Source organism: Onthophagus taurus, unplaced genomic scaffold, assembly GCF_036711975.1.
Source record: "Onthophagus taurus isolate NC unplaced genomic scaffold, IU_Otau_3.0 ScKx7SY_15, whole genome shotgun sequence".
Classification (NCBI taxonomy): Eukaryota; Metazoa; Arthropoda; class Insecta; order Coleoptera; family Scarabaeidae; genus Onthophagus; species Onthophagus taurus.
This window is the reverse complement of record NW_027248940.1, coordinates 1,600,892-1,656,915: the sequence shown is the minus strand read 5'-3', so window position 1 is coordinate 1,656,915 and position 56,024 is coordinate 1,600,892. Positions and strand designations below refer to the sequence as shown.

General features: G+C 29.9%; 3 protein-coding genes across 3 annotated transcripts; 2 read left to right on the top strand and 1 right to left on the bottom strand.

Annotated features, from left to right (window-relative positions):
* The first annotated feature begins 7,222 nt into the window (after window positions 1-7,222).
* Window positions 7,223-8,438, top strand: LOC111417947 (alpha-tocopherol transfer protein-like). Its single transcript, XM_023050379.2, has 5 exons — window positions 7,223-7,404; window positions 7,458-7,614; window positions 7,668-8,031; window positions 8,084-8,186; window positions 8,245-8,438. Exons 1-5 carry the CDS (start codon window positions 7,284-7,286, stop codon window positions 8,394-8,396), a joined length of 897 nt encoding a protein of 298 aa, XP_022906147.2. The 5' UTR covers window positions 7,223-7,283; the 3' UTR covers window positions 8,397-8,438.
* A 16,118-nt stretch (window positions 8,439-24,556) lies between these two features.
* On the top strand, window positions 24,557-25,644 carry LOC111417946 (alpha-tocopherol transfer protein-like). Its single transcript, XM_023050378.2, has 3 exons — window positions 24,557-24,686; window positions 24,738-24,894; window positions 24,944-25,644. The coding sequence occupies exons 1-3, from the start codon at window positions 24,557-24,559 to the stop codon at window positions 25,560-25,562; spliced, it is 906 nt and encodes a 301-aa protein (XP_022906146.2). The 3' UTR covers window positions 25,563-25,644.
* A 5,427-nt stretch (window positions 25,645-31,071) lies between these two features.
* On the bottom strand, window positions 31,072-33,209 carry LOC111417959 (epidermal growth factor receptor substrate 15-like). Its single transcript, XM_023050392.2, has 3 exons — window positions 32,971-33,209; window positions 32,066-32,914; window positions 31,072-32,011 (listed from the first exon to the last, which is right to left on the bottom strand). Exons 2-3 carry the CDS (start codon window positions 32,096-32,098, stop codon window positions 31,652-31,654), a joined length of 393 nt encoding a protein of 130 aa, XP_022906160.2. The 5' UTR covers window positions 32,099-32,914; window positions 32,971-33,209; the 3' UTR covers window positions 31,072-31,651.
* Between the last annotated feature and the right edge of the window lie 22,815 nt (window positions 33,210-56,024).

Below are 56,024 nucleotides of genomic sequence, written 5' to 3'. Positions count from 1 at the left end.
ATCTTTAAGAATAAAAATATGATATGATATGTATGTTAAATTGAAGCTTAAATATTCTAATTTATGATTTACTAAAAAAACTATGTATAACATAATATTATTGAAATTTCCAGAAAATAATTATTGTTAAATTTATGAATTATAAATAATACGAAAAGTTCAAGAAATCATATCGACTGTGTTTATAAGAATTATGATATGATATGTATGTTAAACTGAAGCTTGAAGATTCTAGTTTATAATGTGATATAAAAACTATGACATAATATTATTGGAATTTCCTGGAAATAATTATTAAAGAAGAAATTATCAATTTATAAATCAAAAATAATACGAAATTTTCAAAATGTCATATCTATTGTATTTTTAAGAATTATGATATGATATGTGTGTTAAATTGAAGCTTAAAGGAGCTAGTTTATGATGTGATATAAAAACTATTAGGTAATATTATTGAAATTTCCAGAAAAAAATTATTAAAGAAATTGTTAAATTTATGAATTAAAAATGATACGAAATGTTCAAAAAATCATATCGACTGTGTTTATAAAAATTATGATATCATATGTGTGTTAAATTGAAGCTTAAAGGAGCTAGTTTATGATGTGATATAAAAACTATTAGGTAATATTATTGAAATTTCCAAGAAAAAATGATTAAGGAAGAAATTGTTAAATTTATGAATTGAACATTATTCGAAAAGTTCAAAAAATCATATCGGCTGTGTTTATAAGAATTATGATATGATATATGTGTTAAATTGAAGCTTAAAGATTCTAGTTTATGATGTAATATAAAAACTATTAAGTAATATCATTGAAATTTCTTGGAAAAAGTTATTAAAGAAATTGTTAAATTTATGAATTAAAAATTATACGAAAAGTGTAAAAAATCATATCGACTGTGTTTATAAGAATTATGATATAATATGTGTGTTAAATGGAAGCTTAAAGATTCTAGATTATGATGTGATATAAAAACTGCTAGGTAATACCATTGAAATTTCCAGAAAAAAATTATTAAAGACATTGTTAAATTTATGAATTGAAAATTATTCGTAATGTTCAAAAAGTCATATCGGCTGTGTTTATAAGAATTATGATATGATATATGTGTTAAATTGAAGCTTATAGATTATAGTTTATGATGTGATATAAAAACTATTAAGTAATATCATTAAAATTTACAGGAAAAAGTTATTAAAGAAATTGTTAAATTTATGAATTAAAAATGATACGAAATTTTCAAAAAATCATATCGAATGTGTTTATAAGAATTATGATATAATATGTGTGTTAAATTGAAGCTTAAAGATTCTAGATTATGATGTGATATAAAAACTACTAGGTAATATCATTGAAATTTCCAGAGAAAAATTATTAAAGACATTGTTAAATTTAGGAATTAAAAATGATATGAAATGTTCAAAAAATCATGTTAACTGTATTTATAAGAATTATTAAATGATATACGTATTAAATTGAAGCTTAAAGATTCCAGTTTATAATGTGATATAAAAACCATTGGGTAATATTATTGAAATTTCCAGAAAAAAATTATTAAAGAAATTGTTAGATTTATGAGTTAAAAATGATACGAAAAGTTCAAAAAATCATATCGATCGAGTTTATAGGAATTACGATATGATATGTGTGTTAAATTGAAGCTTATAGATTATAGTTTATGATGTGATATAAAAACTATTAAGTAATATTATTGAAATTTACAGGAAAAAGTTATTAAAGAAATTGTTAAATTTAGGAATTAAAAATGATATGAAATGTTCAAAAAATCGTGTTAACTGTATTTATAAGAATTATTAAATGATATACGTATTAAATTGAAGCTTAAAGATTCCAGTTTATGATGTGATATAAAAACTATTAGGTAATATCATTAAAATTTACAGAAAAAGTTATTAAAGAAATTGTTAAATTTATGAATTAAAAATGATACGAAATGTTCAAAAAATCATATCGACTGTGTTTATAAGAATTATGATATGATATGTGTGTTAAAGTGAAGGTTAAAGATTCTCGTTTATGATGTGATATAAAAACTATTGGGTAATATTATTGAAATTTCCATCAAAAACTTATTAAAGAGAAAATGGTCAAATTAGTAAATCAAAAATTGATTTTAAATAAATCATATCAACAACATTTTAAAAAATAATGATATGATATATAATATATATCCTATCATAACAGAGAACACTAATTTGAAGGATAAAACAGAAATACATTGCGCAACACATTTAATGATCAAATAATTTCTTATTTCAATTTCTTCTGGGGTCTTTTCACAAAGAATGTTCTCTTCTACAATAAACTCTTCCTGGCTCGGTTCATTTCGAGAAGCCATTTGGGAAACAATGATGTTCTTGTAAAACTCAAGGGAATTGATCTTCATTTTTCTAGAAATTTAGGCATTTAAGAGCAAAAGTGAAAGAGAGCAATATTGCTAAGAATAAAATTAGCAACAACTTTCGTTCTAAAAGTTTTTTTATAACATGCTCTGTTTTCCGAATGTTACCATTAAGTTGAAAAAGCAACAAATTCATCCAATTTTCATATTTTCGTATTTTTCTCAATATTTATGCATCTAAGAGCAAAAGTGAAAGAGAGCAATATTGCTAAGAATAAAATTAGCTACAACTTTCGTCCCAAAAGTTTTTTTATAACATGCTCTGTTTTCCGAATGTTACCATTAAGTTGAAAAAGCAACAAATTCATCCAATTTTCTTATTTTCGTATTTTTCTCAATATTTATGCATCTAAGAGCAAAAGTGAAATAGAGCAATATTGCTAAGAATAAAATTAGTAACAACTTTCGTTCTAAAAGTTTTTTTATAACATGCTCTGTTTTCCGAATGTTACCATTAACTTGAAAAAGCAACAAATTCATCCAATTTTCATATTTTTCTCAATATCTATGCCTCTGAGTGCAAAAGTGAAAGAGAGCAATATTGCTAAGAATAAAATTGGCAACAACTTTCTTTCCAAAAATTTTTTTATAACATGCTCTGTTTTCCGAATGTTACCATTAAGTTGAAAAAGCAACAAATTCATCCAATTTTCATATTTTCGTATTTTTCTCAATATCTATGCCTCTGAGTGCAAAAGTGAAAGAGAGCAATATTGCTAAGAATAAAATTGGCAACAGCTTTCGTTCCAAAAGTTTTTTTATAACATGCTCTGTTTTCCGAATGTTACCATTAACTTGAAAAAGCAACAAATTCATCCAATTTTCATATTTTCGTATTTTTCTCAAAATTTATGCATCTAAGAGCAAAAGTGAAATAGAGCAATATTGCTAAGAATAAAATTAGCAACAACTTTCGTTCTAAAAATTTTTTTATAACATGCTCTATTTTCCGAATGTTACCATTAACTTGAAAAAGCAACAAATTCATCCAATTTTCATATTTTCGTATTTTTCTCAAAATTTATGCATCTAAGAGCAAAAGTGAAATAGAGCAATATTGCTAAGAATAAAATTGGCAACAACTTTCGTTCTAAAAGTTTTTTTATAACATGCTCTGTTTTCCGAATGTTACCATTAACTTGAAAAAGCAACAAATTCATCCAATTTTCATATTCTTGTATTTTTCTCAATATTTATGCATCTAAGAGCAAAAGTGAAATAGAGCAATATTGCTAAGAATAAAATTAGTAACAACTTTCGTTCTAAAAGTTTTTTTATAACATGCTCTGTTTTCCGAATGTTACCATTAACTTGAAAAAGCAACAAATTCATCCAATTTTCATATTTTCGTATTTTTCTCAAAATTTATGCATCTAAGAGCAAAAGTGAAATAGAGCAATATTGCTAAGAATAAAATTAGCAACAACTTTCGTTCTAAAAGTTTTTTTATAACATGCTCTGTTTTCCGAATGTTACCATTAACTTGAAAAAGCAACAAATTCATCCAATTTTCATATTTTTCTCAATATCTATGCCTCTGAGTGCAAAAGTGAAAGAGAGCAATATTGCTAAGAATAAAATTGGCAACAACTTTCTTTCCAAAAATTTTTTTATAACATGCTCTGTTTTCCGAATGTTACCATTAAGTTGAAAAAGCAACAAATTCATCCAATTTTCATATTTTCGTATTTTTCTCAATATCTATGCCTCTGAGTGCAAAAGTGAAAGAGAGCAATATTGCTAAGAATAAAATTGGCAACAACTTTCGTTCCAAAAGTTTTTTTATAACATGCTCTGTTTTCCGAATGTTACCATTAAGTTGAAAAAGCAACAAATTCATCCAATTTTCATATTTTCGTATTTTTCTCAATATCTATGCCTCTGAGTGCAAAAGTGAAAGAGAGCAATATTGCTAAGAATAAAATTGGCAACAGCTTTCGTTCCAAAAGTTTTTTTATAACATGCTCTGTTTTCCGAATGTTACCATTAACTTGAAAAAGCAACAAATTCATCCAATTTTCATATTTTCGTATTTTTCTCAAAATTTATGCATCTAAGAGCAAAAGTGAAATAGAGCAATATTGCTAAGAATAAAATTGGCAACAACTTTCGTTCTAAAAGTTTTTTTATAACATGCTCTGTTTTCCGAATGTTACCATTAACTTGAAAAAGCAACAAATTCATCCAATTTTCATATTTTCGTATTTTTCTCAAAATTTATGCATCTAAGAGCAAAAGTGAAATAGAGCAATATTGCTAAGAATAAAATTAGCAACAACTTTCGTTCTAAAAGTTTTTTTATAACATGCTCTGTTTTCCGAATGTTACCATTAACTTGAAAAAGCAACAAATTCATCCAATTTTCATATTTTTCTCAATATCTATGCCTCTGAGTGCAAAAGTGAAAGAGAGCAATATTGCTAAGAATAAAATTGGCAACAACTTTCTTTCCAAAAATTTTTTTATAACATGCTCTGTTTTCCGAATGTTACCATTAAGTTGAAAAAGCAACAAATTCATCCAATTTTCATATTTTCGTATTTTTCTCAATATCTATGCCTCTGAGTGCAAAAGTGAAAGAGAGCAATATTGCTAAGAATAAAATTGGCAACAACTTTCGTTCCAAAAGTTTTTTTATAACATGCTCTGTTTTCCGAATGTTACCATTAAGTTGAAAAAGCAACAAATTCATCCAATTTTCATATTTTCGTATTTTTCTCAATATCTATGCCTCTGAGTGCAAAAGTGAAAGAGAGCAATATTGCTAAGAATAAAATTGGCAACAGCTTTCGTCCCAAAAGTTTTTTTATAACATGCTCTGTTTTCCGAATGTTACCATTAAGTTGAAAAAGCAACAAATTCATCCAATTTTCTTATTTTCGTATTTTTCTCAATATTTATGCATCTAAGAGCAAAAGTGAAATAGAGCAATATTGCTAAGAATAAAATTAGCAACAACTTTCGTTCTAAAAGTTTTTTTATAACATGCTCTATTTTCCGAATGTTACCATTAACTTGAAAAAGCAACAAATTCATCCAATTTTCATATTTTCGTATTTTTCTCAAAATTTATGCATCTAAGAGCAAAAGTGAAATAGAGCAATATTGCTAAGAATAAATTTGGCAACAACTTTCGTTCTAAAAGTTTTTTTATAACATGCTCTGTTTTCCGAATGTTACCATTAACTTGAAAAAGCAACAAATTCATCCAATTTTCATATTCTTGTATTTTTCTCAATATTTATGCATCTAAGAGCAAAAGTGAAATAGAGCAATATTGCTAAGAATAAAATTAGTAACAACTTTCGTTCTAAAAGTTTTTTTATAACATGCTCTGTTTTCCGAATGTTACCATTAAGTTGAAAAAGCAACAAATTCATCCAATTTTCATATTCTCGTATTTTTCTCAATATTTATGCATCTAAGAGCAAAAGTGAAAGAGAGCAATATTGCTAAGAATAAAATGAGCAACAACTTTCGTTCTAAAAGTTTTTTTATAACATGCTCTGTTTTCCGAATGTTACCATTAACTTGAAAAAGCAACAAATTCATCCAATTTTCATATTCTCGTATTTTTCTCAATATTTATGCATCTAAGAGCAAAAGTGAAAGAGAGCAATATTGCTAAGAATAAAATTAGCTACAACTTTCGTCCCAAAAGTTTTTTTATAACATGCTCTGTTTTCCGAATGTTACCGTTAACTTGAAAAAGCAACAAATTCATCCAATTTTCATATTCTTGCATTTTTCTAGAAATTTAGGCATCTAAGAGCAAAAGTGAAAGAGAACAAAATTGCTAAGAATAAAATTAGCTACAACTTTCGTCCCAAAAGTTTTTTTATAACATGCTCTGTTTTCCGAATGTTACCGTTAACTTGAAAAAGCAACAAATTCATCCAATTTTCATATTCTTGCATTTTTCTAGAAATTTAGGCATCTAATCGTAAGAGCAAAAGTGAGAGAGAGCAATATTGCTAAGAATAAAATTAGCTACAACCTTCGTTCCAAAAGTTTTTTTATAACATGCTTTCTTTTCCGAATGTTACCATTAACTTGAAAAAGCAACAAATTCATCCAATTTTCATATTCTTGCATTTTTCTAGAAATTTAGGCATCTAATCGTAAGAGCAAAAGTGAGAGAGAGCAATATTGCTAAGAATAAAATTAGCTACAACCTTCGTTCCAAAAGTTTTTTTATAACATGCTTTCTTTTCCGAATGTTACCATTAACTTGAAAAAGCAACAAATTCATCCAATTTTCATATTCTCGTATTTTTCTCAATATTTATTCATCTAAGAGCAAAAGTGAAAGAGAGCAATATTGCTAAGAATAAAATTTGCTACAACTTTTATTCTAAAAGTTTCTTTGTAACATGCTCTGATATTCAAGTGTTATCATTAACTACTTTGAAAATGACAAAATTCATGAAATGATCATATTTTCGTATTTTTCTCAATATCTATACCTCTGAGTGAAAAAGTACAAGAGAGCAATATTGTTAAGAATCAAATTTGCTACAACTTTTATTTTAAATGTTTTTTTGTGACATGCTCCGATATCCAAGCGTTATCATTAACTACTTTGAAACTTCACTTCTCAAGTGAAAAAAACCATTAAAATTTTTAAAATATTATTAAAATTCTGAAATAAACTTTTAGAATGATAACAAAAAAAAACTAAGCTCATTATTAAACTCGCTTAATAGATGACACGCTAAATTTTTTCCCGATTAAAAACGATTATTTCATCACCAAGTTTAATCCGTTTATCTAAAGAGTTTTATGGCGCTTTGAATTCACTTATTTTAGTTCGTTCTCAATAATTGTTCGTAATCACCCACAAAAAATAATTAATAATGTATCCAAGTTTCGCTGACGTTGAATTGGAATACGAAAAAGACGTCCAATTAAAAAGGGAGGATGTCAAATACTTAAAGGACTGGATTAATAAACAAAATCATCTTCCTAAACCAACAGGTAAAGTTGTAATTTAAATAAGATTGTTGTGTTAACGAAATAATTATTTTTAGAGATGAAATTGATCCATTTTTTGCACAGTAATGGCTTCAACATCGAATTAGCTAAAAAATCGATTGAAAATTATTATTTTTCTCGATCTCATTGCCCCGAATTCTTCTCCAAACGAAACCCAAAGGATGAACATTTAAAATCACATCTTCACACAAAGTTTTTTAATCAAAATTGTTTTTAATCAATAACTTTTTAATTCTTATTTTTAGTTTAATAACGATTTTACCAGTTCGTACAAAAGAGAATTACCCAATTTTATTGACGAAATTGATCGATATCGCCCCAGAAAAATACGATTTAAACGAAGCCTTAAAAATCATTGATATGGTGGTATCATTGATCCAAATGCAAATTGGAACAACTCCAGGGCAAGTAATGATAATGGACGCAAAAGATTTTAGTTTAGGACATTTGTTGCGCTGCAACATAGTTTCGTTAAAAAAGTATTTATTTTTTGTACAAGAAGCATCTCCAATTACATTAAAAACAGTTCATATCGTGAATGTTTCGACGGTTACAGAGCGATTTTCGAGTTTAGCTCGCCCTTTCATCAAGAAAAACGTTTATGATGCAGTAAAAATTCGACTAATTAAGATTCCCCATCTCTAATTTGATCAAATTTTAGATCGTTTTTCATAAAACCGTTGATGGGTTAGATGGGATAATCCCAAAAGAAGCGCTTCCACTTGAAATGGGAGGAACAGCTGGAACTTGCAAAGAGTTACAAAGTAAATTAATTAAGTTAATAAAATCGGAGGTGATTAAAAAAAAATTTTTTTTGAATAGATGAGATGATAAAAAACCTACAAGATCATTTCCAATACTTTTTGGATGAAGAAAAAGATATAGCTGATGAATCGAAGCGAATTGGGGCGGTCAAAAACGCGTCGGAAACGTTTGGGGTGGAGGGAAGCTTCAAAAAATTGGAGTTTGATTAAGAAAAAAAATCGTCTTGAACCAATAAAACTTGATTAAATTTGCTTTAAAACGCTTTTTATTTCAACTCGATATCTCAATTAATTCTTGAGATACAAAGTCTTAAAGTTTACTATATTCAAAAATTAAGATTAAACTTAAAAAATCGCTACATAAAAACTGTTTGGAATTAAAAAATGATTTTAACTGTGCTAAATCTAGATTAAATTTGCTTTAAAATGGTTTTTATTTCATTGCGATATCTCAATTAGATCTTAAGATACGATTTTTTAAAAATCGGCTTTGTTAAAGTAACTTCTAAGATAATCAATTTTGTGCGATTTGAATTCAAAAAATCGCTACATTGAAACTAGTTAGAATTAGAAGATAATTTTTGGAGTGTTAATTTAGGATTAAATTTGCTTTAAAATGCTTTTTATTTCAAGTCGATATCTCAATTAATTCTTAAGATACAAAGTCTTAAAATTTAATAATATTCTAAAACTAAGATGAAACTTAAAAAATCGCTACATAAAAATGGTTTGGAATTAAAAAATGATTTTAACTGTGCTAAATCTAGATTAAATTTGCGTTAAAATGCTTTTTATTTCATCGCGATATCTCAATTAGTTCTTAAGATACGATTTTTTAAAAATTGACTTAATTAAAATAACCTCTAAATTTATCAATTTTGTGCTATTTGAACTCAAAAAATCGCAACATCAAAACTAGTTGGAGTTGAAAGATAATTCTTGGAGTGTTAATTTAGGATTAAATTTGCTTTAAAATGCTTTTTATTTCAACTCGATATCTCAATTAATTCTTAAGATACGAAATCTTAAAGTTGAACGATATTCTAAAATTATGATGAAACTTAAAAAATTGCTCCTTAAAAATTGTTTGGAATTAAAAAATGATTTTAACTGTGCTACATCTAGATTAAATTTGCGTTAAAATGCTTTTTATCTCATCGCGATATCTTAATTAGTTCTTAAGATACGATTTTTTTAAAATCGATTTAATTAAAATAACCTCTAAATTAATCAATTTTGTGCGATTTGAATTCCAAAAATCGGTACATCAAAACTAGTCGGAATTAAAAGATAATTTTTGGAGTGCTAATTTAGGATTAAATTTGCTTTAAAATGCTTTTTATTTCAACTCGATATCTCAATTAGTTTTTGAAATACAAAGTCTTAAAGTTTAACAATATCCTAAAATTAAGATGAAACATAAAAAATCGCTCCTTAAAAATGGTTTGGAATTAAAAAATGATTTTAACTGTGCTAAATCTAGATTAAATTTGCTTTAAAATGCTTTTTATCTCATCACGATATCTTAATTAGTTCTTAAGATACGATTTTTTTTAAATCGTCTTTATTAAAATAACCTCTAAATTAATCGATTTTGTGCGATTTGAATTCAAAAAATCGCAACATCAAAACAAGTTGGAATTAAAAGATAATTTTTGGAGTGTTAATTTTGGATTAAATTTGCTTTAAAATGCCTTTTATTTCAACTCGATATCTCAATTAATTCTTGAGATACAAAGTCTTAAAGTTTAACAATATTATAAAATCAAGATGAAACATAAAAAATCGCTCCTTAAAAATGGTTTGGAATTAAAAAATGATGTTAACTGTGCTAAATCTAGATTAAATTTGCGTTAAAATGCTTTTTATTTCATCGCGATATCTCAATTAGTTCTTAAGATACGATTTTTTAAAAATCGGCTTTAGTAAAATAACCTCTAAATTAATTAATTTTGTGCGATTTGAATTCAAAAAAATCGCTAAATCAAAACTTGTTGAATTTAAAAGATAATCTTTAGAGTGTTAATTTAGGATTAAATTTGCTTTAAAATGCTTTTTATTTCAACTCGATATCTCAATTAGTTCTTAAGATACGATTTTTTTTAAATCGTCTTTATTAAAATAACCTCTAAATTAATCGATTTTGTGCGATTTGAATTCAAAAAGTCGCAACATCAAAACAAGTTGGAATTAAAAGATAATTTTTGGAGTGTCAATTTTGGATTAAATTTGCTTTAAAATGCCTTTTATTTGAACTCGATATCTCAATTAGTTTTTGAAATACAAAGACTTAAAGTTTAACAATATCCTAAAATTAAGATGAAACATAAAAAATCGCTCCTTAAAAATGGTTTGGAATTAAAAAATGATTTTAACTGTGCTAAATCTAAATTAAATTTGCTTTAAAATGCTTTTTATCTCATCGCGATATCTCAATTAGTTCTTAAGATATGACTTTTTAAAAATCGGCTTTATTAAAATAACCTCTAAATTAATTAATTTTGTGTAATTTGAATTAAAAAAATTGCTACATCAAAACTAATTTGAATTAAAAGATAATCTTTAGAGCGTTAATTTAGGATTGAATTTGCTTTAAAATGCTTTTTATTTCAACTCGATATCTCAATTAGTTTTTGAAATACAAAGACTTAAAGTTTAAAAATATCCTAAAATTAAGATGAAACATAAAAAATCGCTCCTTAAAAATTGTTTAGAATTAAAAAATGATTTTAACTGTGCTAAATCTAAATTAAATTTGCGTTAAAATGCTTTTTATCTCATCGCGATATCTCAATTAGTTCTTAAGATACGATTTTTTTTAAATCGTCTTTATTAAAACAACCTCTAAATTAATCGATTTTGTGCGATTTGAATTCAAAAAACCGCAACATCAAAACAAGTTGGAATTAGAAGATAATTTTTGGAGTGTTAATTTTGGATTAAATTTGCTTTAAAATGCCTTTTATTTCAACTCGATATCTCAATTAATTCTTGAGATACAAAGTCTTAAAGTTTAACAATATTATAAAATCAAGATGAAACATAAAAAATCGCTCCTTAAAAATGGTTTGGAATTAAAAAATGATGTTAACTGTGCTAAATCTAGATTAAATTTGCGTTAAAATGTTTTTTATTTCATCGCGATATCTCAATTAGTTCTTAAGATACGATTTTTTTTAGATCGTCTTTATTAAAGCAGCCTCTAAATCAATCGATTTTGTGCGATTTGAATTCAAACAATCGCTACATCAAAACTAGTCGGAATTAAAAAATAATTTTTAGAGTGTTAATTTAGGATTAAATTTGCTTTAAAATGCTTTTTATTTCACCTCGATATCTCAATTAGATTTTGAAATACAAAGTCTTAAAGTTTAACAATATCCTAAATTAAGATGAAACTTAAGAAATCGCTCCTTAAAAATGGTTTGGAATTAAAAAATGATTTTAACTGTGTTAAATCGAGATTAAATTTGCGTTAAAATGCTTTTTATTTCATCGCGATATCTCAATTGGTTCTTAAGATACGATTTTTTTAAATCGTCTTTATTAGAGCAGCCTCTAAATTAATTAATTTTGTGCGATTTGAATTCGAAAAATCGCTACATCAAAACTAGTCGGAATTAAAAGATAATTTTTAGAGTGTTAATTTAGGATTAAATTTGCTTTAAAATGCTTTTTATTTCAACTCGATATCTCAATTAGTTTTTGAAATACAAAGACTTAAAGTTTAACAATATCCTAAAATTAAGATGAAACATAAAAAATCGCTCCTTAACAGTGGTTTGAAATTAAAAAATGATTTTAACTGTGCTAAATCTAGATTAAATTTGCGTTAAAATGTTTTTCATTTCATCGCGATATCTCAAATAGTTCTTAAGATACGATTTTTTTTAAATCGTCTTTATTAAAGCAGCCTCTAAATTAATCAATTTTGTGCGATTTGAATTCAAAAAATTGCTACATCTAAACTAGTTGGAATTGAAAGATAGTTTTTGGAGTGTTAATTTAGGATTAAATTTACTTTAAAATGCTTTTTATTTCAACTCGATATCTCAATTAATTTTTAAGATACAAAGTCTTAAAGTTTAACGATATTCTCAAATTAAGATGAAACATAAAAAATCGCTCCTTAAAAATGGTTTGGAATTAAAAAATGATTTTAACTGTGCTAAATCGAGATTAAATTTGCGTTAAAATGCTTTTCATTTCATCGCGATATCTCAATTAGATCTTAAGATACGATTTTTTAAAAATCGGCTTTATTAAAGTAACTTCTAAGGTAATCAATTTTGTGCGATTTGAATTTAAAAAATCGCAACATCAAAACTAGTTGGAATTAAAAGATAATTTTTGGAGCGATAATTTTGGATTAAATTTGCTTTAAAATGCTTTCTATTTCAAGTCGATATCTCAATTAGTTTTTGAGATACATACTCTTAAAGTTTAACAATATTCTAAAATTATGATGAAACTTAAAAAATCGCTCCTTAAAAATGGTTTGGAATTAAAAAATGGTTTTAACTGTGCTAAATCTAGATTAAATTTGCGTTAAAATGCTTTTTATTTCATCGCGATATCTCAATTAGTTCTTAAGATACGATTTTTTAAAAATCGGCTTTATTAAAATAACCTCTAAATTAATTAATTTTGTGCGATTTGAATTCAAACAATCGCTACATCAAAACTAGTCGGAATTAAAAGATAATTTTTAGAGTGTTAATTTAAGATTAAATTTGCTTTAAAATGCTTTTTATTTCAACTCGATATCTCAATTAGTTTTTGAAATACAAAGTCTTAAAGTTTAACAATATCCTAAAATTAAGATGAAACATAAAAAATCGCTCCTTAAAAACTGTTTGGAATTAGAAAATGATTTTAACTGTGCTAAATCTAGATTAAATTTGCTTTAAAATACTTTTTATTTCATCGCGATATCTCAATTAGTTCTTAAGATACGATTTTTTTAAAATCGGCTTTATTAAAGTAATCTATAAATTAATTAATTTTGTGCGATTTGAATTCAAAAAATTGCTACATCAAAACTACTTGGAATTAAAAGATAATTTTTGGAGTGTTCATTTAGGATTAAATTTGCTTTAAAATCCTTTTTATTTCAACTCGATATCTTAATTAATTCTTAAGATACGAAATCTTAAAGTTTAACGATATTCTAAAATTAAAATGAAACTTAAAAAATTGCTCCTTAAAAATTGTTTGGAATTAAAAAATGATTTTAACTGTGCTAAATCTAGATTAAATTTGCTTCAAAATGCTCTTTATTTCATCGCGATATCTCAATCAGTTCTTAAGATACAATTTTTTTAAAATCGTCTTTATTAAAATAACCTCTAAATTAATCAATTTTGTGCGATTTGAATTCAAAAATTCGCTACATCAAAACTAGTTGGAATTAAAAGATAATTTTTAGAGCGTTAATTTAGGATTAAATTTGCTTTAAAATGCTTTTTATTTCAACTCGATATCTCAATTAGTTTTTGAGATACAAAGTCTTAAAGTTTAACGATATTCTCAAATTAAGATGAAACATAAAAAATCGCTCCTTAAAAATGGTTTGGAATTAAAAAATGATTTTAACTGTGCTAAATCGAGATTAAATTTGCATTAAAATGCTTTTTATTTCATCGCGATATCTCAATTAGTTCTTAAGATACGATTTTTTAAAAATCGACTTAATTAAAATAACTTCTAAATTAATTAATTTTGTGCGATTTGAATTCAAAAAATTACTACATCCGAACTAGTTGGAATTAAAAGATAATTTTTGGAATGTTAATTTAGGATTAAATTTGCTTTAAAATGCTTTCTATTTCAACTCGATATCTCAATTAGTTTTTGAAATACAAAGTCTTAAAGTTTAACAATATCCTAAAATTAAGATGAAACATAAAAAATCCCTCCTTAAAAATGGTTTGGAATTAAAAAATGATTTTAACTGTGCTAAATCTAGATTAAATTTGTGTTAAAATGCTTTTTATCTCATCGCGATAGCTCAATTAGTTCTTAAGATACGATCTTTTTAAATCGCCTTTATTAAAATAACCTCTAAATTAATTAATTTTGTGCGATTTGAATTCAAAAAATTGCTACATCAAAACTAGTTGGAATTAAAAGATAATTTTTGGAGTGTTCATTTAGGATTAAATTTGCATTAAAATGCTTTTTATTTCAACTCGATATCTCAATTAGTTTTTGAAATACAAAGTCTTAAAGTTTAACAATATCCTAAAATTAAAATGAAACATAAAAAATCGCTCCTTAAAAATGGTTTGGAATTAAAAAATGATTTTAACTGTGCTAAATCTAGATTAAATTTGCGTCAAAATGCTTTTTATTTCATCGCGATATCTCAATTAGTTCTTAAGATACGATTTTTTAAAAATCGTATTTATTAAAATAACCTCTAAATTAATCGATTTTGTGCGATTTGAATTCAAAAAATCGCAACAACAAAACTAGTTGGAATTAAAAGATAATTTTTGGAGCGTTAATTTTGGATTAAATTTGCTTTCAAATGCTATTTATTTCAACTCGATATATCAATTAATGCTTGAGATACAAAGTCTTAAAGTTTAACAGTATTCTAAAATTAAGATGAAACTTAAAAGATCGCTTCTTAAAAATGGTTTTTAATTAAAAAACGATTTTAACTGTGTTAAATTTAGATTAAATTTGCTTTAAAATGCTTTTTATTTCATTGCGATATCTCAATTAGTTCTTAAGATACGATTTTTTTAAAATCGGCTTTATTAAAATAACCTCTAAATTAATTAATTTTGTGCGATTTGAATTCAAAAAATCGCAACATCAAAACTAGTTGGAATTAAACGATAATTTTTGGAGTACCAATTTTGGATTAAATTTGCTTTAAAATGCGATTTATTTCAACTCGATATCTCAATTAATTCTTGAGATACGGAGTCTTAAAGTTTAACAATATTCTAAAATTAAGATGACACATAAAAATCGCTCCTTAAAAATTATTTGGAATTAACAAATGATTTTAATTGTGCTAAATCTAGATTAAATTTGCTTCAATTTGCTTATTATTTCAACTCAATATCTCAATCAGTATTTGAGATACAATGAATTAAAGTTGAACAGTACTCTAAAACTATGATAAGTTTTTGATAAGATTAATGTATTTTGTTCTACATTAATCTGAATCATCTGATCATAATCTGAATATGATTTAATCGGCACACTTCCACAACGAAGGTTTTTCTCTTGATTACTTCGAGTTATTTCATTAATATTTGATGATTTCGTAGTTTGAGTTGTTACCTTTAATAATAATATTAATAATAATAAAAAAATTTAATAAATCATTTAATGATATTCGATACATATATAAAAATATAGTATATAAAAACAAAAAAAATAATAATAATCAACCAATCATAATAAGAAACCGTATGATTATTGACTTCGTCAATTGACATCTTTATCATTCTTTTTGGTGGTAATTTCACTTCTCGATATTCACGTACACGAATTGAATTTCTTTTAATTTGTTGTTTAGGAATCGGTGGTGGTAAATTACGTTCATATTCTTCGTCTAATTCACTTTCTCCACTATAAGAGTTATCAGAGTCTGAATCGCAGTGATTCTTCAAGTATTGGACTGCCAAATAATTTGACATTGGTTCAATGTAACTCATCTTATTTACGGCTACCTAAAAAGTTATGAACTATTAATAATAATTTATTGAAATATAAAGTTAAGCTTACGTACTTGTAGTAGAAAATGCAACAATGGTTAAACTGATAAGATATAATGCAGCTGAGGTTTGGTTGGCCGATTAGGAGGGGAAAAGAGATAGTAATACTTTAAATTGAGATGGAAAATGATACAAAATAAATTCTTCTTATTTGATTATGATATGGTAATTAGTTTTTGAGATACGATTGTTTCAAATTTGGTGTTTATAATTTGAACTTGTCAAAAGTGAATTAAAAAAATCATAACAACAAAATTTGATGCTATAAAGAAATAATTTTTTGCTCAATAATTATTAATTAAATTTGTTTTAAAATGAATTTTATTTCATCGCGATATCTCATTTCGTTCTTGAGATACAATTATTTAATTGCATTTTAATCGATTTAACCTCAATAACGATATGGTTGAATTAAAAAAATTGTATCTCCGGGAATTATGGAAACGAAGTAATTATATTTGGCTCGTTGAAACTAGGTTAAATTTGCTTCAAAATGCTTCTTATTTTATTAAGATATCTCAATTAGTTTTTGAGATACAATTGTTTCAAATTTGGTGTTTATAATTTGAACTTGTTAAAAGTGAATTAAAAAAATCATAACAACAAAATTTGATGCTATAAAGAAATACTGTTTTGCTCAATAATTATTAATTAAATTCGGTTTAAAATGAATTTTATTTCATAGCGATATCTCATTTCGTTCTTGAGATACAATTATTTATTTGCATTTTAATCGATTTAACCTCAATAACGACACGGTTGAATTAAAAAAATTGTATCTCCGGGAATTATGGAAACGAAGTTATTATATTTGACTTGTTGAGAATAGATTAAATTTGCTTCAAAATGCTTTTTATTTCATTAAGATATCTCAATTAGTTTTTGAGATACCATTGTTTCAAATTTGGTGTTTATGATTTAAACTTGTCAAAAGTGAATTAAAAAAATCATAACAACAAAATTTGATGATATAAAGAAATAATTTTTTGCTCAATAATTATTAATTAAATTTGTTTTAAAATGAATTTCATTTCATCGCGATATCTCATTTCGTTCTTGAGATACAATTATTTAATTGCATTTTAATCGATTTAACCTCAATAACGACACGGTTGAATTAAAAAAATTGTATCTCTGGGAATTATGGAAACGAAGAAATTATATTTGGCTCGTTGAAACTAGATTAAATTTGCTTCAAAATGCTTCTTATTTCATTAAGATATCTCAATTAGTTTTTGAGATACGATTGTTTCAAATTTGGTGTTTATGATTTAAACTTGTCAAAAGTGAATTAAAAAAATCATAACAACAAAATATGATGCTATAAAGAAATAATTTTTTACTAAATTATTATCAATTATATTTGTTCTAATATAAATTTTGTTTCATCGCGATATCTCATTTCGTTCTTGAGATACAATTATTTATTTGCATTTTAATCGATTTAACCTCAATAACGACACGGTTGAATTAAAAAAATTGTATCTCCGGGAATTATGGAAACGAAGTTATTATATTTGACTTGTTGAAACTAGATTAAATTTGCTTCAAAATGCTTTTTATTTCATTAAGATATCTCAATTAGTTTTTGAGATACCATTGTTTCAAATTTGGTGTTTATGATTTAAACTTGTCAAAAGTGAATTAAAAAAATCATAACAACAAAATTTGATGATATAAAGAAATAATTTTTTGCTCAATAATTATTAATTAAATTTGTTTTAAAATGAATTTTATTTCATCACGATATCTCATTTCGTTCTTGAGATACAATTATTTAATTGCATTTTAATCGATTTAACCTCAATAACGACACGGTTGAATTAAAAAAATTGTATCTCTGGGAATTATGGAAACGAAGAAATTATATTTGGCTCGTTGAAACTAGATTAAATTTGCTTCAAAATGCCTCTTATTTCATTAAGATATCTCAATTAGTTTTTGAGATACAATTGTTTCAAATTTGGTGTTTATAATTTGAACTTGTTAAAAGTGAATTAAAAAAATCATAACAACAAAATTTGATGCTATAAAGAAATAATTTTTTGCTCAATAATTATTAATTAAATTTGTTTTAAAATGAATTTTATTTCATCGCGATATCTCATTTCGTTCTTGAGATACAATTATTTAATTGCATTTTAATCGATTTAACCTCAATAACGACACGGTTGAATTAAAAAAATTGTATCTCTGGGAATTATGGAAACGAAGAAATTATATTTGGCTCGTTGAAACTAGATTAAATTTGCTTCAAAATGCTTCTTATTTCATTAAGATATCTCAATTAGTTTTTGAGATACGATTGTTTCAAATTTGGTGTTTATGATTTAAACTTGTCAAAAGTGAATTAAAAAAATCATAACAACAAAATATGATGCTATAAAGAAATAATTTTTTACTAAATTATTATCAATTATATTTGTTCTAATATAAATTTTGTTTCATCGCGATATCTCATTTCGTTCTTGAGATACAATTATTTAATTGCATTTTAATCGATTTAACCTCAATAACGACACGGTTGAATTAAAAAAATTGTATCTCTGGGAATTATGGAAACGAAGAAATTATATTTGGCTCGTTGAAACTAGATTAAATTTGCTTCAAAATGCTTCTTATTTCATTAAGATATCTCAATTAGTTTTTGAGATACAATTGTTTCAAATTTGGTGTTTATGATTTAAACTTGTCAAAAGTGAATTAAAAAAATCATAACAACAAAATATGATGCTATAAAGAAATAATTTTTTACTAAATTATTATCAATTATATTTGTTCTAATATAAATTTTGTTTCATCGCGATATCTCATTTCGTTCTTGAGATACAATTATTTATTTGCATTTTAATCGATTTAACCTCAATAACGACACGGTTGAATTAAAAAAATTGTATCTCCGGGAATTATGGAAACGAAATAATTATATTTGGGTTGTTGAAACTAGATTAAATTTGCTTCAAAATGCCTCTTATTTCATTAAGATATCTCAATTAGTTTTTGAGATACCATTGTTTCAAATTTGGTGTTTATGATTTAAACTTGTCAAAAGTGAATTAAAAAAATCATAACAACAAAATTTGTTGATATAAAGAAATAATTTTTTGCTCAATAATTATTAATTAAATTTGTTTTAAAATGAATTTTATTTCATCGCGATATCTCATTTCGTTCTTGAGATACAATTATTTAATTGCATTTTAATCGATTTAACCTCAATAACGACACGGTTGAATTAAAAAAATTGTATCTCTGGGAATTATGGAAACGAAGAAATTATATTTGGCTCGTTGAAACTAGATTAAATTTGCTTCAAAATGCTTCTTATTTCATTACGATATCTCAATTAGTTTTTGAGATACAATTGTTTCAAATTTGGTGTTTATGATTTAAACTTGTCAAAAGTGAATTAAAAAAATCATAACAACAAAATATGATGCTATAAAGAAATAATTTTTTACTAAATTATTATCAATTATATTTGTTCTAATATAAATTTTGTTTCATCGCGATATCTCATTTCGTTCTTGAGATACAATTATTTATTTGCATTTTAATCGATTTAACCTCAATAACGACACGGTTGAATTAAAAAAATTGTATCTCCGGGAATTATGGAAACGAAGTTATTATATTTGACTTGTTGAAACTAGATTAAATTTGCTTCAAAATGCTTTTTATTTCATTAAGATATCTCAATTAGTTTTTGAGATACCATTGTTTCAAATTTGGTGTTTATGATTTAAACTTGTCAAAAGTGAATTAAAAAAATCATAACAACAAAGTTTGATGATATAAAGAAATAATTTTTTACTCAATAATTATTAATTAAATTTGCTTTAAAATGAATTTTATTTCATAGCGATATCTCATTTCGTTCTTGAGATACAATTATTTAATTGCATTTTAATCGATTTAACCTCAATAACGATATGGTTGAATTAAAAAAATTGTATCTCCGGGAATTATGGAAACGAAGTAATTATATTTGGCTCGTTGAAACTAGGTTAAATTTGCTTCAAAATGCTTCTTATTTTATTAAGATATCTCAATTAGTTTTTGAGATAAGATTTTTCAAATTTCGTAATTTTAACTCTATAATTTTATCACTTCTGGAAGATCACTGATGTGTAGGATAAAGAGAAGACGTCTTAATATTGATCCTTGTGGGAGGCTTCTCAGAACCTTTTTCCAGTCCGAAGTAACATCATCTCTTTCTGATAAATAAGATCTGAATTACTCAAGCGGAAGTCCTCGTATCGCCATAGCTTCCAACTTCTTCAATAAGATGTCATGGTGGACACTGTCAAATGCATTAGTTAGGTCCATCGTTATACAACTGGTAAGATTGTAGATTAATTTCTTCATAGTTATATTTGATTTAACACTTTTCCTCTCAGATGCATCAATGTAGAGAAATATTTGAAAATATGAAAATTAGAAGAATTCGTTGTTTCAGAAGTTGCCAATGGAAAAAAAATCGATATTCCGAGTATAACACAGAAAAACTTTTAAAACAAAAGTTGTAGCAAATTTTACCCTTAACACATTACTTTCTAACACTTTTGCTCTCAAATGCATCAATGTCGAGAAAAATTGGAAAATATGAAAATTGGAAGATTTCGTAGTTTCATAAGTTGCTAATAGAAAAAAAATCGATATTCCGAGCATGATGCAGAAAAAGTTTTAGATCAAACGTTGTAGCAAATTTTACCCTTAACACATTACTTTCTAACACTTTTGCTCTCAAATGCATCAATATCGATAAAAATTCGAAAATGTGAATATTAGAAGAATTCGTAATTTCACAAGCTGCTAATAGAAAAAAAATCGATATTCCGAGCATGATACAAAAAAACTTTTAAAACAAAAGTTGTAGCAAATTTTACCCTTAACACATTACTTTCTAACACGTTTCCTCTCAGATGCATCAATGTAGAGAAATATTTGAAAATATGAAAATTGGAAGAATTCGTAGTTTCACAAGTTGCTAATAGAAAAAAAATCGATATTGCGAGCATGATATAAAAAACTTTTAAAACAAAAGTTGTAGCAAATTTTACCCTTAACACATTACTTTCTAACGCTTTTTCCCTCAGATGTATCAATGTCGAAAAAAATTGGAAAATATGAAAATTGGAAGATTTCGTAGTTTCACAAGTTGCTAATAGAAAAAAAATCGATATTGCGAGCATGATATAAAAAAACTTTTAAAACAAAAGTTGTAGCAAATTTTACCCTTAACACATTACTTTCTAACGCTTTTTCCCTCAGATGTATCAATGTCGAAAAAAATTGGAAAATATGAAAATTGGAAGATTTCGTAGTTTCACAAGTTGCTAATAGAAAAAAAATCGATATTGCGAGCATGATATAAAAAAACTTTTAAAACAAAAGTTGTAGCAAATTTTACCCTTAACACATTACTTTCTAACGCTTTTTCCCTCAGATGTATCAATGTCGAAAAAAATTGGAAAATATGAAAATTGGAAGATTTCGTAGTTTCACAAGTTGCTAATAGAAAAAAAATCGATATTGCGAGCATGATATAAAAAAACTTTTAAAACAAAAGTTGTAGCATATTTTACCCTTAACACATTACTTTCTAACGCTTTTTCCCTCAGATGTATCAATGTCGAAAAAAATTGGAAAATATGAAAATTGGAAGATTTCGTAGTTTCACAAGTTGCTAATAGAAAAAAAATCGATATTGCGAGCATGATATAAAAAAACTTTTAAAACAAAAGTTGTAGCAAATTTTACCCTTAACACATTACTTTCTAACGCTTTTTCCCTCAGATGTATCAATGTCGAAAAAAATTGGAAAATATGAAAATTGGAAGATTTCGTAGTTTCACAAGTTGCTAATAGAAAAAAAATTGATATTGCGAGCATGATATAAAAAAACTTTTAAAACAAAAGTTGTAGCAAATTTTACCCTTAACACATTACTTTCTAACGCTTTTTCCCTCAGATGTATCAATGTCGAGAAAAATTGGAAAATATGAAAATTGGAAGATTTCGTAGTTTCACAAGTTGCTAATAGAAAAAAAATCGATATTCTGAGATTAATACAAAAAACTTTTAAAACAAAAGTTGTAGCAAATTTTACCCTTAACACATTACTTTCTAACACTTTTGCTCTCAAATGCATCAATGTCGAGAAAAATTGGAAAATATGAAAATTGGAAGATTGCGTAGTTTCACAAGTTGCTAATAGAAAAAAAATCGATATTCTGAGATTAATACAAAAAACTTTTAAAACAAAAGTTGTAGCAAATTTTACCCTTAACACATTACATTCTAACACTTTTGCTCTCAAACGCATCAATATCGAGAAAAATTTGAAAATGTGAAAACTAGAAGAATTCGTAGTTTCACAAGTTGCTAATGGAAAAAAAATCGGTATTCCGAGTGTGATACAGAAAAACTTTTAAAACAAAACTTGTAGCAAATTTTACCCTTAACACATTACGCTCTAAACTTTTCCTCTCAAATGCATCAATGTAGAGAAATATTTGAAAATATGAAAATTAGAAGAATTCGTTCTTTCAGAAGTTGCTAATGGAAAAAAAATCGATATTCCGAGTATAATACAGAAAAACTTTTAAAACAAAAGTTGTAGCAAATTTTACCCTTAACATATTACTTTCTAACGCTTTTTCCCTCAGATGCATCAATGTCGAGAAAAATTGGAAAATATGAAAATTGGAAGATTTCGTAGTTTCACAAGTTGCTAATAGAAAAAAAATCGGTATTCCGAGTGTGATACAGAAAAGCTTTTAAAACAAAAGTTGTAGCAAATTTTACCCTTAACACATTATTCTGTAACACTTTTCCTCTCAGATGCATCAATGTAGAGAAATATTTGAAAATATGAAAATTAGAAGAATTTGTTGTTTCAGAAGTTGCTAATGGAAGAAAAATCGATATTCCGAGTATAATACAGAAAAACTTTTTAAACAAAAGTTGTAGCAAATTTTACTCTTAACACATTACTTTCTAACACTTTTGCTCTCAAATGCATCAATGTCGAGAAAAATTGGAAAATATGAAAATTGGAAGATTTCGTAGTTTCACAAGTTGCTAATAGAAAAAAAATCGATATTCCGAGCATGATACAAAAAAACTTTTAAAACAAAACTTGTAGCAAATTTTACCCTTAACACATTATTCTCTAACACTTTTCCTCTCAGATGCATCAATGTAGAGAAATATTTGAAAATATGAAAATTAGAAGAATTCGTAGTTTCACAAGTTGCTAATGGAAAGAAAATCGGTATTCCGAGTGTGATACAGAAAAACTTTTAAAACAAAACTTGTAGCAAATTTTACCCTTAACACATTACTTTCTAACACTTTTGCTCTCAAATGCATCAATATCGAGAAAAATTCGAAAATGTGAAAATTAGAAGAATTCGTAGTTTCACAAGTTGCTAATAGAAAAAAAATCCATATTGCGAGCATGATATAGAAAAACTTTTAAAACAAAAGTTATAGCAAATTTTACCCTTAACACATTACTTTCTAACACTTTTGCTCTCAGATGCATCAATGTAGAGAAATATTCGAAAATGTGAAAATTAAGAGAATTCGTAGTTTCACAATTGGTTAATGGAAGAAAAAGCGGTATTCCAAGCATGATGCAGAAAAAGTTTTAGATCAAACGTTGTAGCAAATTTTACCCTTAACACATTACTTTCTAACACTTTTGCTCTCAAATGCATCAATATCGAGAAAAATTCGAAAATGTGAAAATTAGAAGAATTCGTAGTTTCACAAGTTGCTAATAGAAAAAAAATCGATATTCCGAGCATGATACAAAAAACTTTTAAAACAAAAGTTGTAACAAAATTTACCCTTAACACATTACTTTCTAACACTTTTGCTCTTAGATGCATCAATGTAGAGAAATATTCGAAAATATGAAAATTAAGAGAATTCCTAGTGTCACAATTGGTTAATGGAAGAAAAAGCGCCCAAGCATGATGCAGAAAAACTTTTAGATGAAAAGTTGTAGCAAAATTTACCCTTAACACAGTACTTTCTAACACTTTTTCCCTCAGATGCATGGTGGTCTCGCATCTTTCTATGCTATGGTGGTTCAACAACACGAGTTGAACCATAAGATTGTTCTCATGTATGATTTTTTCTTTTATTATTTTCATTTGCAATGATTGTGTTTGTATGAGTTTATGTTTTGATAACAATATAGCAATGTATTATTATTATTTGGCTCGTTGAAACTAGATTAAATGTAAACACATTTAGTTCTTGAGATACAATATTTTTTAAATCGACGTTGTTACAACCACTAATTAAAACGTATAAAAATTGTTCTCTAATATACTATAATTCAATTATTGTTGTTATTATTTTTAAATATGTTTTCAATCAATTATTAACAATTAGTATTAAAGCAGTTACGATTTTTTAATACACACGATCTCGTTGCTCTCACGAGAGAAAGAGAGACACAGGAAACAATTATATTTTTAATACCCCATTTTTTAAAAAACTAATTGCTTTATAACGATTACTGTGACCTTGCCGATTTTAAATTGCACTTTTAAATTTGCTTTAAAAGCGAATTTCCGATTTCGAGGTTTTATTTAAAATAAAAAAATTAAAATGTGCAAGTTGTGTGCAAACGTTGGAAACGTCGATTTTTTGTATCAAAAAGATGACAAATTAAAACCTGGGGATGCTCAAATTTTGCAAGAATGGATGGCTAAGGAGCAACATTTACCGAAAATTTCGGGTAATTAATTAATTTATTTTAATTTAATTAATTCTTATTGAGCTCTTTTAGATTACCAAATGCTCCTTTTTTTAAGTAGTTGTTATTACAACATCCAAGCGACAAAAACGTGCTTAGAAAACTTTTATACCTTAAAAACTCATTGCCCCGAATTCTTTTCCGGTCGAAATCTCAATCAAGAATCGGTTAAAACCCACTTAAACACGGTGTAAATATTAATTAAACAATTTTTTCTTATTAATGATTAATTATTTTAGCATAGCAGCTCCATTTCAGCAATTAATCCCGACCAACAACTACATGGTTTGTATCGTAAAGCTTCATAACTGCAAAACGGACACTTTCGTCTTCAACGACACCATAAAAGTAATCGATATGGCATTGACTATTTACAATCAACAATTAGGGCCGCAAGAAGCCCATGTTTTAATCATGGATGGAGCCGGATTACAATTAGGACACGTCTTAAAAATGAACATAATGAGCCTAAAAAAGTATTTCATTTTCGTGCAAGAAGCGATGCCCGTTCGATTAAAACAAATCCACGTCGTCAACGTAAACGGGATAGTTGAGAAATTCGTTAACTTAGTTCGGCAGTGCTTAAAAAGAGAATTACAAGAACAAATGTACTGCCACAGCAAAATGGAAAGTTTGTACAAATTCGTGCCTAAAGAGGTTTTGCCCAAAGATTACGGCGGAAATGAGTTGAGTTTGGAGGAATTACACAAAAATCAAGTTGAAAATATAAAGGAACACATCGATTTGTTGATTGCGGATGAAGATGTGAAATCCAACGAGCAAAAACGGGTGGGGAAAGCGAAGAATTTGGAGCAATTCGGGATACAAGGAACGTTTAAAAAATTGGATATCGATTAATTATTATTGTAATTCAAAAATCGAAAAAAATCAAGTGGGGTTTAAAGGAAATTTAATAAAGATTATTTTTTAATTCCCATAAACATAATTGTTATGATTTTTTAAATTCAACACTACTTTATAAATTAAAAAAATCGTATCTCAAAAACTAATTGAGATATCATAACAAAATAAGAAGCATTTTGAAGCAAATTTAATCTAATTTCAACGAGCCAAATATAATTTCTTCGTTTCCATAATTCCCGGAGATACAATTTTTTTAATTCAACCATGTCGTAATTGAGGTTAAATCGATTAAAACGCAATTAAATAATTGTATCTCAAAAACGAAATGAGATATCGCGATGAAATAAAATTCATTTTAAATCAAATTTAATTGATAATTATTGAGTAAAAAATTATTTCTTTATAGCATCAAATTTTGTTGTTATGATTTTTTTAATTCACTTTTGACAAGTTTAAATCATAAACACCAAATTTGAAACAATTATATCTCAAAAACTAATTGAGATATCTTAATAAAATAAGAAGCATTTTGAAGCAAATTTAACCTAGTTTCAACAAGCCAAATATAATTACTTCGTTTCCATAATTCCCGGAGATACAATTTTTTTAATTCAACCATGTCGTTATTGAGGTTAAATCGACTAAAATGCAATTAAATAATTGTATCTCAAAAACGAAATGAGATATCGCGATAAAATAAAATTCATTTTAAAACAAATATAATTGATTATTATTGAGTAAAAAATTATTTCTTTATAGTATCAAATTTTGTTGTTATGATTTTTTTAATTCGCTTTTGACAAGTTCAAATTATAAACACCTAATTTGAAACAATCGTATCTCAAAAACTAATTGAGATATCTTAATAAAATAAGAAGCATTTTGAAGCAAATTTAATCTAGTTTCAACGAGCTAAATATAATTCCTTCGTTTCCATAATTACCGGAAATACGATTTTTTTAATTCAACCATGTCGTTATTGAGGTTAAATCGACTAAAATGCAATTAAATAATTGTATCTCAAAAACGAAATGAGATATCGCGATAAAATAAAATTCATTTTAAATCAAATTTAATTGATTATTATTGAGTAAAAAATTATTTCTTTATAGTATCAAATTTTGTTGTTATGATTTTTTTAATTCGCTTTTGACAAGTTCAAATTATAAACACCTAATTTGAAACAATCGTATCTCAAAAACTAATTGAGATATCTTAATAAAATAAGAAGCATTTTGAAGCAAATTTAATCTAGTTTCAACGAGCTAAATATAATTCCTTCGTTTCCATAATTACCGGAAATACGATTTTTTTAATTCAACCATGTCGTTATTGAGGTTAAATCGATTAAAATGCAATTAAATAATTGTATCTCAAAAACGAAATGAGATATCGCGATGAAATAAAATTCATTTTAAATCAAATTTAATTGATAATTATTGAATAAAAAACCATTTCTTTATAGCATCAAATTTTGTTGTTATGATTCGTTTAATTCACTTTTGACAAGTTCAAATTATAAACACCAAATTTGAAACAATCGTATCTCAAAAACTAATTGAGATATCTTAATAAAATAAGAAGCATTTTGAAGCAAATTTAATCTAGTTTCAACGAGCTAAATATAATTCCTTCGTTTCCATAATTACCGGAAATACGATTTTTTTAATTCAACCATGTCGTTATTGAGGTTAAATCGATTAAAATGCAATTAAATAATTGTATCTCAAGAACGAATTGAGATATCACCATGAAATAAAATTTATTTTAAATCAAATTTAATTGATAATTATTGAGTAAAAAATTATTTCTTTATAGCATCAAATTTTGTTGTTATGATTTTTTTAATTCACTTTTAAGAAGTTCAAATCATAAACACCAAATTTGAAACAATTATATCTCAAAAACTAATTGAGATATCTTAATAAAATAAGAAGCATTTTGAAGCAAATTTAATCTAGTTTCAACGAGCCAAATATAATTACTTCGTTTCCATAATTCCCAGAGATACAATCTTTTTAATTCAACCATGTCGTTATTGAGGTTAAATCAATTAAAATGCAATTAAATAATTGTATCTCAAGAACAAATTGAGATATCCCGATAAAATAAAATTCATTTTAAAGCAAATTTAATCTAAAATTAACACTCCAAAAATTATCTTTTAATTCCAACAAGTTTTGATGTAGCGATTTTTTGAATTCAAATTGCATGAAATTGATTCTTTTAGAGGTTATTTTGATATCATCGATTTTTAATAAATCGTATCTTAAGAACTAATTGAGATATCGCGTTGAAATAAAAAGCATTTTGTAGCAAATTTAATCTAGATTAAGCACACTTAAAATCATTTTTTAATTCCAAACAATTTTTAAAGAGCGATTTTCTAGGTTTCATCGTAATTTTAGAATATTGTTAAATTTTAAGAGTATGTATCTCAATTAGTTAATTGAGATATCAACTTGAAATAAAAAGCATTTTAAAGCAAATTTAATCCAAAATTAGAGCTCCAAAAATTATCTTTTAATTCCAAGTAGTTTTGATGTAGCGATTTTTTGAATTCAAATCGGACAAAAGTGATTAATTTAGAGGCTATTTTAATAAAGACGATTTTAAAAAAGTCGTATCTTAAGAACTAATTGAGATATCGCGATGAAATAAAAAGCATTTTAATGCAATTTTAATCTAAATTTAGCACAGTTAAAGTTATTATTTAATTCCAAACAATTTTGAAGGAGCGATTTTTTTAAATTCATCATAATATTAGCATATTGTTAAACTTTAAGAGTATGTATCTCAAAAACTAATTGAGATATCGAGTTGAAATAGAAAGCATTTTAAAAGAAATTTAATCTAAAATTAACACTCCAAAGATTATCTTTTAATTCCAACAAGTTTTGATGTAGCGATTTTTTGAATTCAAATCGCACAAAATTGATTCGTTTAGAGGTTATTTTAATTAAGTCGATTTTTAAAAAATCGTATCTTAAGAACTAATTGAGATATCGCGATGAAATATAAAGCATTTTGAAGCAAATTTAATCTAGATTTAGCACAGTTAAAGTTATTATTTAATTCCAAACAATTTTGAAGGAGCGATTTTTTAAAATTCATCATAATTTTAGAACATTGTTAAACTTTAAGAGTATGTATCTCAAAAACTAATTGAGATATCGAGTTGAAATAGAAAGCATTTTAAAGCAAATTTAATCTAAAATTAACACTCTAAAAATTATCTTTTAATTCCAACAAGTTTTGATGTAGCGATTTTTTGAATTCAAATCGCACAAAATTGATTCATTTAGAGGTTATTTCAATTAAGTCGATTTTTAAAAAATCGTATCTTAAGAACTAATTGAGATGTCGCGATGAAATAAAAAGGATTTTGTAGCAAATTTAATCTAGATTTAGCACATTTAAAATTATTTTTTAATTCCAAACAATTTTTAAGGAGCGATTTTCTAAGTTTCATCGTAATTTTAAAATATTGTTAAATTTTAAGAGTATGTATCTCAAAAACTAATTGAGATATCGAGTTGAAATAGAAAGCATTTTAAAGCAAATTTAATCTAAAATTAACACTCCAAAGATTATTTTTTAATTCCAACAAGTTTTGATGTAGCGATTTTTTGAATTCAAATCGCACAAAATTGATTCATTTCGAGGTTATTTTAATTAACTTGATTTTTAAAAAGTCGTATCTTAAGAACTAATTGAGATATCGCGATGAAATAAAGTACATTTTGAAGCAAATTTAATCTAGATTTAGCACAGTTAAAATCATTTTTTCATTCCAAACCATTTTTAAATAACAATTTTTTAAGTTTCATCATAATTTTAGAATATTGTTAAACTTTAAGACTTTGTATCTCAAAAACTAATTGAGATATCAACTTGAAATAAAAAGCATTTTAAAACAAATTTAATTCAAAATTAACGCTCCAAAAATTATCTTTTAATTCCAAGTAGTTTGGATGTAGCGATTTTTTGAATTCAAATCGCACAAAATTGATTCATTTAGAGGTAATTTTAATTAACTTGATTTTTAAAAAATCGTATCTTAAGAACTAATTGAGATATCGCGATGAAATAAAGTACATTTTGAAGCAAATTTAATCTAGATTTAGCACAGTTAAAATCATTTTTTCATTCCAAACCATTTTTAAATAACAATTTTTTAAGTTTCATCATAATTTTAGAATATTGTTAAACTTTAAGACTTTGTATCTCAAAAACTAATTGAGATATCAACTTGAAATAAAAAGCATTTTAAAACAAATTTAATTCAAAATTAACGCTCCAAAAATTATCTTTTAATTCCAAGTAGTTTGGATGTAGCGATTTTTTGAATTCAAATCGCACAAAATTGATTCATTTAGAGGTAATTTTAATTAACTTGATTTTTAAAAAATCGTATCTTAAGAACTAATTGAGATATCGCGATGAAATAAAGTACATTTTGAAGCAAATTTAATCTAGATTTAGCACAGTTAAAATCATTTTTTCATTCCAAACCATTTTTAAAGAGCGATTTTTTAAGTTTCATCATAATTTTAGAATATTGTTAAACTTTAAGACTTTGTATCTCAAAAACTAATTGAGATATCAACTTGAAATATAAAGCATTTTAAAGCAAATTTAATCCAAAATTATCGCTCCAAAAATTATCTTTTAATTCCAAGTAGTTTGGATGTAGCGATTTTTTGAATTCAAATCGCACAAAATTGATTCATTTAGAGGTAATTTTAATTAACTTGATTTTTAAAAAATCGTATCTTAAGAACTAATTGAGATATCGCGATGAAATAAAGTACATTTTGAAGCAAATTTAATCTAGATTTAGCACAGTTAAAATCATTTTTTCATTCCAAACCATTTTTAAAGAGCGATTTTTTAAGTTTCATCATAATTTTAGAATATTGTTAAACTTTAAGACTTTGTATCTCAAAAACTAATTGAGATATCAATTTGAAATATAAAGCATTTTAAAGCAAATTTAATCCAAAATTAGGGCTGCAAAAATTATCTTTTAATTCCAAGTAGTTTGGATGTAGCGATTTTTTGAATTCAAATCGCACAAAATTGATTCGTTTAGAGGTTATTTTAATTAACTTGATTTTAAAAAAATCGTATCTTAAGAACTAATTGAGATATCGCGATGAAATAAAGTACATTTTGAAGCAAATTTAATCTAGATTTAGCACAGTTAAAATCATTTTTTAATTCCAAACCATTTTTAAAGAGCGATTTTATAAGTCTCATCATAATTTTAGAATATTGTTAAACTTTAAGACTTTGTATCTCAAAAACTAATTGAGATATCAACTTGAAATAAAAAGCATTTTAAAGCAAATTTAATCCAAAATCAGCACTCCAAAATTTATCTTTTAATTCCAACTAGTTTTGATGTAGCAATTTTTTGAATTCTACTCGCAGAAATTTAATTCATTTAGAAATCATTAATTTGAAGGTAAATTTGGGTTAATTGAAATAAAACAAACCATTTAATTGTGATTGGTCAAATATATATATTTTCTGTCATTTCTAAGTAAAACAATTATTTCATTTCGTAGTCTTTAAGGTTACTTCAAAGTCTTTCCTTTTTAATTTACTCATTTCTTGTGCTCTAAACACTAATTTTTAAAATTTTTAATCTCTTTAAATATTTGTGCTTCCCACATTATTTATTGACAAAAAATCGTTAGATTTTTAAAATTGACTAGATTACCTTAATTATTGCTAAAAGAAAATTACTTACCACTCGTTTTTTTCGTGTACGTTCTGAAAAACCAGTGCATTAACCAAAACTTTCTTAATCATAATCGTTTCATGCAATAACAAAAACAATTAAAAATAAAATAATTTTTTTAAACATTTTTTTTGTTGAATTTTTTTAATTTAAATTTGGCGCGCTATGCTGACGTTTACCGGATATATTTTGGTTGTTGCCAACGTCACGCCTAAAGCGAGCCATACAAACAAAACAAAAATAAAAACACCAACAATACCAACAATAATATTAAAATAGCAACAGCATTAATTCAATCAGCGAAATGTAACAAAAAAATTCTTTTTCGAGCTTTTCACTCGTATTTTGAGCCTGTCGTGTCGGGCGATATCAAAAATCGCGTCGAATTCGAACCCTCGCAACAACTTTTACTATTACTAGGAGGCACTTTTACTACTGATATTTTCTCCTTCAGTTGGCTACACTTTTTCTGCATCAGCTTCAATTGCGCGTGAAGTTGGCCGCTTAACTCCCTTTGCAATCCTTGCACCTCTTGAATATCTCTGTGTAAACTCTGATAATTCGATTTCACCTCGTTTACCGACTTCAATAAAGTATAAACTTCGATTTCTTTATCTTCTTCCGAGAGCAAATCCGAGGTTATGTCACCTACTTGGGTCGCCAAATCATCTAACTTCTCATCGGTTTTTTGCATCTTTTTCATATGGAAAATTAATAAATATAAATCGAAATATTATTCGAACTATACCTGCTTTTCAAGATTAACCACCGCTTCTTCCATGATTTACAACTTAATTATTATTAACCCCTTCGAAGAGGAAGCGCGTTTAAAATCAATACTACGTTTAGATTTAGTTTGAGCGCCATCTGTTGCGGGTTATTCAAATTAAAACAAAACGCCATCTCTTATTCAAACTATCAATTTGATTTATTTATTAAATTATTAAAAAATTAATGATTTAAATAGTTTTTGAATAAAAATAGTCACCTAAAACGTTATTAATCAGCAAACAGCACAGATTTATATAAAAAGATCTTTTCATTATGACCGATTTATCCTTTTTAGGAACGTGGAAGTGATTCAAACAATACCCACTTAATAAATCAACTCCTATACAATTCACAACGTTCTTTTTATCCATGTACGATTTAATTTTCTTCTTATTTTCTCCTACATTAATAGGGGTATATCTTATTTCTTGATCTTGTAGTAGCCAAGTGTAATAAAGATCTTGATCATAATGTAAATATGAATATGTCGGTACATAATGAGATTTTGTCTGTTGATATCTTGGAGTTATCTCATTAATACTTGACGATTTCGTACTTGGTTTTTGTAGTTTGATCTTCTGATTGTTAACTTTCTTTTTCGTTTTTTTGGATGGTAATTTCACTTCTCGATATTCACGTATACGAATTGAATTTCTTTTAATTTGTTGGTTAGGAATTGGTGGTGGTAAAAGACGCTCATATTCTTCATTTAATTCACTTTCTCCGCTATAAGAGTTATCTGAATCTGAATCGCAGTGATTCTTCAAGTATTGGACTGCTGAATAATTGGATAATGGTTCATTGTAACTCATCTTGTTTACGGCAACTTAAAAAATGATGGATATTTAATATTAATATAGTGTAACATAGTATTAAACTTACTTATTTATAGTAGAGAATGTAGAAGAGGACTAAATACAGCCGCTAAAAGTTATCAAGGTTCATTATGTATGAAGATGGCGATCGAGTAGATAACACGCATGTTGTGGCTCTGATCGTTTATTAAATTAAAACAAGTTGTGTCTTATCAAAAGTTCCCACTACACAAGTGATACCGCCTACTATCCTCTGTGTGATAGTGCAGTGCTTCAGATTGGCTCCCTTTCTTTTATTCTCAAATTATTTAAGAGGCCTACCTAGCTGGCGAAAAATTCGAAACGAGATTCGCTCGTGAACACGCCTAATGCGGCAACACCGCTCCATGTGTACTCGATCGGGCTGGCGCGCCAGGCCGATGGCGACTAGGACTGTCCGATTGTCGGGTAATTCCCCGACAATCAGCGACGTTGATTTTATTCTTAGTTGAATGCATTTGAATACGAGTCGGTGCCGCTTTTTGGAACATAGCTGTTATTACTAGTATTTCATTATTATCGATTGTTAGTTAAAATTATATATTTTCTCGAAAAGGGATGTTGGTGGATGCCGATCTTATCAGATTCCTCATTATAAAATTTCACAGTATACCAAATTTTATCTGTATATGACAAATCACGGAAATTATTGAAGGTAATCTAAACCTTAGGCATTTATTGATTTATACAGGGTGATTTATCAGCTCACCATCAAACTTTGTCATATGATAGCTAATCCAATTACAAAAAAAAAATGTTAATGAACATATGTCCTATTTTAATTATTTACGAAATTATAACACTTTAAAGTTTTCATTTTTATATCATAATTAACTGCTACATTTTTTTAAAACACATAAATATTACAAATATTGTTCAAAATAGCCTCCTTCTGAAGGAGGAATACATGCTTCACAATGACGAATTAAAGAGTTCTTCAGCCGAATTAAAATGTCTGGTTGATTTCTTGTTTCAGTAGCAGCCATTTGTATTCTGTTTAATAACTGTTCTCGTGTGTTAATTTCCACTTCATACGCAATTTGTTTCTTATGACCCCATAAGTAGAAATCCAATGGATTAAGATCGGGGGATCTAAGTGGCCAAGCAAATGGACCATTATTACCAATCCACTTGTTTGGAAAATATTGATTTAACCACTCGCAACTACTCTTCCGTGATGAGGTGGGCATCATTGTGCTAGTACCAGATATTTTGAATTATAATAAGAGGTATATCTTCAAGTAAATCAAAAAGTGTATTGTTGAAAAAAAATCTGTAATTTACAGCGTTCAAACGTCCATCAAGTACAAGCAAACCTAGTAAATTGTTGTTAAATATTCCACCCCAAACGTTGATGCTGAAACGTTGTTGAAATTTTCTTAGTCTAATCGCATGCGGATTTTGTAATACCCAGATATGTTCATTATGGTAATTATTTATACCATCTCGTGTAAAACATGATTCATCTGTCCAGAGAACATTTGAAATAAAGTCATTATTTTGAGCATGTTACTGCAATAACCATTCACAAAATGCTAACTGTTGCTGATTATCTCCTGGCTGTAGAGCTTGGACGTTCTGTTTACGATACGGATGAAGGACTTGGCGGTTCAATACGCGCCATGCAAAATTTTGACTTACATGTATGTTGTGTGCTATTCTTCTAGTGCTGATATAAGGATTATCAATGACAGCATTAATTACAGTTTCTTCGTCCTCTACATTAACTACATGCGGTCAAATAGGATTACCTGTTTCTCGAAGTCTTCTGAAAGAATTGCTAAAAACTGAATAATATGGCAAATGACGCTGTGGAAATCTTTCTTGATATTCTAGTACTAATTGTCGAGCATTTCAATTGCAAAAACCATACACGAAAATTATATCAGCATACTCTTCAGTGCTATAAGCGTAGATTTTGAGTTTCTTCTTGTATGTAATAATTAAACCTTACAGCAAACTGACATATTACAATGACAAGTTTTTACTGACTATTAATACATTCGCTGCAGAAAACTTTAAAGTGTTATAATTTCGTAAATAATTGAAATAGGACATATGTTCTTTGATAATTGGATTAGCTATCATATGTCAAAAAAACGTTTACACTAGTTGTCATAATTTTTGCTCTAGCAGTATATGTGGTTGAAATTATGCCACCACTTACAGAACCACCATATATTTTTATACAGGGTGCCCATTATTTATGGAATATAGTATATATCTCGGTAAATGTTGACTTTATAAAAAAACATTTTATACAAAAGTTGTTTAATATTTTATTTGCCATAATAGGACAGCAACACAACATTCAATTGTTTATATTTCAGAAAACAAATGAGCAACGAATAACACTTGAATTGTTTTAAATGACAATGTACCCTTTTGTTAGGTTCATTTGATAGAGATTGTTTTTCTCCAAATTTTAGTACCCTTATATCAGAAAATTTATGAAAAAATGCAAAAATTGTTTATTAAGAAAATTTTTAGTTTTTTATGAGTTAATATATTTTTTTATTATTTATGTTGTATTATTTATTTTAAAATATACCTTTGGTATTTATTTTAATAATTAATCTAATAGTAAATGATCAGATAATTGTGCACATATTCTCATTATTAAAAATTTATTGCCACACTTAAACATTGTTTTGCATTTTACGTAAATTAAATGTTTAAATAAATTAGTGATATAAAAATTTTTTGATATATCTGAAAATATTAATCGCTTCAGGTTTGTTTTTCTTGGGAGACACTACGCCGACGTCTCGGTTACCGAGAATGCAGAGAATACCAAGCTCCACTATGTCTCGGGCAATGTTTGGGACGGAGCAATATTTGCGATGTTGCCGTATTTATACTCCGAAAGCAATCAAAACCGACTAAACATTTTAAACCCATTTTATTTAAATTTGCTGCATTTAATAAAAAAATTGAATTCTTTAAATATGATTTACTTTATATTTCACTACCTGGTAATGCATTCCGTTTTTAAAAATTTTTTAAAACGTGATTTTAGAAACGTTACGCGACATTTTTTGAAAAAACTAAATGCATCACTAAAAACTATATAAAAAAATAGAAATTTTGATGTAACAAACATACAAAAATTTTAAACGATGGCTGAATAAAATGGTATTCGTTGTTTTCGCTAATAGGTTATCCTCTTAATCTTAAATTTATAAATCTACCACATCATGGTTTTATATGTCCTTGAAGTTAGCAACGGATTCAGAAACGAAATTCACATTTTTACAGCGGACCAAACAAATAGTGTACTCTATCTATAATTTCGTATTTATTAGTGATAACAACCAAAAAAACATCAAAATTAGCATTAAAGAGAGTAAAATAGATAACCCCTCTAAAACTTTCAAGTAAAATTCATTATTATTAAATAAAAATCACCCTTTCATTATGTGAAAAACTCCAATTTGCATTGAAAAAGCTTGATGATCCATTAAGTCAACCCCAAATATCAAAATCACTATTTCGAATAACATATCTAAACACCACCCGGAAATTCAGGGGATAAGGGGTCGAAATCACCCCCGAAATGCGTAAAAAATTCATAACTTTCTTGACAAATTTTGTGACACCACCAAACTCAGTCCAAAGATCGAAAATAAGGTTTCGAATAACATATCCGCGAGATTCGCTGAAATTCAGGGGATAAGGGGTTGAAATCACCCCCGAAATACGTAAAAAATTCATAACTTTCTTGACAAATTTTGTGACACCACCAAACTCAGTCCAAAGATCGAAAATAAGGTTTCGAATAACATATCCGCGAGATTCGCGGAAATTCAGGGGATAAGGGGTCGAAATCACCCCCGAAATACGTAAAAAATTCATAACTTTCTTCTTGAAAAATTTTGTGACACCACCAAATTTTTTTTCTACAAAAACTACGAAAATCCTGTATAAGGCCGTATTTAAATATTTACGGCCTCATAACTTTCTTATATAATATGGAGATAAGTCTGGGACTACATGAACCCTATAGGAAATTTTCTGCTCTTTTCAGCGAAAATACTACGATAATAATTAAAAAAAATTGTTTTTAAAAAATATGAGAACAGTTGACGAAAGTATAACCAAACAATCACTAAACCATATCTTCAAGGGAAACATCAATTGAAAATGAATTTTATGTAAAAGCACGTATTTTTGTCTCGCTTATACTCTTAAAGCCTAGGTCACACGTAACGAGTACAGTGGCGAGACAGTGTAATCGGCCGAGTCGTCGGTTGGTATAAACATATTACCGAGTGCTCGGCCGAGCGCTCGACCTAGTACCAGGGCGAGACAGTCACTCGGACCCCATTCTATTTACTGGACCGAGTGCCACGTTACTCTCTCGGCCTAGTGTCATTTTACTGTCTTGCCACTGTACTCGTTACGTGTGACCTAGGCTTAACACCTCCACGGTACGGTCCGTTGTCGTAGACACCGACGCTGACGCGACTCGATAGGCGTCGGTCGGCCGTTGCAGTGGCGTAACTGCCAAAATGTCTTTTCGTTGCTTTTTAGTTTATTCACGTTTAGTCGACTGCAATCACTGGTAGAAGTTGTTTCGCTAGATCAACGTTTTATTTTTGGGCTAGTTCGATTTCCTTGATATTTCTTGAGCTGTTTTTTCTTTGTTTTTTAATATTATTATTAATTAATAATATTAATTAATATTGTCTTGCATTCAGAAGTTTGGGTTGTTTAGGTGTTTGTATATTTATAATCATTTCGTCTTTAGTTTGTATTATTATAATCATTATAATCATTTGAATAAGGTTTATTTTTATTTTTTTCCTCGGAAGGTATAATTTGGTGGTTGTTTCGTTATAGTAATTCTGTAATTTGTTATTTTTGTTGGTTTTGCTCTTTGTTTTTCTGACCTTGTTGCTAGTTTAAGTCTTCGGTTTGTTTTGTTTTCATTTTATTCTTCCCTTTTTATTGTTAGTTTAAGTGTTCGATTTATTTTCTTTTTCATTTTACTTTCCTGTTTTCTTTGGGAGTTTTGCAACTGTTTTATTTCATTGTAATATTGCTGCATAGATTTTCGTTGTGACTTCAGTAGGAAAAATAAAATAAACTTTTATTTTTTTTATATCATTTTAAGTGACAATTATAATAGTTTATCTTTGTTTGTTTTCATTCCTTATTTTAAATACTTCCTGCTAGGAGAAGGCAATAAATAAGTTTCTTTGACAATTCGTTACCTTTATAATATTAATATGGACGGTCCAGGAAGGCCAGTTAAACAAAGTAAGCAGTTAAGGTTACAGAAGATTGCAAATTTTCTTAGTAAAAATAATATTGATACGACTGTTTTAAGAGAATGCTCTGTTCGATCAGAAATATCACATCTATCAGATCTCTGTGTATATGTTGATATTAAAGATAATTTAAAAAATAGAAAGATGTTGCTAATGAACATCAAAAGAGATGCTGATGAAATTGAAAAGTACATCAATTCCTCTACTGACGTCGATAATTCCCTTGTTAATGCTGTTGATGGCCACTTGATAGATAATGCAAACACAGCAGTACATGAAGCAATGCAACATGCACGAGAAAAAATAGAAATATCCCAGAGTATATCCAAAAAAGATACTGATGAAATTGAAAAATACATCAATTCCTCTACTTACGTCGATGATTCCCTTGAGGTTGATGCTGTTGATGACCACTTGGTAGATAATGCAAACACAGTAGTACATGAAGCATTGCAACATGCACAAGAAAAGATAGAAATGCCCCAGACTATATCGAGTCCAATCAATAAGTTAAAATTTAACTTTTTTAAAACATTTAAAATTAACCGCTATGTAGATAACCACGACATATCCTATAAGTCCGAAGTTAGACATCAGTATTGGCGACAGCAAATAAGTCTATATGGCATTTCTTGTCTTCTAATTTTCAAAGGAAGTCGTATAAACAAAAAAAAGCAGCAAACGGCTTGTCAGATAGTCGAGTATGCAATTTGTAAACATACATCTTGTAGAGAATTTAAATTTATATACAATATTTTAGAGGATTTGATAGATGTAAGAATATGCTACAAAGGTCCTCACGTGGAAAATCACCACGAAGAGCATGCTTATCAACTGAAAGGTAGAGAAAGGGCGGAGGTAAAGAAAGAACTGCTTTTTAGTTTGCCCAGCACCTATCGCAGCGAAGAAATAAAAAAGGTTGATAGAGATTTAATTTATGAAGGTAATTGGCAAGGCTTGCGCTCGCTTTCCGTTTACCAAAAAGCTAGGTCGGAGGCAATGGGCGAACAGGACTTTCATTCGGATCCTTTACTAGATATACTACTAATGTCACTAACTCAGGATGATGACAGTAGATACGTTCAATTTCCTAGCGGAAAAACGTTGGTGTATTTATATTCCAAAGAGAACATTAAAACCTTAATTAAGAAAGGTAAAAAAATGATAGGGTACTTTGATGCGACAGGCTCCGTCGTTAGACCGACTGTGTATGATAGGGGTCGCAGGGTTCTATACTATGCGTTGGTTGTGAAAGTAAACGACATTGTGGTACCTATCGCTGAATTAATATCTTCACATCATGATTCGGCAACAATAATGGCTTTTATTTTGCATTTTAAACATTTTATACGTACGAAATGCAAGAAAACATGGCCGATCTTTAACGTTGTTGTAACAGATTGGAGTTTTTCGCTTATGATGGCTATTTGTCAAGGGTTAAACGATGTCACTTTATATACTTACCTCCAAATTTGTTATAAATATGTTACAAATAAGGACGACCATCGATTTTTTAGTTTAATAAAATTAAAACTATGTTGTGGACATTTCGTTAAAATGATTTGCAACAGACTTTCTCGTACTAAGAAAAAACCGAATATAAGGGATGGAATTGTTAATGCAATAGCAGTATTAGTTCAATGTAGATCCTTGGAAGAGTTAATTATTCGATTTGAAAATGTCGCTTTTCTCTTATTAACATCGTCATATAATAACAACGTCAAAAATGCAATAGCACACCTATCGTCTAGTGACTATGAAACCTACAATCATTTGTTATCTACAAGGCAAGATATTTCATGTGAATTGGACGTCGACATAGATGAAGAAGTTGTGAGAGGAGAATATACTAGCTCTCCTTTCTTTATTTGTTTTTTTAGAGTTTATGACAAGGTTTTAAAAGAGTTAGATGAAAGTGTAAGCTCAGCAACGGAACGCAACCCTTACAAACACGAGGAATTTTTTACGTATTTATTGAATTATGTAATGCCTTTCGCTCCAATGTAGTCCAACATACTTGAAAGTGATCGTTACAGTAATTCACTTGTGGAAACATGGTTTAAAATTGTCAAGCAAGAAATACTAGAAAACAAAACCAATTTGAAAGTAGGGCGATTTGTAAACCTGCTTAATTCACGAATTATAAGTAACATAAAAGCTATAGATTTAGAAATTGGTAAAAAGCCGAAGAGGAAAAAAATAACCTCAACAAAATCAGATGCACGACATGAAATTGATAACCCGGATGCTCAAGAAACGTGGACAAAATCAAAAAAACGAAAACGGTATTTTCATAATGTTTACTTAACGGACAAAATTAATGTAAATGATGAAAATAACAAAATAGATGATGAAGTGGAAATGAATTTAGTCGTCCAACCAGAAAAGGTTGAAGAGGAGATCATAAGGGGGACCCAGCCAACCCAACCAGAAAAATGTTATGAGAGGGGGTTAAAGTCAAACCAACCACAACCAGAACAAGTTGATGAGGGAGATATACAGTATTGTTCTTTGAACGGTATCCTTGATCAGCCAGATCAACGAGCCCTTTCAAATGGTCTGTTCTTTGATCATGATTTTTATATGTCCGCAGCTTTCCAAACTGATTTTATCTTGGGACAATATTCATATAATGGACAAACGATTTCATTAAGTAGCTCTGACTTTAGAACGTTAATATCAACCGAAAACATGGGTTGCAATAATCTGCAACCCATGGGTTCATGGGTTGCAGATTATTGCATAGATTCTCTGGCATTTACTTTTTTTAAAGACCGCGAAGACATTTATTACATCGACACAATATCCGTCCAAATTTTGCTTTCAGATCAGATAAAGAATCTGTCTAAATTTTTACCTTTTACAAAATCACTTAAAGGAGTCCGTTTTATTCTGTTGCCCCACAATTGTAACAACAATCACTGGATATTAATTATATTAGATTTGACTACTAACTCTATTTGTATTTTGAATCCTGGTAAATATTATCGTATATCACACGAGGAAATTGTAAAAAAGGTTAAAAGACTATTTTCCACTAGAGACCGTCTATACCTACACGAAGACAAACTAAATGCTAGGAAGTGGAAACTAACAACAATAGCATATCCTACTCAAGAGACTGAAGATTCAATCAATTGTGGAGTCTATGTTATATGGTATATGATGGTTTTGCAAAAAAATGAAACACTGCAATATTTGTCAACATCATTATTACAAAGTAATTTTAATCCTGACCTTTTCAGAATTTCTTTACAAAATGTTTTATTACTGTCATCTGACGTTATGTATGATAAATGTTTTAAATGTGGTATAGGATCACAGGAAAACTATGTAGGCTGCAACTTATGTAACAGATGGTTACATATAGATCGTTGCTCGAACATATCTAATCTAATTTCTATAGATACCATTAAACTTCGCAACTTTGTTTATAGTTGCCCATTATGTCAACACTATAAACCAGGTTTATTCAACACATCAAGTACAATTAAAAATGTTGCGTTGGATAATATGTCTCTAAAATATTTTGTGATTCATTACAAAAACGAGTTACAAGAAATATACAATACGAGGGACACAAACGATTTTTGTGAGCGGTACCGCTCTGTTAATAAACCAGAGTACCATTTGAAATGGGATATGTCAACTCCGTTTATATCATTTAGTGCGGCAGTCTATATATGTAGAAAGATAATGTCAACAACCAATATACCAGACAAGACATTTGTGAAATATGTTCTTCTGGGATTTCTGAATTTAAAAATTATACGTAAATATTACGGAATGAACGATGAAGCAAGCTTCTTTGAGCAATATAAAACGCTTTATGATATTACGGATAGGGATCATGTTTATCCAGATCACTACACATTAGACCAAATTCAGTTTTAAGTACAATAATTATTTATATATACAATTATTATTATACACCCTTTATCAACATAATTTCCGCGCGTCTCATAGATAATATATGTTATTGGAATTCGATCTCTGGGCTGAGTTTGGTGGTGTCACAAAATTTTTCAAGAAAGTTATAAATTTTTTACGTATTTCGGGGGTGATTTCGACCCCTTATCCCCTGAATTTCCGCGAATCTCGCGGATATGTTATTCGAAACCTTATTTTCGATCTTTGGACTGAGTTTGGTGGTGTCACAAAATTTTTCAAGAAAGTTATGAATTTTTTACGTATTTCGGGGGTGATTTCGACCCCTTATCCCCTGAATTTCCGCGAATCTTGCGGATATGTTATTCGAAACCTTATTTTCGATCTTTGGACTGAGTTTGGTGGTGTCACAAAATTTTTCAAGAAAGTTATGAATTTTTTACGTATTTCGGGGGTGATTTCGACCCCTTATCCCCTGAATTTCCGCGAATCTCACGGATATGTTATTCGAAACCTTATTTTCGATCTTTGGACTGAGTTTGGTGGTGTCACAAAATTTTTTAAGAAAGTTATGAATTTTTTACGTATTTCGGGGGTGATTTCGACCCCTTATCCCCTGAATTTCCGGGTGGTGCTTAGATATGTTATTCGAAATAGTGATTTTGATATTTGGGGTTGACTTAATGGATCATCAAGCTTTTTCAATGCAAATTGGAGTTTTTCACATAATGAAAGGGTGATTTTTATTTAATAATAATGAATTTTAATTGAAAGTTTTAGAGGGGTTATCTATTTTACTCTCTTTAATGCTAATTTTGATGTTTTTTTGGTTGTTATCACTAATAAATACGAAATTATAGATAGAGTACACTATTTGTTTGGTCCGCTGTAAAAATGTGAATTTCGTTTCTGAATCCGTTGCTAACTTCAACGACATACACGCATGTTGTGGCTCTGATCGTTTATTAAATTAAAACAAGTTGTGTCTTATCAAAAGTTCCCACTACACAAGTGATACCGCCTACTATTCTCTGTGTGATAGTGCAGTGCTTCAGATTGGCTCCCTTTCTTTTATTCTCAAATTATTTAATCTTAAATTTATAAATCTACCACATCATGGTTTTATCGCGATCACAAACAACGGAGATAGAAGAAATTATTGTCAAGGCATTTCAAAAGAGGGAAATCTTAGAACAGATTACTCTCGCAATTACGACCATGGTGGAAAAACAATTGCAAATTGTTATCAATAAGTATGAAGAAAAAATTAAGGTTTTAAATGCGGAAGTGGTTGATTTGAGAAAGGAGAATGGTGAGATAAGGATGGAATGTGCCAAAAAAGTTGACGAGTTGGAGCAATACTATCGCAGGAATAATGTACGTCTCTTCGGAGTCGAAGAGAACGACAAAGAAGATGTTGTCTCTCTTGTGACGGATATTTTCTTTAAACACATGGCTATCAACATAACACCAGCTGATATTGATAGGTGTCATCGAACTGGTAAAAAAACTATTTTGTCAAGCGAGACGGAAAATGATTCCTCTACCAAGAAACAGGGAAGAGCGCGTCCTATTTTAATTAAGTTTTTGGGATACGGAAGTAAGAGGGAGGTGCTACGTGGAAAGAAAGGACTGAAGTTACCCGCGACCGATTAATTCGTATGAAAGCCCTCAAAGATAAGTATGGAAAGTTGAATGTTTGGTCGATCGACGGAACGCTTTTTTATAAGGATAAATGTGGTAAAAGAAATAGGTGCACTATGTAGCAAACTGTAATTATTGTTTGTTATGAATTTATTTAATTTTTAGCCACAAACATGTAACACATGCATTATCTCATTTCTTTTGGATATACAGGGTGATTCATAAGTAATGGGCCAAATTGTAAATGTACGTTCAGGAGGCCAAAATAATAATATTTTCATTAACAATAATGGGTCTTAGTCTGCTCCTTACTGAGATACAGGATGTTAAAGCGAAAAAAATAAAATAGATTTTTGTTAATAGATCAGCTACTTTTCTACATAATGTAAACATAAATAATAACATAAACATAAATAAATAAGGTAAACAATAATGTGTGAGAGGATTTGAGTTAACTCGTAGATGTCGCCACATGCGCCATATGAATTAGATAAAATCAGCTACAAATTTTTTATCGCTCATTATTTTACAACATACTTGTTTAATTTGGATAGCCCCATCATTTCTGTAGAAAAAAGCTATACTTGTTTGATCTTGAAAATATTAACGATTTTCGAGATATTTGAATTTTACTAATTCACTACACTACATTTCACGGTGGTCGACGTAGCATTAATCTGTTAAGACACAAGCATGGCATGGAATGTTGACATTTACCTAACCGTAATTGATAATTGATAACAATATTAAACTGAATTTATTGTACGCCAGTTAATAAAACGAAATACAACATTAGAACAGACTTGAACTAAGACCACTTACGACAACTGTTATCAAAACCTACATGTTAATGTTGTGCGAAGTTAAATTAAATTTAAGCTTAATTATGAGCTACTGCAAAAGGTTTTCAACATGACCACCACCAGCATTTATACACGCATTTAACCGTTTGGTTAAGGATTGTCTGACTTTAAAAAATGTAGCAGGATTATTTCGTATTGAATTCCATAACTCGTCTCGTGTATTTATAGTAGGTTCACATAAAAATCAAGTGGATTAAAATCGGGACTGCGAGGTGGCCACTGAAATTCACTACCACGTCCAATCCAACGGTGAGGGAATGTTTCATTCAGATGTTCGCGCACAGCACGTGAAAAATGTGGAGGAGCACCGTCTTGCATGAACCACATATTTCTTCTTAGTTGTAATGGAAGATCTCCCAAGAGCTCCATTTAAATTAGGAGGTAATTCAACTGGGCCCAGTAATGTATTGCCTATTACACCGCACCACACATTTATTTTAAACTCGTGCTGGAAATGTCTATCTTTTTTTAAACGAGGGTTTTCGGTTTCCCAGGCATGACTATTTCGCCAATTAAAAACTCCGCGTCTGGTAAAGGTTGCTTCATCCGTGAAAAGAATGTTATTTAGGAATGTTGGATTATTATTCAATTTTCCTTTTAGCCACTGACAAAATTGAACTCTGATTCGATAATCTGTTGGAAGTAAATTTTGCACAGGTATAAAATGATAGGGATATAAATTTTCCTTGTGTAAAATTCTAGTCACGGATGGTTGGCTTATTCCAGTTGCTGCAGACAATCGACGAGTGCTTATTTCAGAATTTCATCTTCTTGCTGCGGAGTGATAATCTTAGGACGTCCTGTATGATATTTTGGACGAAATGAATCTGTTTCACCCAATCGATTATAAATATTTTGAAATATCTTCCGGTTTGGTTGCCTTCTGTAAGGGTACATTTCACGATATTTTCTGGATGCTGCTTGCCCAGAAAAACGTTCTTGTGCGTAAACGCATAACATGTCTCTCATTTCTTCGTTTGAAAAGTGATTATGTCTCGGCATTTTGATTTATGTTAGGACAAGAATGAATCAGTTTACTTAACAATAAAATGTTTTAAACTATTCATTAAACGTAAAAGCTCATTGACGTTTCATAATTCATATGGCGCATGTGACGACATCTACGAGTTAACTCAAATCCTCTCACACATTATTGTTTACCCTTACAAAAACTATAAGTCAACTATGAGTCATTATGTAGAAAAGTAGCTGATCTATTAACAAAAATCTATTTTATTTTTTTCGCTTTAACATCCTGTATCTCAGTAAGGAGCAGACTAAGACCCATTATTGTTAATGAAAATATTATTATTTTGGCCTCCTGAACGTACATTTACAATTTGGCCCATTACTTATGAATCACCCTGTATATATTTTTTTTTCATTACTATTGCTGTTACTCTTTATTTTCTATTTTTTTAAAATTTCTTTTCGTTTACTTATTTGATTGATTTTTGTTTTTTTTTTTTGTTTGTTTTGTTTACTTTTTGAATTGTTCATTCATTGGCTTTAACTGTTTTTTCTTATACTCTTTCTCTATACGGTATGGCGTGCAATTTTCTAAAGACTCTTTGTTTTGTTTTACGTGATTTTTTGGAGTTCTCCATTATTCCGTCTTCTTTCGAGATTGAGCAGTTGTGGATAAAAGTCCGTTTTGGTTGCGAGTGTCTGTGTGTTGGATGTGTGTATAAGCCTCCCGCTGTTTATTACAGAGGATTTCTGGATGAATTTGAGAATTCGGTTGTAAGTTGTCTGAGCTTTACTGATCGAATTATATGTTGCGGTGATTTTAATGTTAATTTAATCAATATGGATAATTGCGATAGTGAGTATCTGTTGAATTTGCTAAATTCCCTTGGAGGTCAACAATTGATTGATGTACCTACAAGAATTACTTTTGGAACGGCTTCTCTGATAGACTTGTTGATAACGTTCGAAAAGACTCTGGTTCTACGCAGTGGAGTGCTCCCGTGCAATTTGTCTGATCATGATATGGTATTTTGCGATGTTGGTGTGAATGTAGGTAGACAATCTCCAGTGTTTAAGTCTCTACGACTATTAAGGCGTATTGATAGTGTATCTTTTCTGCATGATTTACAATCAGTTCCATTCAATTTTATATTTTATCTAACTGATATTAACGACAAGGTCTCATTCTTTACACAAGCCTTAATTGATTTATTTGATATTCACGCTCCAATAAAGTAATGTCGATTTACCAAGCCTCCCGCACCCTGGATGACTGATAATATTAGATTAATGATTAAGTTGAGAAATGAAGCTAAAACCAGGTTTAGACATACGGGCAGGCCGGCTCATTGGGAATATTATAAGACCCTTCGTAATCTTACTACTGCAGCTATAAGAAATGAAAAGCGAGCTTATTTTGGTTCTATTGCTGCTACGGGCAATACCAAACAGATGTGGAATAACTTGAAAACTTTGAACTTAAAACCAATTAAAAAATCTTGTCTACCTTTAAATTTAAAACATCCTGATCTGATTAATAATTATTTTGTAGGCAGTGTAAATGACATTATTAAAGATTTACAGGCTTCTGACCTTGATCTGTACAGTTCTCCTATTTATGGTAGTCAGTTTTCATTTAAGACTGTGGAGATCTCTCTGGTTTTTGACGTGATTGCATCTATTACATCTTCTGCTATTGGTACTGATGGAATTTCCATTGAGATGATCAAACTGTGTTGCCCCACCATTTTGCCATATTTAACCCACCTACTCAATTGTTGTTTAGTTGACCATGTCTTTCCCTTGGAATGGAAACGCGCAGAGGTTATTCCTCTGCTCAAAAAGGATAACCCACGTGAGTATAGTGACTTGCGACCAATAAGTATTCTCCCTGTTCTTTCTAAAGTTTTAGAAAAGGTTATGAAAGCTCAATTGGTGGAGTATATGGAGACCAATAGTTTGCTCCCTTCAGAACAATCGGGTTTTCGATGTGGGTATAGTTGCACAACATCAATGTTAAATCTAACTGATGATATATTGTCCGCTGTTGACGTGGGAGAGAGTACTGCTGTGGTTTTTTAGACTATTCAAAAGCATTTGACACTGTTAACCACACCATTTTGAGCAAACTACTTCGTTATCTGGGTTTTGGTGAAGGCGCAGTAACACTATTGAGTGGCTATCTTAGTGATCGCACACAGAGGGTGAAAATTGATGATGCCATCTCTGGTGAACTCGCACTTTGTAATGGTGTTCCCCAAGGATCTGTGCTGGGACCTATTTTATTTTCTATCTATACGTCACAATTTAATAAATTTATTAAATTCTGTAAAATGAGTACATATGCGGATGATACCCAGCTTTACGCTTCATACGCGACAGCGGGCAGTGGTATTGCTGAGGCTGGTATTAGCGGTGACCTTGATACGATTTTTGAATTAGCAACATACCACCAGCTTAAAATAAATCCTGACAAATCTATGTGGATGAGTTTTAATGGGCAACAGCGCAACCCTACTTCGCACTTAGCCATTAAGATGAATAAGACCTTAATTAAAAAGGTCTCTGAAGCTAAGTGTCTTGGTATGATTTTAGATACTAGCTTAAGATTTAGAAAACAAATTCAAACATATATTCAGAGATCATATTTTTTTTTGCGTCGGCTGTACCCGCATCGTTCATGTTTACCTTTGAAATTAAAAGTGCTCCTCTGTGATATGTTTGTTCTTTCACAATTTAATTATATGTCTGCTGTATATCATAGGGCTATAGATGCAGTCACGTCACGAAGTATACAAAAGGTTCAGAATAGTTGCCTCAGATTCATTTATGGGATTCGCAAATTTGATAGAGTTTCTTATAAACTTAAGGATGCTGGGTGGCTGAACATGAGCTCTCGACGGGAGTTTCATAGTTTGTCTCTCTATCATAGAATCGTTACCTCTGGAGTCCCGGAGTACCTGCATAATAAAATTAAATATAAACCACAGTGCGAGGGAAGTCAGACAAGGTCAGGTATTAGTTTCTATCCTCCAAAACATAGAACATCACTTTTTCAAAGGTCATTTACATATCATGTTTATAAATCGTATGGAAGCTTGCCACATGCACTACGTCAACTGAAATATGACCAATTTCGAATAAAATTGAGGAATATGATTTTTCAGCAGTCAACGGGTCTTGTCTGATGTTTGTTATTCTTTGTTTCTCTGTGATTTTTTTGTGACCTTATTCTTATTGATATAAAGTCATTGTTACGATGTTAACAGTTAAGCCATCAGTTATTACACTGAGTCCTTTTTTAATTTTCATTATTATTTTTTTTTTTCTTTTTTTGCTCCTCATTTCTTTTTTTTTCTCTTTCATTTAATTTACGTTTGGGTCTTTTGGGCCCTTTCATTTAATTTAATTATGTTTAAATTTAGATTTGATATGATGCGGGTGATACTGTATTAATGATTTCAAGATTTTGCCTTTGTTTTTTTTTCTTTTTATTTGTTATAATTCATAGAATTTTTTTTTTTTTATTTTACGGTTGGATAGAACAGACTATTCTGGATCCCGCCGTTTGATCTCCATACATTATGTATATATTTGTATTGTAGTTTCTTTTTTGTAATGGAGACAATAAAGTCATTTATTATTATTATTATTATTATTATTAGGAGGGAGAGTAATGCTTTAAAATGAGATGGAAATAGTGTATTAAAAAACAAGTTTCGTAAGACACGCTTGAAAGGCACGAATTCAAGTTGTTTAATGAATGAGTGCTTTAAGTCTTATGAAACGTGTTTTTTATGCTATTTTTTGTAATTCGCGTTTTTATCCTTTTTTTTTAACAAAAATAAAATAAATTTTGACAATGTAGGGAAATAGGTATGCAGCAGTTGGTAACACTTGAAAATTGAATTGACAATTAGAAATTGTCAAAACACAAAATGTATTCACCTCTTTGATTATATATAATATGGATTGAGCTAACTGAATATATTGTAATAATTTTAACATTCTCTTAGTTCACCGAGAGAACATAACCTAGAATTTGTGACAGAGAGATTTTTTTGTTGGTGAAAATCTTATCTTAAACCGTTTAGTTTACTTCCAAATGTATCAATTATTAAAGTTCAGCTCCTAAAGCACATTTTTCATTCATCGTTTGAGGTTTTAACGTTATTTTGAGGAAGAAATCCTTGATTTAAATTTGAATTTTTCCAACTTTACTCATTGTTGAAATTTGGCGTGTACTCCAATGTATGTCTAAAAACAAGAAAAGACAACGTTGAATACGAAGTTTTATTACGTTTCATAAAGGAATAAGGGAGAAATCAACGAAAAAAGAATTAAATTTTGAAGGTTAATTCCGAGAAAGATCAAGAGATGACGCTAGTTTCGAAGCAAGAATTTTGAATTTTGAAAAAGGGCGCGAAGCTAAGAGCCAATCAGAAACGAGGAAGAAACAGCTGGAGTGCCGGGGTATATAAGGAGATCGCGAACAGGGAGTGAGAGAGTCGTCGTCGGACCAGCGTTGAATCCACGTCGTCAGATAGAAGAATTTTGAAAAGATAACCTCAAAAAAAATTAAGATAATTTTTTTTTAAAAAAAGTCAGACCAACTTACAATATTAAAATAAAAGAGAATCATCCTACAACCTATTCCAAGAACTGCCGATACTTCTTCGAGACCATTCCAAGACCCTATTTCCAAAGAACAAACAGTTCAAGTTCCCGTAAGAAGAATCCTGTAGACAATCCAGAAAATTAGTTAGTGCCCCGAACACAAGAGACAATCCATAATCCAGATACCACATTGAACTCCAATCCATTATTTTTCACAGTGAGTCGGATGATAATTTTATTTTATTATTTAACATAACCTACAAAAAGAAAATTCAAAGAATCAAACTCAAAGAACAACCCGCAAGAGTTTCCTATAATTTTTGATCAATACTTACTTCGATTGACATCTCTGGCACGTAAATAATGAGTTAGCCCCGCTTTGTATGGTTTATACTTATTTTTCTTTCATATTCGGGAGCAGCGGCTTTTGGGTGAGACGTCTTGTTGCAATTTCTCTTGCAGGTCATTTTGGTATGTTTTTGTATGTGGTTTGGGGAAGGACCAAATATCTATTAAATTTTTTGCTAGCCGGCTGAAACCGGCTTTTTTACGTGCGGTTGCCTTCTTTCTGGATATCTTGTGAAATAAAATTCCGCGGCTAACGTCGCATTCTTATCTGATAACATATAGCATTCTATCATGTAACATTTTTCATAATTTTCGAAATTCATTGTAAAGTTTTATTCAGTTTTGTTATACTTTGATACTTAACATGCTGGTGCATCGTACCAGCACATAATGCCAGAGTTGTTATCGAATTTTTAAATATAGTAGACGCCACGAGAGCTGGCAGTAAATCATCGTTTTCCGCTCTTACAAATGCCATACGTAGTTCACAAATCGCAAGAGAGTAATGTGTGTTAGAAAGAGATAGCATTAGTTTGATATGTCTGCTGTACATTTCAAATGGCCACGTCGAAAAAGTACGTCTGTTCTTCTAGGGATGTAACTCTATAATTATAACCTCAAATCGAAACGTCTTGTGAGCGTTGTCATGAATCTGTTAGTGTTTTCACAAGCCGAAAATGTTTTTTTTTAAGGAAAATCATTAAATAATATCTTTGACAATGTTTGACATATAACCTCCATTACTAACATAACCTACATTTAAATGTATGTGGTGAAATAATCTAAGTCGTACGTCCATATCTTGATTCATACCATTTTTAAGCGATCTGTCACTGCCAGCTCTCGTGGTTTTTACTATACAAACTTTGGCAATTATGCCTATGCCTATGTTGCTATGGTTATCACCATAGCAACATTAACTTTTAAATACATACATTAGTTTTAGATGGAACAAAATGAATTTTTGTTAATTATTCAATAACCATAAGAAATATACCCCACAAACTATATATATTTGTTATCAGAAGAAAATAACAAATTATTTTAGGTCATAGCCAACTATGGTTTCTATTTAAAAAAATAAAGTTACGTCTAAAATCTCGAAAATAAAAGATGGGAAAAAAATTCTTCCTACACCACTGAATTCTTCGTAAAAAGTTGCCCATATAATGTTTTATTTATAATACTCCATCGTTGATAATAAGTGAGATATTCGCAATTGTCGTTTTCGCAAAATTTTCACTTTTTGCCGATAGGGCGAAAACAAAAGACGATAGCTGTTCGGAGTTTTCGGCATTAGCATTTTTTCGAAAAACGAGATCATGACATGTAAGCTACTTTTTTTGTATTTCTTTTAGTTTCGGAGATAGCCTATGCGGACATCGAAATTGGGACACCCTGTACTGTTAGAGCTTTCGTTACCGTCGCGAATTATAAAAAACCTGTTACATAAGCTCGGATATTTCGGTACCGTCTCAAGCCGGATTTAAGTCGGATCGGTTGAATACATTTGAAGGGTACAGGGGAAGAACATACTAAGTCACAAAAGTCAAGTTGCGAGATAATCGAAGTTTAAAGTTCAAAACTCTATAACTTTTTAAATATAGATAATGCTATTAATTAGTTTGAATAAGAAAGTATAACAGATTAGTCTTAATAAATACCCTTTATATCATAGAACAGTTTAGCTTCTGGTACGCAGAAGCGACTTAAAAACATTATGTTATCGAATTTCTTTTTTGGAATCGGAATTGGGCCCTCATAAAGTAGTTCTGATTCCTCTGCTTCTCGGTTTCTGTTCTGTAAAACACTCGTCTTCTTCTTCTTCTTGTCCAGTATAATGTGAGATTCCCAGCTCCCAGAATAAGATTCCCGTAACTGTACTGTCCGTGGATGTTGTTTTTCAAAGAGAATCTCAATAATGGGTCTGGTCTGAAAAGAAGCTTTTTTTTTTGTAGGACGTGGTCAAAAAGTATTTACTCCAATGTTTAAAGAGGCTCCTATCGCATTCGATTACTGTAAATGGGGAAGGTTTTGAGCGTGATGTTCGTACATGTTCATTCCACTGTGAAGGCTGCTCAATTCTAACTTTTGTGTTGATCTAGGTCATGAATTTTTATTTTGCCCGGCACAACTGTCGCAAAATATATCAAGGTGTTTTACTTCAGGTGGCAAAATGTTTTTGCAAAAGTGGTAAAGCATAGAGACCACATCCTCTGCTCCCTTTTTTGCAATGGTCTGATCATAATATGTGAAAAAGTAAGATTCGGCGGTAGAAAGAACATGGATATTGAACATATAAAATGACAACTGACGTTTATAATATACGTCATTTGTTGGAATATTAGGCACCGGCAGATTCTTCATAAAATCCATGCAGATGGATTCATAACAGGCAGATTTTCTTGCTATTTTCTTTGCTAATCTTTTCCTCTTATAAAACATTTTAGCTTTTCTCAAATGTAACTCGTTAAGTATGGTTAAATTCCGTATATCCTTTTCTTTTGCGATGCACTCTTCTGGTGTACAATTTTCTTTTTCTTTTTGAAGGCATGACACCTTAGCCTGAAATTCGTCGCAGTTCGAGCAGGTGTCTGTTCTTGGATACCCAAATGAAATATTATATTGGGTATTAACAATATTTCTGTAACATTCGTATGACACGGGATTTTCTGGATTTATTATATCAGTGTACATATTGTGCAATTTTTTAATCGAAAGATCATCAGGTAAATATAAACGTTTGGAATCATGCAAGCTATAGTGTGATTTCCTACCTTTTAGAGACTGAATGTGGGAATGAATCCTTTCTATTGTTTAGTCTGACAGTTTGTGTTTTCTATTTTTGTGTTTACACCTGTTGTCGATTGGAGGATTTCCTGTTGTAATAAGTGAATGTTGGCTAGTCCTTATGATCTGAGAAGTTATCCCAAAAATTGAAAGAAATACCTTCCTGCATATTTTTTTTTTTTTTTTTTTGCGCTGAGGGGGAGAAAATGCGTTATGCACCCCGGCCTACTGTTGGCGCTTGTAGATGGTGATGTGTTGGGAAATATTTCGGCCGGAAGTGTGGGACTCTAGTCCCTAAGTTACCCACTAAAAACTCCCCCTCTTTCCCCAGCTCCGGGACCACCCTTCTGGGTATTTCATCGGAGCATTTCGTGTGCTTGGGGATCCCCCATCCATCTTCTGTGATTCTTCAGTACTTTAGTGGATCTACTGCACTTCAAATACAGGTACGTAGGCATCGAAGACTCCACGTCGGGTTAAGGTACGTATAACAAAATAAAAACATATGGTTACTTTTACGTTTGCATTTAAGACCGTTAACTTACAGGCATCGGAGGGGGGTTCTTCGTCCCCCCTCCGTCTTCATCAGTTGGATCAGCTCCACGTCGGGTCCAGGTACGTAGGTATCGGAGGGGGGCTCTTCGTCCCGTCGGGGATCCCCCCTCCGACTTCAGCAGTTGGATCAACTTCACGTCGGGTCCAGGTACGTATAAAAAATTAAAAATATGTGATTACTTCTAGGTTTGCATATAAAACCGTAAACTTACAGGTATCGGAGGGGGGCTCTTCGTCCCATCGGGGTTCCCCCCTCCGGCTTCAGCTGGTAGTTGTAGTAGCGTTGAATAAAGGATCAGAAAAGGCTATTCATCCTATCGGGGAGCCCTCTCTGTACTCAGCTTCGTGTAGATGGACTAGGGCGACATCCATTTCAAGTTTCTTCTGGGTGAGGACCTTCGCCAAAAAGGTAACGATTGTTGTCCAAGTCGCTTCGTCACTAATCATTTTGTTGACCAGCGTGTCGGGTGCTATAGGGCCTACATTTGCCGTCAACTCTTCCCTTTCGGTTTTCCATCTGTGGCAGTGGAACACTGTGTGTTCGGCGTCATCTGTCAGCCCATCCGCATATGGGCAAGCAGGGCTATTTACTTTTCCGATGTTCTAGAGGTATTTACAAAAATATCCGTGCCCCGTTAGGATTTGGGTAATGTAGTAATTGACTTCGCCGTGCTTTCGATCACGCCAAATCTGAATACGCGGGATCGGTCGAGCCGTCCACCTGCCTCGGGTTTCCTCGTCCCATAGCTTCTGCCATTTATCACATGTATGCATTCTAGCCTGCTTACGCGCTTGTATCGGTTCTACTGCGTCTTTTGTTTCATATACCTCCTTTCTTTCCGCAGCTAGTAGGTCAAGCGATGACGATAATGCCAGCGATTACAAGCACCGCAGGTCCTGACACTGTTCTATACGCAGATGTAATCCGCAGGGCACTTCTTCTTTGGACTGATATGAGACGTTTGTGGCTATCCTGCCTTAGATCATCGGTCCAGATCTCGCAGCCGTATAACATTATGGCATTTGAGACCTCCATAAGTAGTCTGCGCTTGGTCGCAGTCGGTCCGCCAACATTTCCCATTATGCGACTCAGCATTGTTGTAATTTTTGCCGCTCTATCGCAGGCACACCTCACATGATCTCGGAATGTTAGTCTATTGTCGAGCGTTACCCCCAAATATTTCAGGGCTTTCCGACTGACGGTTTCGGTCTCTTGAACTTTGAAACCTATCTCCAGCGGTATGCGGCGTCCAGTAAGCAGGATGATTTCCGTTTTATCAGCCGCAAGGGTCAGACCGCGGTCCATCATCCAACAGCTTGTCCTTCTCATTACTCTGTTTATACTTCTCTGAGCCTCGGTTTCGTTCCGTGCCTGGATCACCGCAGCCAAATCGTCCGCGTAGCCCACAGAAAAACTCCGTCAGGCATCTGCAGCCGCAGAATCCCGTCGTAGAAGACGTTCCACAGCACCGGACCGAGGACGGACCCCTGCGCCACTCCGCATGTCATCCTCTTTGTTCTTGGGCCTTGTGGGGTATCGTAGGATAGAATCCTATTTGTGAAGTAACTTCCCAGAATCCGCAACAGATAGTCCGGGGTTGCGAAGTTTCGTTCCAAGGCATGGAGGATCTCCTCCCAGCGCGCAGAGTTAAACGAGTTTCTAATGTCTAAGGTGATCAGTACTACGATGGGCCTAGAGTAATGGTTTTTTCGTTGAGCCTCCTTAAAAGTTTGGACTATTTCTTTGACGGCTCCTATCGTCGATCTGCCAGTGCGGAAGCCGTGCTGTCTGGTTGCTAGTCCGCCTGCGCTCTCTATCACATTATTTAATCTGCTCCGAAGCAGCCTTTCAAGCAGCTTCCCCGCGGTGTCCAGCATGGACAGGAGTCGGTATGCAGATGGACAAGAAGGATCGCCTTTTTTTTTCGAATCAAAACCAATCTCTGTACCTTCCAGGCATCGGGGAAAGTACCCTCTTTAAGGCATGCGTTGTACATGTGTAGCATGACATCAGGGGATGTTGTAACGGCCACCTTAAGGGCCTCCGAAGGAATTCCATCCGGGCCTGGCGCCTTTCTATTCTTTATCGAAGTGCAAGCCTTAACTAATTCCTCGTCGGTGAAAAGGGAAGCCTC

Coding starts and splice junctions, on each gene's coding strand:
- LOC111417946 (XM_023050378.2), top strand. CDS start 24,557: ATGTGCAAGTTGTGTGCAAACGTTGGAAACGTCGATTTTTTGTATCAA. Junction 24,687..24,737: donor ACATTTACCGAAAATTTCGG/GTAATTAATTAA, acceptor GAGCTCTTTTAG/ATTACCAAATGCTCCTTTTT. Junction 24,895..24,943: donor AAAACCCACTTAAACACGGT/GTAAATATTAAT, acceptor TAATTATTTTAG/CATAGCAGCTCCATTTCAGC.
- LOC111417959 (XM_023050392.2), bottom strand. CDS start 32,098: ATGGAAGAAGCGGTGGTTAATCTTGAAAAGCAG. Junction 32,012..32,065: donor TGGTTAATCTTGAAAAGCAG/GTATAGTTCGAA, acceptor CATATGAAAAAG/ATGCAAAAAACCGATGAGAA.
- LOC111417947 (XM_023050379.2), top strand. CDS start 7,284: ATGTATCCAAGTTTCGCTGACGTTGAATTGGAATACGAAAAAGACGTC. Junction 7,405..7,457: donor TCATCTTCCTAAACCAACAG/GTAAAGTTGTAA, acceptor AATTATTTTTAG/AGATGAAATTGATCCATTTT. Junction 8,187..8,244: donor AACTTGCAAAGAGTTACAAA/GTAAATTAATTA, acceptor TTTTTTGAATAG/ATGAGATGATAAAAAACCTA.